Consider the following 55,250-nt stretch of genomic DNA (forward strand, 5'->3'; position numbering starts at 1 on the left):
AACAAGTCATTTACTTGCCTTAGGCTGCACATGGGCAACTGCTTGAATATATCAGAATCCATAATGTTTAATATCAGAGGGGTAGCTGTGTTAGTTTGGATCTGTAAAAGCAGCAAAGAATCCTGTGGCACCTTATAGACTAACAAATGTTTTGGAGCATGAGCTTTTGTGGGTGAATACTCACTTCGTCAGATGCACATAGTCGAACATGCATCTGACGAAGTGGGTATTCACCCATGAAAGCTCATGCTCCAAAACGTCTGTTAGTCTATAAGGTGCCAGAGGATTCTTTGCTGCTTTTACATAATGTTTAATGACATCTGAATTATTTTGGTCTTTCCAATGCACTGTTGTTGAAGCTAAAATGAAAACAAAAACTTAAATGAAGAATTTGCATTATTTTCTAAAATGATGTTTGGTGATCTTCATCTTGTATAAAAGCTGGATTGACTTCTCCATCCTCAGGTTCAGGGTTGATGGGGTTGGTTTGTACTAACTCATCTGTGCCTGCTTTCCTTCTCCTATAAGCAAAAAGAAACTGTTAATATATAGGAAGCATTTGATCAAGTACTTTTGGATTCTAATAAGAGACTATTGTAAAAAAATACTGTATTTCATGTGACTTGTTTGCAAAACGAATTACACTGGGCCTATTGACTTTAATGGGAACACGAGGCGGTACGTCATATGGCATCATATGGTAGAAGTACCATTGAACAAATAAGTTGTAAATCAATGAACCAATCTTTGTTGTATTGGTTTCGGATCAAAATTATGGTTCAAATAATTCTTATGGAAAAAAAAGACATGCAAAGCATATTGTAGGTCATCTCCTCCAGTGCACTAGGGTGACTTGGAACCCAAATAAACAATTTAGGCTTGCTGAAAACCCATCTTCAGGACTAGCTTCAATAATGTTGAGTTGCCAGGCCTTCCGCTGCTGGCATATATTATTAAAAATATTACTTACTTTCTTCGGTCTCTCTGCCCAGTAATGATCAAGACAATGACTCCAATCACAGCCACACCCATGACGACCCCAAACAGTATTAGCCAGACAGTGACAGGTGGTTCATAAGGTGGTGCCAGTGTTGGAAGAATACCCTCAAACTCCAGAGTTTTGTCATCCAGTTTGAAAGCCTCATTGATTCGTCCCCGAGACATTCTGCCATCAAGAGCACAATCAAATAGATGAATAAATTAAACACAAACAAATCAAAGATTTTTGGATTCCTTATAATCATCTAGGTATTCTAAACTTCTGTTGAACTCTACTTGAAGATGCTGCTTCAGTACTAGAGTGATACTTTCTGGCATGATACTGCAGGCATACAGCAGCAAGACATGCCAGATTTGCTCCTGCTCCAAAGACAGTAACTGAACACCTGAATTTCTGTAGTAACCAGAACTGACATATTCAGATTTGTTACCATACACAATAGTATCCCCAATCCTAATAGCCAAATCAAAACAAGAAACCCTTTGACCGCACTATCTACTTGCATCCTCTCTCTCTCTCTCTCTCTCTCTCTCCTTCCCTTTACCCCTAAGTTCCTTGGATGCTGTACCTATTGGGTTTCCAGGAAGTGGGCGGGCCCACTGCTAAAGGATCCCCCCCCCAGCCTAAGGGGAGGATGCACAGGACCTCAGAACCCCACTGATTCTGAAGGCGTCAAGGGAGCCAGTGGACGCCGCCCAGAGGAACTCCGCCCGGATACGTGAAAGGACCAAGGACCGGAAACAAGCCCCACTATCACCGGAGTCCCCATCAGCCAACCTCCTCTCCCTGGTTGCGTGGATGGCCTTTTTAGCCAGGGCGAGGAGGAGGTTGACCAGGAGGTTCTGTGACTTTGTGGGGCCACGGATAGAGAGTGTGTACAGAAAGAGGTGAGGGGAAAAGTGCAGCCAGAAACGTAAGAGGATGTTAATGAGGAGCTGGTGTAGGGGCTGCAACCTGGCGCACTCTAAGTAAACATGCGCCAGGGTCTCCCTCATGCGGCCGAACGGGCAGGTGTCCAGGACAGGGGTAAACCGCGCCAAGTACACGCCCGCCTTGGATGCTGTACCTATTGGGTGTCTGGGCGCCCACTGCTAAAGGATCCTCCCCCAGCCTAAGGGGAGGAACCACAGGGCCACAGAACCCACTGAGTTCGGGGGACAACTAATAAAAGAACAGGGACAGGAGTGAGGTCAAAGGGTCAGAAGGAGGGAACCTGACGGGGACACCGAGCAGAGAACCCCGGACAGCGCCCACTGCTCCTCGAAGGCGTCAAGGGAGCCAGTGGACGCCGCCCAGAGGAACTCCGCCCGGATGCGTGAACAGACCATGGATCGGAAACAAGCCCCACAGTCGCCGGGGTCTCCATCGGCCAGCCTCCTCTCTCTGGTCGCGTAGATGGCCTTTTTCGCCAGGGCGAGGAGGAGGTTGACCAGGAGGTCCCGGGACTTTGTGGGGCCACGGATAGGGAGTGCGTACAAAAGGAGGTGAGGGGAAAAGTGTAACCAGAAACGTAAGAGGATGGCTGTGAGGAGCCGGTGTAGGGACTGCAACCTGGCGCACTCTAAGTAAACATGCGCCAGGGTCTCCCTCACGCCACAGAAAGGGCAGGTGTCTGGGACAGGGGTAAACCGCGCCAAGTACACGCCCGCCTTGGATGCTGTAGCGGGTTGGTTACCCGCTCCGGCCCTGAGGGGTTTAAAAAGCAGCCTGGCTCGGCTTGAGAGCTGTAGCTCTAAAAGCTGGTCTGATTGGGGAAGTGGCCTCAGTTGGGCCACACCTCAATCGGGCCACAGCTGGCCCATATAAAAGGCTGTGAGCCAGAAACCCAGACACTCTCCTTCTGCCTGTAGAGGGAGAAGGGCCTGGCTGCTTAGAAGCTAGAAACAAGGTGCCTAGAGGGCAGCAGGGTGGGGAAAGGCAGAGGAGCTTGGGAGCTCCTGCCTGGAAAGCCGCAGGCTGCGGCCTAGCATAAGGCAAAGAGGTACATGAAGTTGCAGGGGGCAGCCCAGGGGTAGGCAAAGGCAGCAGGTCCAAACCCCTTTACCTATGATGAGTGGCTGATACTGCAGTCTGTCCCCATGAGTGGGGCTAGATGGAGACTGGGCAGTAGCCAAACAGAGGCAAAGTGGGGGTACTGGGTTGGAGGTTTTCCAGGGAGGGGAGACCCAGAGTGGTGGGGTACTGCCAGGGTCAGCACCCCCAATTAAAAGGGCACCGGGGTCCAGGGTGGGACATGGGGGCCAAAAGGACAGGTGGATCACTGGCCTGCAGAGGGTGCTCCTGGCTGGAAATGAGCTAATTCCCAGAAGTGACCAGCAGGAGGTGCTGCAGGGGTGAGTCTGCCCAACTACAGATGCCCAGCATGCAACCACAGCCTTGACTTCCCCTTCTCTGTTTCCCTCTTGGATCCCTTGCAATTTGCATTTTGCCTTCTTCACCCCATCAAAAATGCTCTCACCAAAGTCTCCAGGGGCCTTTTCCTGCCATGTCTAAGGTACTTTTCTGCATCTTGATCTTTCTTGATCTTTCAGTTGCTTTTGACAAAGTTTGCAAGAAACCATAACTTCTTTGGCCATATTCTCTCCTAGTTTTCCAACCTCTCTGACTGCTCATCAGCACCTCCCCTTTGGTTTTTAATTCTCCCCAGCCAGTCCCTCGGGGATTTGTCCTTTGTCCGCTCTTCTTTTCTCTATCTATCATCCACAACCTTATTGTTCACACAGCTTAATTTATTGTCTCTGTGGTAGTATCACAAATTTACTTCTCCATCCTTGATCTCTTCTGTACAGTCTCCCATACCTGGCTTTCTTTCTAACATATCATCCTGAAGGTCCTGCTAAAAAATAGCACCTGAACTTACACTAGTTAGGTTAAAATTACATTGGTCATCTATCTTCAAGTTCAGGGCACAAGCTAGTCACCAGCTTCAGTTGGAGAAATGTACCTTCTCCATGGCACAGTACAGTGCAACTCAATGTATTCTAGGAGTTTCATAACTTTTCTGTGTCGCCTTATATTGGCTGCTTTGAAAACAACATCAGATTAGACTGGCTATTTATCTTTTTTCATTTGACAATTTCTCTCATCCTAATTTTTCCTTATTTTAGTTTTGAGTCACACTTTCTTATAACACCTCCCTCAGTCATTTGAGTATTTATACAGCTCCAACCCTCTTTCATGTTATTTCCTCTAAGAGCAAAATTTCACCTGATGGCTGTTTCCACCTCAGTTTTGGGAACGATGTCAGAGGTATTACCAGGCATTTTGACAGTAAAATAGAAGGAGATTCTTTGTGTTTCAGCCTCTACATGGATATCTGTGCTCCTGATGGGAAATATATTTTTTAAAAAAATGTTTCATAATTAAAGAGAGACCCCCAAATAAAAATCACATGAATGAAAATCTTGCATCCACTATACCTACAAACAACACCTAGCAGCACAACTTAAGGGTCCATTGCTTGGAAGAGATATTTTTATCAACACTTGAGCTTTCAGTTTTGTGTTATTAAGTAATTCTAGATACAGATACATTGCCCCAGGATTGAGGCACCCACTGGTGTAATCCCTTAAAGCAGCAGTTCTCGACCGAGGGTCCGAGGCCCCCTGGGGGAGCCACGAGCAGCTTTCAGGGGATCCACTAACAGGGCCGGCATTAGACTCACTGGGGATCAGGGCAAAAAGCCAAAGTTCAGCCCTGCCACCTAAGCCTGAAGGCCAAGCGGTGCAACCACTAGGCAAACTAGGCCGTTGCCTAGGTAGCCAAGTGGTTGGGGGCACCCAGGGCTGTCCTTAGGCATAGGCAGCTGGGTAGGACACCTGAAAATTTGGGGCAGCCTGCCAGACCTATTACACAACAATGAAACTGTTAAAGAGCCATTCAAAGGGTAATGAAGCCATTTAACAGGCATTTGCCAACCCCCAAGTGTACAGTCAGTTTCTGAATGTACTGACACACAGTTGTGCATGACTGTAATATTTACTCAGAACATGTTACTCTACAGGACCTTAGTTTAAAATTTGCTTTCAAAATATTTCATTAGTGAGTTGGTGAAGATTATAAAATCACATCTCTAAAAAAATCCTTGCATAGATTTTTAGATGCACAATCATCTTTAGCCTTAAATGCTTGGATATTCAGACATATGGTTTTTGAAATAAATTCTTCAAAAGACCACCCTTACCTAAAATACACATTTTAATTACCACAGTAAAAAAACTTACTTTCAAAGTCTTCCTGTCCTTTCTGTCCATCCATTTCTCCGTTCATGCCCCTCCACCTTGAAGAGAGCCCTTAAAGGGACAACAGCCCTTTGCTTCCAGAAAGCTGGACAAAGTCTTTCCCTTTCTTTACTTCTGACTATCTGATGAACTAGTTTTAAGAGAACCCTCTAGCAAAATCAGTACCTTAGTAAGATATACAATCATTTGTTATGCCTAAAATCTTTGGAAACATTTTTTTTAAAGTTGGTAGAATTTCATAAACATGTTTATTGTTACGGAGATCACACACAATAAATTAGTGTTCCCTTTTTCTAAAAGCAATGAACATTATTATGATCACACTAAACCACAGTGACTGATTATTTTAAATGTCTGTTTCAGTGAGTTAAATATGTAGTAATCTGATTAAGAAAATGTAAAACAGAGAAGAGCTGCATCATGCATTCCATAATATTTAATATTTGTATTCAGCAAGACAGCTGACTCGCCCTTCCTACAAAGTTTTTGCAAATAAATGTCTGACAAACTTCAAGGCATATCAAAGACCTGTGGCCGACATTTTTTATTCTCAAGTTGAGTGCTTTTAATTAGGTACCTACTGCACGCCCATTCTGCGTGAGAGAGAGGGTACAGGGGTCTCTGCAGGGAACTGTGATTCTCTGCCACCATGAGGCGGGCCGGGTGTCTTATTATTCTTTCTGCCTTGTCCCTCTGCCCCCACCCCCTCCGGGCTGCAAGCTCGGGCTGCTGTGGGGCATTGGGGAACCAGTTTAAAAATACTGCATAGGACCCCATAAATCCTAAGGACAGCCCTGGGGATGCCAAAAAGCGGTACCCTGGCTTGTCAGGAAGAAGCCGCCTTCCAGAGGCACCAAAGAGCCAGAGCGATCCACTTGCAGTGGCGGTGAGCCCCAGCCATGGAGGAGCAGGCGCGGTGCAGAGGGGCAGCAGGCAGCAGTGCTACTATCAGGGAGTATCTGCATCCCTGCCCCTCCAGCTCAGGCTGCAGTCTGGTGCCCCTCCTCCTGGGGGCTCCTGCAGCCGATGCATGCGGGCACCAGCCCCCAACCGCTCCCCAGTTCCCCACTCGCCACTCTTGGGCTCTGCAGCTCCCAGGCATGTGAGTTGCCGCCGGGGTGCAGGGCCCTGAGCCTGCTCTGGGAGGGGCAGCAGTGGCGACGGCTCACAGGCCGGGAGCTGCAGGGTCCAAGCATGGTGAGAGGGGAGCCAGTGGGGTGCACAGGGGCCTCTGCCCGCATGCATCTGCTGCTGGAGCTCCCAGAAGGGGCGTCGCCGGGCCGCAGCCTGGGCCAGAGGGGCAGGGGCGCGGCTGCTCCCTGCTAGTGGCACCACAGCCTTTGCAGGGCTGCTGCTCCCCAGCGCCGCGCCAGCTCCTCCATGGCTGAGTCTCGCTGCCACCGTAACTGGGTCGCTCTGGCTCTCCGGTGCCTCCAGAAGGCGGCTCCTCCCTGCCGAGCTGCTGCAGCGGACCAAGCCTGGCAAAGCCAGTGAGTGGACTCAGGGTGGGGCCACCTGGGTGGGGTGGGGAGGGCTCACAGGGGGGCTGTGCACCCTCCAGGGGAGTTCAGGTGGTGGGGAGGGAGGAACCTGGTCTGGGGAGCAACCCCTGGGTAGGCTGGCCCCTGGGGTATAAAGGCTCATTGCGATTTGCCCCTCAATGAACCGATGTCACATGGGGTTGGGGCGGCGCAAGGTGGAAGTTTTGCCGAGGGCGCAAAATATCCTTGCACCAGCCCTGCATGAAGGTGAAGCCTGAGCAGCTTAGCTACACGGGACGCCCTGTGGTTTGTGGCCCCAGGCAACTGCCCTGTTTGCTATCCTCTAATGTCAGCCTTGGCTTTTATATGCAGAAAAACAGCCTGTTGTGGCACAGGTGGGCCGTTGAGTTTTTATAGCATGTTGGGGGGCCTCAGAAAGAAAATGGTTGAGAACCCCTGCCTTAAAGCACCTGGCCAAGCACAGGACAGAAGGGTTGCCCTCACATGTTTGGGGCAAAATTCAGCTCAGCTTCTTGCACTTTGAACTGCAGAGAATAAAAACTAGCATTTTATTGCACCTAGACCCTGCTGAGAATTTAGCTTAGACATAATGGTGATTGAGGTGCTATAAATGTGATCAAATATATTAGGTAGATAGCCTCAGAAAATCATCCAAAGAGGCCTATCTGAAAATCATTCAAAGAGACTTAGCAAGAATAATGTTTTTTTTGTAAAAATATCTATTTCTATTTCACAGCCTATGTTAGTAAAGGACTGTCTATTTTTAAATGAAATTAGATGAGAGTATGAGCATTTATTTTAATTAGATGAGCATTTATTTATTGTGAGGGACTTTTCAACTCATTCAGATCAATTGACTCACATTTTGTGGGTCCAAAATCCCTTGGCTATTCAGCATCATGTATCTGATACGAGTATTGTTGCCCAGTATTTTATATAATTTCAGTTTTTATTTTTAATGGAATGTCTCTCCTCTAGAGAAGGTATCTCTATTGCTCTGTTCTTTGGCTATCATAGCCATATTCCCATGTTAGCATTTGGGTAGCTGTTCTCATGATAAAATCTCACCATTAGTAAGTGGTAAACTACAGTGATCTACCACATCCAAAAATAAAATATCATCTAACTATTGCACAGGTGATGTTTTACTTTCTCTGAAGATTAAACAGCATGAGGCAAAGCAAGTGGCTCCCCTGTTGTGACCAGCCAATGCCCTCATGTCCTTTAGTATGAAACCACCAGACCTCCTCCAGCTACATTACACAGAAATCACAATCGATTCCACCGATACATATCCCTGCTGAACCAAAAGCAGTACTGTATGCTCACAGCATGCATAGCCAAACAAAATGACTCACTGGAATGGGACAGTCTGGTTCTTGACCTCTGAGAAATACTTCCTCATGGCATAGGCAATCGATGACTGGAATAAATATAATTCATTTCCATCCCATTTGTACTACAATATAAAAAACAGACCTTCAATAGAGATTATATTTATGCTGAAAATTACCATGCATTAAGCAATTACTTTGAAAATACTGCTTCAGTAGTAGTAATTATAATTACAGCTAGCCATTTTTTTTTTTGCCAGAAAATGCAGCTTCAGATTGACCAAAACATTTTGTAACTTGGTGCTGAATCTGCCGAATTGTTTTAGTTGGAAACCAAACATACCCCTGCCAAAAAACCAAACAAACAAAAAAATTCTTTCATTTTAATATTTCAAAACAACTTTTCTTTTCAAAATGTGTTGACTTGGATCACATCCCAGTCATGGCTCAGGGCTCCATTGAGCTAGGAGCAGTACAGAAGGAAACAAAGAATACATTTCCTACCCCATAGATCTCATAGACATTCTACCAGGCAGCACATAAGAGGTGGACAAACATTGCGGGAGAATGAGGTAACAAAACAAGCAGAACAATGGAAGTCTTGGCTCACCACTTACTTACGTACAAAGGTACTTTACATGCCCTAAGTGACTTACAAATATCTGATTAATCTTAATAACTCCCTTCGAGATAGATAAGTGATTGATTTCCCCATTTTACAAATGGGGAAAATGATACCTATGGAGTGTTGTGAAGAAGCTCACAGAGGGTACATCTACACTGCAACAAAAGCCCTGTGGCAAGGCAGCAGCTGAGCCAGGTTAGCTGACTCGAGCTCACAGGGTTCAAACTGTGGGGCTATAAAACTGCAATGAAGACGTTCAGATTTGGGTTGGAGTCAGGGCCCAGAGACCCTGGGACAGGGGAGTGTATCAGACTCCAGCCCAAGCCTGAATGTTTACATTGCAACTTTTAGCCCGGCAACCTGAGCCCTGCAAGTCTGAGTCAGCTGACCCAGGTCTGAAAGGGGGTGCCACAGGTTTTTTATCTCAGTATACGCATACCCTGAGTGAGTCAATTGCTGAGCCAAGCCCAGAATGCAGAGGTTTCTGGATTCCAGTCCCATATCTAGTCCACAGCTGATGCTGTTCCTTTGAACCTGATCATCTTTTAATGTGTTGTCATCTATCTGAAGTTCTGTCATTTTAGGTTATTTATCACCTAAGGCTATTTTGTGTCCTGACTGAATCCCACAAATAGCACGAGGAACGTCTGTCCCATTTCAACACAAGGGTTCATAATAGCTGAAAAGTTTTTTTTGCTTAGAATAATGAGAGGCCAAATCCTAGCTCTTGTGGATTCTTTACCCAGGAGTATTTCCACTGGAGTTATTGGGACTTTTGTCTGGGAAAGGACTTTCTGATTTAGACACTGGTTTCTATTCTATTATTTCCTACATAAACAAGTCATTTAGTAGGAAACTGAGTTGTTTTTGTCTTTGTATTTTTCTTGTTAAGAATTCTTTGTAGTGATGTTTCTGCATAAGGTATGTATTGATTTTTGTGCCTCAAACCAGACAAGTGATTCAAAAACAGCACAGCATATGTGGTATTTCATAGCAAACTACACGATAAGTTAGATATTAACTCCAGTGGAACACAGAAACAGAGAGTGGTGCATCAAGTTAAATAGCTCACCTCTGGCAGGTGCCCCTGCTTGTGCAGGTGGAAAAACCCAGCAATAACTGAGAATGTATCCTATGCAATTGTGCAATGGTGTACGTGGAAGGAAAGTTCATTTTTGACCTTTCGCAATCAGTTTATAACCTGAAGCTAGAGCTTTGATTACACATATCTTAGCATGCATGCCCATAAATGTTATTATTGGTAATATTATTCAGCCCTGATATGAGGCTCATGGGCATGGTATAAAACTCTAGATACCCCTTATATAATAGCAATTTAAAAAATACAGCTACATTTTTTAACTCTCTGATCTCCCGCTGCAGTGAATTTCATAAAAGGAGGACACATTGGGCCATATCTTCAGCTGGTATATATCAGCCTAGCTCCATGGAAGTGAATGGTGGATTCAGCTAGAACAGAAGGAAATGCTGCTTCTAAACTCAGACACAGTCAGTAGACCAATTCCTCAGCAAGTATAGTGTAGCACAGCTCCATTGACTTGAATCTACATTAGTTCCAGGAACAAACTCAGTGCTCAGTTCAGAGGGACAATGTTCTGATCCAAAGTCCGTTGAAGCCAATGAAGTCTTTGCACTGACTTCAGTGAGTTACAGATCAGGCCTTACGAGACAATAAAGGTGGCTTAAAGCCACTATTGCCCACAAACACCTCTTTCTGAGGTGTGTTGAGCATGCAAAGATAGTACTCCAGGATCTGGCTCTTAGGCCATGTCCAGACTAGGGTATTAAAATTGATTTTAGATACGCAACTTCAGCTACGTGAATAACGTAGCTGAAGTCGAATTTCTAAAATCGAGGTACTCACCTGTCCAGACGGCGCGGCATCGATGTCCGCGGCTCTGCATGTCGATTCCGGAACTCCGTTCGGGTTGATGGAGTTCCGGAATCGATGTAAGCGCGCTCGGGGATCGATACATCGCGTCCAGACTAGACGCGATATATCGATTCCCGAGCAATCGATTTTAACCCGCCGATGCCGCGGGTTAGTCTGGACGTGGGCTTAGTATTAATGAAAGATATAGTTGTATGGGCTGTCTCTGCTCTGGTATATTGTACATTCATTATTTTGCTGATACTACACACATCAGTGCCTTCACTTAAGCATTCATAGGAGTTAGCATTGTTTTCTCCTGTAGCTACCACCACAATCCAGCACAGCAGCGGCTCCAGGCACCAGCATTCCAAGCGCATGCCTGGGGCAGCAAGCTGTGGGGGGGTGCCCTGCCGGTCTTGTGAATTCGGCAGCAATTCTGTGGCGGGTACACCGAAGCCGCAGGACAGGCGGACCTCCTGCAGGCAAACCGCTGAATCCGCAGGACTGGGGACACCCTGCAGGTGTGCCGCTGAAGGCAGCCTGCCTACCATGCTTGAGGTGGCAAAAAAGCTAAACATCTGTTAGTCTATAAGGTGACACAGGATTCTTTGCTGCTTTTACAGATCCAGACTAACACAGCTACCCCTCTGATACAAAAAAGCTAGAGCCGCCCCGATCCATCATGTCATTGAGTTTGCTTTTTTCTAATTTTCCTTTCATCCTTTGCCCCTTTATACTCTACAATATCTATTTTCCACCCCCTAAAAGAACCCAGTGTATTAATAGAGTTTGATTCCACAACCACCACTTTTCATATTTGGCGGTAGAGCTGGCTGGAAAATTTTTGTTGAAATGGTTTTCCATTGCAAAATGCTGTTTCAACTAAACTGATTTATTTTCATGAAATTGTATCGATTTCAACATTTCATTTAGAAAATAAAAAAAAATGAAAATGGCAAAATGTCCTGTTTTGACATTTTCAGAACAAAAAGGTTTAATTTGTAATTCAAAATGACCTTGTTTTGAAATGTACTTTATTTATATAAAAATGTTTAAAAGGGCCAGAATCAAAACCACCACATTTCAGATTTATCCAAACAAAACATTCTGATTGACTGAAAATAAATTATTTTTCAAATTTTGTTTTGCAAAAAATTTCAAAATTTTGGTTTTCAGGATGAATGTTTAGGAAATCTGAAAAATTTTCACAGTGTGGAAAAATCTGTTTCCTGACCAGTTCTATTTAGTAGTTTCTTTAGCTTTTTAATTATCTGTCTTGTTTCTATAAAACTATTTTATGATGTTTTCATTCAGAAAAGTATTCAAACAAAGATCTCATGTGCTATGTAAGAGAAAATGTAAGTTTGGTCTCTAATTTTAGAAGAAATTTCCATTTTAAAATACATTTAGTTGTCTACAAGCTGCTGACCTTGCAGTTTGTGTTTCAGCCTTTTATGGTGTGATCGCACAGAAGATGCTGACAGAGTGGTTCAGGTTAACATTTAAAAAACAGTCGATTTTTAAAAAAGAGACAGATCCTCATATTAAATGGTTTATGAAATATTCTGTCTGCAGTTGGCAGAAATTAATTGAGTTCAAAAGGACTGGTCCTGGCAGTCTTTTAAATATATTTTTTTCTCTCTCAGACACTCTAGTAAGGTCACAGCTAGAGCAAAGCTGCAAGTGTCTCTACCTGATCAATGTCGCCTGAGACATCAGTACATTCTAAACAGATGCTTAGGTGCAATAGATTTAAGTTATATGTGCTGTTCCAAACAAGCAGCTTCTTTAACATAAGCTGTAGTAAACAGATAATGAAGTTCATTCTCAATTTATAAAAGCAGCAAAGAGTCCTGTGGCACCTTGTAGACTAACAGACGTATTGGAGCATGAGCTTTTGTGGGTGCATCCGACGAAGTGAGTATTCACTCACGAAAGCTCATGCGCCAATATGTCTGTTAGTCTATAAGATGCCACAGGACTCTTAGCTGCTTTTACAGATCCAGACTAACATGGCTACCCCTCTGATACTTGGTTCTCTACTTTTTTCACAAAATCCACTGTGCCTCAGTTAACTTTGTAGTATTTCCATAACTGAAAGGGAATGCCTCAATCTTTCCTGGACTTGTAACAGCACCAGTGTGTCAAGTGTAATACAATATAGCTGCTGCCATATTTAGAAAGGATTCAGAAGTCAGGCTTGGCAGGTGAGAAGAAGCAGAGCTTTTACACTGTACAACAGCTGGCTAAGGCTGTTCAGGCTCCTAAAACTATTGAGCCAGACCCTCGGCTAGTGTAAGTCAGAGTAGCTCCACTGACTTCAGCCGAGCTACACTAAATTACACTGGCTGCGGGACTGGACCATGTAGCACACAAGGGAGATGGCTAGAGGCTTAACCCAGGCATTAGCATGATGCCTGAAGCTGTGCTCAGTGACATAAAGCAGCAATGTCACTGACTTTGATGGGCACAGGATTAGGCCCATAGTCACTCCCAGGCTCACATTACACTATCTCCATTGCACAGTCAGTCCCAGACTTGATACAGGACTCCTTCTCTGACAGCTGTGACCATGAGATGCTCTAATACAGGCAGTTTGATGTGAGCTTAGCCCCACTTCTAAGCACCAGTAAGATACTGTGAAGTTGTTCCTTCATTCAGGAAAAATGTACATTACTTCATGTTTGAATCAGAGGGGCCCCCTCCCCTAACAGGGGGAGGGACAGCTCAGTGGTTTGAGCATTGGCCTGCTAAACCCAGGGTTGTGAGTTCAATTCTTGAGAGGGCTACTTAGGGATCTGGGGCAAAAATCTGTCAGGGACAGTACTTGGCCCTGCTGTGAAGGCAGGGGACTGAACTCAATAACCTTGCAAGGTCCCTTCCAGTTCTATAAGATACATATACATGACCTGATATAACACAAATTTGGATATAACATGGTAAAGGAGTGCTCTGGGGGCTGCACACTCCAGTGGATCAAAGCAAGTTCAATATAACACAGTAAGATTTTTTGGCACCCAAGGACAGCATTATATCAAGGTAGCAGTGTATCTCCATATTAGCCTAATGTTCTTGACTGCTGCAAATTAGCACTTATTAGGCCAGATTCACTTGCACACTCTCTAGCTATTTTGTGCTGCTCTGGTGATGCAAAACAGTGGTAAACCCAGCATAGCCAACCAGTTAAACTGGAATTTGGGCTGCTTTGCAATGTTTGGGCAGTACAAAGCAGCTGAATTGTATTGTTGAATGTGTCCCATTGTAAGCTGCAGCAAGTCCTATGTAGGAATCTTCCCAACATGCCTGCACACTAGTTAGCACATGTTACCAAGATCCCTTGCTGAACTACAAGGTTGCAGAATCATTTACTTGTGCAGAAGGAGTGTCAGCACAGAAATTTATTTAGTGGACAATGTTTATGTGTTTGTTTTGCAGATGGGGAACATATCTTACAGTCATTCAAATTAAGCACTGTAAATGAGATTGTTTTACAGCCACTCAGTTGCACAACACAAGAACATGATGACAAAAACCAGGCATAAAATGGTGTTAAGTTAAGCATTAACTATAATGGCTAATAAAAGTGTTGCAATATGGATGCCTTTTAGTGGTGTTTCTATCACCACTGAATGACATCTAATTCAACTCAGGGGGACAGGAAGCAAAAAAAAGTTTACTGGGCTTGCATGCAAGAGAGTTACAGAACTGAAAGAGTGTGGGTTTGTGTGAGAAATAAAAACACATTTGTGTAATCTTCCTAGACCAATAGGTTCCTGAATTTCATCTGAATTTCAAATTTGAGTGTTTGGATACATAAGCAATAAGCACCTGCCTGATGACCCAATTTTACTTGAAAAAATGCTCATGCTTTCACAGCAATGACAACCTTTCACAGGAAGGAGGCATCTGTGCACTGTTCCACTGTGAGTAACACGAAGAAGGAAATCTAGAATAAAGAGCAAATCCACAGCCAAATGTCCAGCTTTGGCAGATTGGCTGAGTTAGCAGTGAGCCAGTCCTCCAGCACGATGTTGAGGGAAGTACCGTCTTTGCCTACTAGCTACTGCACTCCAGAAACATAATAGTAAGGACATTTGGGCATCTGAGCTGGAGCATAGACAGGGAGGAGGATGTGAGGAGGTTTGCAAGGTTTATCAAGGCCTGGAAAAATGACATCAAATATGCAAACAAATTGCTAGAAAGAGCAATCATATTGTTTGTAACAGAGAGCATCCAATACCTCTCGTATAGAATTCAGCTAGATATTTCCATGGTGATTTATGATTTGTTAAACAAAACACAAAATAGTAACAAACAAATACACTGATCTGGATTTACTCACTGCATTGTTCCCAAGTGCTGATTTCAGACTGATCCTCACTTTGATTGCATTGCTAGAATCTGATTTAAAAAGAAAAGAAGCATTGTGTCAGAACTGCAAAGTCTTTTCCATAAAACTACTGTGTAGCAAGTGAGACGATCAGGGCCAGTGCAACCTATTAGGCGACCTAGGTGGTCACCTAGGGCACTAGCATTTGGGGGGCGATATTTCGGGTCCTTCGGCGGTGACTGCAGTGTCCGGATCTTCGGCTGCCCCAGTCATTGTCGGCATTTAGGTGGAGGGACCTGGGACAGGGGGGCTCAGGGAGGGCCGCCTGCAGCAAGTAAAGGGGGGCACAGCACACAGCGGAACCATTCCCCACCCCAGCTCACCTCTGATCTGCCTCCTTCCCTGAGCACGCCGCCCCGCTCTGCTTCTCTCCCTCCCAGGCTTGCGGCACCAAACAGCTGATTGGCGCTGCAAGGCTGGGAGGTGGGAGAAGTGGAGCGGCAACGGCGTGCTCAGGGAGGAGGTGGAGCAGAGGTGAGCTGGGAGGGAGCTGCAGCACAGCTCCCCGGGCTGGGGGGAGCTGCCATAGGGGGGCGCCTCAGGGCGGAGTGGGGGAGCTACCACTGAGGGGGGGCACCTCAGGGCGGCAGGGGGTGTGGAGAGCTGCCACAGGGCTCAGGGTGGGGGCATAAGGTAGAAGTTTTGCCTAGGGTGCGAAACATCCTTGCACCCACCCTGGAGATGATGAGGTGATTTTGTTTTATTGATAGTTTTTACCTTCCCTGGGCTAATAAGGGTATCAGACACAACACTGTTCTCAGCCACTAGGATATGCTGCATTCTCCCACCCTGACTGTGGCTACAGGTGTGTGGCACGTGTGCTTCAGCATTTGATGTAGTGATGCTGGGTTGAATAAGGCATTTTATTCCTCCTCCCACTTCTTGGGCATCCTTTTTGATATGGCCAGCAATGGAGAGCCAGGGAGAGATGACATTTAACATTCCAAACTGGTTTGCCCACCTTGAGCCTGATCCAGGGTGACCAGATAGCAAGTGTGAAAAATTGGGACATGGGGTAATAGGTGCCTGTATAAGACAATGTCCCAAATATCGGGACTGTCCCTATAAAATAGGGATATCTGGTCACCCTAGCCTGATTGCTGTTCCAGCTCTGATAACCGAAAGCCTAGATGAGTTCTCACCAGCCTGGCAGATGTGAAGCATGCTCAGTAGTCTCAAGCAAGGGTTATAACTGAAGAGCTGATACTGATCAGTACCTACAAACCCAAACCACTATTCTCCCTTCATTCTGTTTATCCATCCTGAGTTTTTAGCACTGCTGGTGTAAAAAAGCTTTTTAAAGTGCCCTTTGTCAATAATTCATTATCAGGGTCAAGTGCTCAGTTTCTGGGAATCAGGTAAAGCTGTGACAGGTGGTTGATGGCCACCGTGGTCTCTAAGTATGCTGACTCTCCAGCTTTGGGAGTGATGAAGTCAATGCACTTTTGCATGAGCAACTCTTACTGCTGGGTCCTGGGGAAGTAGAATTTGCCTGTTGCCTCTCCCAACTGCCAGATTCAACAACTGCAGAAAGAGAAAGGGGGCATAGGTTGAGGAGAAGTTGTATTGTCAGGCATTCTGAATTGCATATAAAACCATTACACACATGGAGTCCAGAATGTGTTCCAACCAACAGATCTGCCACTATTGTTCTTTATCAGCCACTGGTGCAAGGGTTCAAAGTAGTGGAGCAAGGGTGTTGCATTCATCTTCTTTTCTCCTGTTATACTTTCTAGTGCCTGGGTCCAGGGTTGTGATCTCCCTAAGACAAGCATGTCCCTAGACGTGGAAGGATCAAAAATTATTGCTAGGTTCCATCTGTGCACAGATTATATGTACGCATGCATATTAATGCAAATAAATTCCCTTCTCATTGATAGGAGACTAAACCCCTATGGATCAGATCCTCAGCTGGTATATATCTGCATAACTCCAGTGGAATTAGATGAGGAAACAGACTTTAATGTAGAGCCACGTTTATCCCTGGTGTAACCCCATTGGCTTCAGTAACTTAAGTGGCTTTACAGCCAGGATGAATTTGGCCCTGTTATATTCAATCTCCTTTTATATAACAAATTGTGTGCTTTGTTACCGCAGTTTGTGACCAGCTGCCGTGGAATTAGTAATGTCACATGTGTAAAGAGGACCTGTATGGTTAGCAGCCTTGCAAAGTGCCTCCTGAAACTGGAACTGATAAATGGTCCTTGTGTAATATCTAAAAGAAAAGAAAAAAAGCCATACTTTGTGTTACCCAGCTCACACTGGAGCAGCAAATAGCCCTGCCCTTTGGAATGAGCGGCAATTTAGATCACCCCTTCTGCTAGTGACACTGGGCATTTTGGAGAGAAAGACAAAACACTAATGACGGGCTGGGCCTAACACCTTGATAATGTTCAAACGCCAAAAACAAACACAGCATAAGATCCAAGATTTGTTCTCCGTTACAATGGGCCCTAGCTGGAGTAAGCGGGGTTGCAGAGACTCTGTTTCTCCACTCCAGCTGAGCACAGCTGGGACTGATTGGATGGAGGACCCCCAGGGAGCCAGCTGCAGCTCTCTGAGTCAGGGCTGTACAGGGGCATCCCTAATGTATGTCACTGGCACTAGCTACTGAATCTTCAAGGGCCTGTTCCACTGGTTCTTTAGGAACCTGACTCCAGTGAAGGACTTCCAAGGTGCTCCCTCCTTCCCCTTATGGGGAGGGTCTGAGAGGCAGCTGGCATAGGAAACAACAGAGCCATCTCCACCAACATTACACTGCTGTGTAGAAAGTTCCTCTGCATAGCAAGGAATTGCTACTGGGCATCTCCAGTCACATTGCATCGTGTGAGAATCCGGCCCCACAAATGTAACTAGTCTGCGGGCCTGATCCAAAGCCCATTGAAGTCAGTGGAAAGATTCTCATTGACTTCAGGAGGCTTTAGGCCAGGGCCTAACCAAAAGAAGATTTGGCCTTAACACTCTAAATGAAGCATTTAGCACACTGCTGCTTGTCATCTAGGAGTTAAGTGATGATGATAAGGATACCTTATGAAAGAGTAATCATTGGCCACGTGGAACAGAGCAGCAGGGTCACAGTACGTTTCATCATGAGGCAGTGGTTCAACCACACCCACTATTGCTCGCCTGTGGATAGGGGGAGAAAAAAATAGAGGCATTTCCATTACTAGTTCTTGAGAAAAAATATACTGACCTTTCCACATAACAGCTGCTGTTTGTAGCAGTCATCACTGTTGGCGTCTCCCTTACCTTCCAAATACAGACATAACAAAGCTAAATAAACTAGGCTCCTAAACTACTATTGATCTGTGCATGGAACTACTGTGCATGGGATTATTGGACCTAAACATTTAACCCTGACTGGAAACTCAAATGTAAGAAGTGAGTGAAAATGTCACAATAATCTGTAACTTTTTGCCAGTTTGAAAATTAACAATGGTAAATAGGTTTTTTATGATAAATGTTATGAATAAATGCAAGAAAAGCAGGCAGAGCAACTAGACTAGTCCAAACAAAAAGAGGTGACTGATATCACTCAAGGACTATTGAAATGAAGCTTTGTAAAAACAGAAGAGGTGTAGTCTGAAATTAATGAGCTAAAATTGGTGTGGCGGATATTTGGCCTAATTGGTGGACAAAATAAAAGGGGATGAACTATGCTGCTCACTTTTTCCCTTGGGGGGTTTCTTAAAAAAAGGCTTTGAAAAAAAATTCATTTCATTTTCCACCTTGTATCCCAGTTGGTCTCGTCTGCTCTCATCTTCTCTGATGCCATGATAGAAGGAGCTGACCAGATTTTCTTCCTGAGAGGAAGGCCACTAGGCCTTGCTAGCGTTCAAAGAACTTTGTTTTTCACCTGTGAGTCCTGGAAATCATATCATGACATCCAGGCCTCAGCCCATCAGTGGGGATACTTAATTGCCAGAATTGCAAAGGCACATAAGATCCTGTTCTATTCCATTCGTCTTGTGTTGTTTTCACCCTCTCCTCCTTCCTCCTATCCTATCTCTTAGTCTTCATTTTTTCATCAAATCCTGAAATCAATTGCATTGCATCAGCACAGTGGGATTAGATGACCACAATCCTGTCCTGTTTAAGGAGAAAAGACTCAACCAGATTATGTCCCGGACCGGAATGTGAACCACGGTCCAAGCAACAGGTACCCTGATTGGCCTGCCAGCCAAAGCATCCATTCGTGACTCACCAGCCTTCCAGTGTTCCAAAGCCATCAACAAAAGCCATATTTCCCTCACCTTCTCTGTCCCATCTCTCCTCTACCTTGTGTCTGTGTGTTTGTTAGAAACAGGATGCATTCTACCCAACATGACTGAAAGTGAAATTAACCCTTTTCTTTTCATCAAAGAAAGTTTGTTCTACAAATAGAAGACTCTGATAGTTTGCCTCCAAATGGAGTGAAACTTTAAAGGTTTAAGTTAAATTTGCATATCACTCAATGTTATTTTCAGTATAAGTACTTGTTTTAATTTATTCTTCTTCCACGTGTTTCAACTTTAGAATGAATGCTTTTGGGTGTTTGCTAAGGAACTGAGTAAAACCAAGGCTTCTGTAGAAAAAAACTCCAAACTCCAAACCTAAGTATCTATCTTTTAATGTTGGACTGTGAAAGAGTTTATAACATGGCTAACTTTTTTCACCTTTGAGATCAATACCACAGAACTCACAGTGATGTCAATGGTGGCACTGCTTCAAAATGAATAGCAGGATATGGCCTTTTGACATAAAAGATTAAAAACCAAAGGATTAAAAACCAAAGGATTTATGCTAGGATGGGGTAGGAAAGGTAAAATCATTGTTGTAAAATATTCCACAATCAATTGGCTTCATACACCACTCATCATGGGTCTGATGCATAGCCCATTGAACCAAAGACACCATGATGAGGTGTCTACCCCATGCAAGGCCTGAATAGAGAGAAGGGCCAATTAGCCTTGTGACAAGATGCACCAGTCAGGGTTGAAAAGCTCTAATTGATGATGAAGTCCAGGCTAAACTGCTATAAAACCAGGAAGGAGAAAGTAAGAGGTGGGCTGCAGTAGGGAAGGAAGGCTGTTAGTCACTTTCTGGGCTTAGAGGGGAAAAGGAAGAAACTGGGGATGAACTGAAGCCCTGGGATTCAGGCCCTGAGGGAAGGGCATATCCAGAGGAGGGCTGAAAAGGAGCCTGATAGGGATGAAGTAGGAAGCAGCCCAGGGAAACAGCAGCAAGGTTTTGGATAGTGCAGAATTTAGCTGCTGGTTGTAGGGTCCCTGGGCTGGAACCCGGCATAATGGGCAGGCCTGGGTTCCCCTACCAGCCACTGGGGAAGTAGCACAGGGTGGGCAATGGAGCAGAAGACTGCCTAGGATAGTCATCCAATGAGACATTGATCTCCCAGAAGGAGAGGATTATAGTGACCTGACCACAGGGCCAAGCCATGAAAAAGGAATACCCTGGGTGATAAAGAGGGAGTAATCTGATGAAAAAGAGAGAGAGAGAGACCATGCGGTGCAAAACGGAAGGAGGTGGGCATACCCAAAGGAGGATGGAAAAGAAGCCTGACAGAAGCAAAGTGGGAAGGAGTCCAAGGAAAGAACAGCAAGGTTTTGGACAGTGCCGACCTTGGCCACTGGTTATAGGATCCCTGCCTGGTACCCGGGCTAGTGGGCAGGCCTGGGTTCTCTCCTAGTCACTGAGGAAGTGGCACAGACAGGGCAGTGGAGCAGAAAACGGCCTAGGACAGCCATTCAATGGGACTTTGATACCCCAGAAGAGGAGGACTATAGCGACCTGGCCAAAGGGCCAAGCTATGAAGAGGGAGCACCTGGACTGGTGAAAAGGAGGTAACCTGACTCCAGAAAGAGAGTGTGAGTGACACCATGGGATGAGACACCAAACAAGAGAGCATCAGACTGGTCATGAGCTACATGTTCCACAGCGGTGAGTTGTGAACCCTGTGACAGAAACCCATTACATTGAATGGACTTGGGAGCAGGCCCCAGAAAGTGCATTAGTAATGTTGAGCAAGATCCTATTAGATAGGTGAATACTATTATCATCTCCATTTCACACATGGGGTAACTGTGAAACACTGAGAAGTTTTGTGGGTCTGTGACAGAGATGGGATTAGAAAGCAGGTCTCTTTTCTGCTGTGCCTTTGGAGTGGAGATGAAATATAGCTCCTTTTTTGACTTCTGAAGAGCTGATTTCCCAAACTGTACCATGGAGACAGATCTATTTCAGCATACCTAATCTCTGAAACTGCAGACATTTAGTCCACACAGGTGTATGAAGACCAAGAACATCACCTACCAGTGGATAGCATTTCAGTGCCACTGTGACAGATCTGTTTACTTTGCTAAATAATTTGGCACTCCCCTCTACTTCCCTGATGTCTCTTGTACTCCTGCAAATGAAAACTGAACAAACCCTTAAACCCTCTTTCCCAAAAGTTCTTCTTCCTGTTTCCCCACACTTACTTCATCTCCCACCACTTCTTCATCCACTCATCTTTTGGAATGTCACCTCTAAATACCATCCATCGCCACTTCTCTAGCATGTAAGTAAAAGGCATTGTTCCAACAATAGTGAGGGCTTGTTTGAGTAGGAAGTTGATATCCGTTTCTGAAAAAAGAGCACAATGTAACTGTTAAGGTGATGATGAATACATGACCAGGCTATTAATGTTGCTTCCTTCACCATACGTAGCTAATGAGTACATCTGCTTAGAAAATTTTAGTGAAACACAAAAAAAACCAAAGAAACCCAGGAAGATATTGTTATGGAAATTTGTACATTTTTTTCTCTTTTTGCTCCAGTTCTACTTTCTAAACATTCATAATCCCTGTGGCTTTTGTTGCAACATTATTTGGTTGTATTTATTTAGTTGAGATGGGCCTGGGCTCAAGAGTTCGGATCCAAATCCTAATCTAAATTTTGGAGGATTTTGGATTGAGGGATTTGATTTAGGCTTATCTTCATCATCTAATATTCAGCTGGACAAGTCAGACAAATCCAACATTTTGATATAGATTTGCATAGCTTTATGTAAAGAAAGTACAAGGACCACCACTAACCTTACTGTGCTGTGATGATTTCCTCAATAATTTTCAATTCTGAAGGTAGTGAAGAACTACCAATTTAAATTCTTGCAGTAGCATTAAATGAGTGGCACCTTATAAATAACTGCTTCCTGGATCAGGAAGTCATTTTGGAAATGAGCATACTGTGATATGTAACTGAGATGGAAATCTCAAAAGCATTTAAGTAACTCACTCGTCTTACAAACTTACTCATACTCTGCTACAAAATATGGCATGAATACATTTTTATTAGTTACCATTGTCTTCCTGAAAAGTAGATTCTAGAAGGTCAAGTGATTTCAAATGCTTTGGAGTAGCTGCCGACAGTGACATGATTTCTCCTACTGCTTCATGAAATCCTTCATTAGCTCCACTTCTTAGCAGATAAGAGAGGTTGGAATATGCCATATCATACTCTATATGCCCCATCTCATGATGTGCCGTCAAGAAGTCATCCATATTCACTTTAGTGCACATCTTGATCCTGCATTCCAATGCAAAGCATTTAAAATTAAATAAAGACACTGGCAGAGTTATACTATTTGTTTGGTACTGGATGCTGTAGTTGTGGCTGCAAAACAGCTTAAATAACTCACTTACTAACCCCCTGGTGTATTTCACGTTCATCGTTTTCTAAAACATTCACCTTTGGGTCTGTTCAATGTTTGATCCCTTCCTAAAGGCGATTTTTGGGGAAAGTTTTAAGTAAAATTCTTTTGGCTATTATTAAATTCTGCAGAGGTAAAAAGAATATTGCCATGCATTTTCTATGCAGAGAAGTAAAAAATGGCTGAACTCTGAAAGCTGGCACATTAACCATGCTTATTAAGGAAAATCTCTGTTGGCAAGTTTACATAGTTGGTTGGATAATACAGTAAGAAATGAACAAAAATTGGCTACACATATAGAACTGTTTTTAGCCTGAGTGTTTAGACATGTAGAGATGCACATTGAACACATCCATTTTTTTGTCGATACATATTATTAACACTTCTGCTGCTACATGGAGATTTAAGGCTTTATTGCACCCTTATGACTAGCTGGACTGTGCAAACTGCATACAGCCCTGAGTAAGGTGTGGCACAGAGTTACATCAACACTGGGGGAGCTCCAGGAGGCTTTGCACCTTAGAGAAAGGTAGCTTATCTCTGAAGTTACAGGACATGGCCAAGTCACAGAAAGTTCGTTTTGAAACCAAAATCTCTACACCCAGGTTTCCTTTCTCTGCTAAGCCTCTGTATAATCCACTTGAACACAGCGCCTTCCAAGCAAATTAAATACCCTTTCTGTGTGTCTATTTCCTGCTGTAGATGGTACTTTGTACCCATCTATGGCAACAGTTTTCTATCTCTTGATCTCAGAACACTTTATAGGGATGGATAAGCACCATTTGCCACATTTTACAGTTGGGGTAGCTAAGACACGATTTGCCTGGGGACCATTATGATCTGTGAATAAGACATAAGGCATAGCAGGCAAGAGACCTGCTTTCTAATCTTCTCTCTGCCACACACTCTGTCATTTAACTCCTGTTTGTTACCCCATGTGTGAAATGGAGATGATGATAATGATAATTTCTGCTCACCTCATGTGGGTACTGAGGCCTCACTATATAATGTTTATAAAGTGGCATTTAAGGACAAACTACATACAGCATATAGTGACATCCGTGTGCTAAATTATGAAAGCGTGTGATGAGCTGAATGTATCATGCAATGGATCACCTCCCCTGGACTCTGCTCATTAATCCATCTCACCCAAAGCTACTCTTGATGTTTCACACCTCTGAGCACCTTCATACAACTGCTATTTCATAAAACCCCAACAGACAAATTTTTCTTTTTTCCCTCAAATATGGCTTCCCTTCACTGCCACCAAATTACATTGGTAGATGGTCCAGGACTAGAAATTTTCACCCCTAGATCAATGACTGATAACTAGTGACCCACCACTGATCCAATTCTCTCCTTGCAGGATATTGGTAACTACAGTACCATTAATTTCAAGGGAAGATGCTCCAATGGGTCTCGTATATAAATTCACATTCTCACTGATAGCAGATACATGGGGATAAATTTTCACTAAAATTTTCACTAAAAATTCCACCTAGCCCCAGCTAAGCACTGTACTTTTTTGATAATTTTGTTGATGTCACCCAACACAGTTGTTCTATCACTAATTTATATGAATATAAACACAATCTTCTGTTTAATAGAAGAGAGTAGCCCATTGATTTTACAGAAAGAGATTACAAAATCCAGTTTAGATTCCCCTAACCACCCTAAATCTGCCCCCTACCAAAAATATTAGAGAAGTAAGGAAAAGATAAAATTAAAATAGCAGTTTGCCCTGGTGCACTTGACTAGATAGCAAAGAATCATAGAAATGTAAAGCTGGAAGGGACCTCAAGAGGTCATCTGGTCTAGCCCGCTGTGCTGAGGCAGGACCTAGATCATCCCTGACAAGCATTTGTCTAATCTCATTTTAAAAACCTCCAGTGACCAGGATTCCACAACCTCCCTTGATAACATGTGCTAGTACTTAACCACACTTCTAGTTGGAAAGTTTTTTCCACTTATCTAACCCAGATCTCTCTTGCTACAAACTAAGCCAATTACTGTTTGTCCTAACCTTACTAGACCTGGAGAACAAGAGATCACTGCCTTTTTCATAACAGCCTTTTACATCTTTGAAGAGAAATGTGAAGATTCTATAAGCGCTCAAAGGAAAGAGTTACAAACGTTACAGTACCTATAATCCTTTTTTCCCATATCCCAAGCTGTAGGATGGCAAACAACCTTTCTGCCATCGTTAGGCTCTGTAATCATAGAATTGTTCCAGAAGCCTTCAGTCATTGCATAGAGGCCAACAGAGATGAAAAAATCCTCAGCAGCCTTAAATATTTTTGTTGCATCCCAATTCTGAAACAGACAATAAGAATTCACTTATAATATTAGCCAATCATTGTATGGCTAGATATTTCTCACAGTCCAGTAGAACAGATTCTATTCTGAAAAGTGACTTTGAAAAACAGCATCACAGTCCCCACACTTATTATATCTCAATGACTTCAAATCAAAGTCTTACAGTTTGCAAGTAAGTGAGTAGCTTACTGCCAGTCCTGAAAACTCACTACGGGAGTTGAGGCAAGCTGGCGCATGGATCACCATCAATAATCAGGTTTCCGCAGTCAAAGCTAGTCCATTGATAATGCATGAGCCAGAACAGAAAAGCATTAATAAGAGTGAAAAGTAGTAAAAACTTAGTTTTGTCAGAAATGTACACAGATATAGGGTCCAATTCTCCCCTCTCAGTGGTGTAAGTCAGGAGTAACTTGTTGAAGGGAGTGGAATGGCAGTGTTGTAAAACCAGGTGAAAGGGAAATTGGATCTGTAACTCAGAATACAAATAGACAACAGAGCTGAGTAAAAAAAGGTTTGATTTTAGAATCCCTTATCTGATCATAACTATACTTGAAAATTAGTTTAAAAACCTTCATTTGAATTTCATTCTGCAATTTTATTTATTCTAAGTAGGGGGAGCTCTTTATTAGCCTAACTTTGATAAAGCCATAAAGTCACAGGCTTTAAAATTAGGGGGGTAGGAAAGTCCAGTGAGGGTGTTAGCCTGAGACACAGATGATCTGGACTGAATTCCCTTCTCTGCTATAGACATCCAGGTGACATTGGGCAAGTCACTTAGGGCTTGTCTACATGGGAGGAGGGGGGTTGGAAAGCTCACAGGAGCTGGCGTGCACTAGCTCTTCTGCACTAATTCCCAGTGCGGATACTCTTACTGCGTACTGAGACTGCCTTTGTGCACATTAGCTTAATGCACTTTGCAAGTGTACTAAGCTAAGCCACCTGAGGGCACTCTCAGGCCGTGTCTACACTACAAAGTTAAGTCGACATATTTATGTAAGTCGATATCGAGCCTCCAAATTAAGCAAAGCGATCTTGCATGTCCACACCGTGCTCATTGTGTCGGTGGAGTGCGTCCTCACTAGCAATGTGCAGTAAGAGTCCACCTGGAGAGTTAGTGAGCAGTTGTAAATCCACACCTAGCTTACAGCACACTGGGCTTCACTGTGTAGAGAAACTCCTTGTGTCCCTGTGCCTAAATTCCCCACCTGTAAAATGGGGATAACAGAACTTCCCTATCTCAGCAGGGTGTTGTGAGGATCAATCCATTAAAGATCGGGTTCAGGTACTCTGGCAATGGGGCCATATTAGTGGAGCTTCCTATCCAGGAAGTGGGTATGCTTAGGAAAAATAGTTAAATATGAAGCTCTCCTGATTGTTTTTTGTAAAATGAATGAAATTCAGGCAAATCTACAAACATTTGACTAAACATCACAGAACATTATTATTGGTGGTGTTATTACGCCTCGAGGCCCCAGCCAGGTTCAGGGCTCTATTGTGCTAGGCACTGTGCAACACAGAAGAGACAGACACTGTCCTTCCAGCTTACAGTCGAAAGACACAAGGCTGGCAGAGTTGGGGAAAAGGATACAACATACAAGCAGATTGGCCAGGGCAAACGTCTTGTTAGTGCAATGACTTCTTAGGTGGGATTTTATTTCCTGGGATTTTTAGACACAAACTATATCTTGTGGAACAGATGCAGAAGAGGGAAAGGGAGTTGGAGCTGAGACTAGACAGTGGAAGAGGATGGAGAGAGAGAGAGACAGGGAAGGGAATAGTGAGGGGGAGGGGAACAGATGGGAAGGGAATGGATAAACACAGGGAAAGAGTAAAGGAAACAATAAAGGGAGTGTAGTAAATAATTCTATGCCTGAATCATGACTATACCTAAGGCCAGCCCTGGTTTCCAGGGGGATGGCTCAAGTATTCCATTTAATATACTACCAAAAACTGTCATTTAAAGAACCATGAGTATCACAGCAAAACCATATTTGCAACGCAGCCAATTACTGCTTGACATCTCATTAGAAGTCTTACCTTTTTAACCATTTCAGAAGTTACATCAATGTTTGGTTTGTTGGGATAGGGGACTGTCAAGGCATACAAATTAGTCCAAAATCTACCCCACATGTCACCTTCAACAGAGAAGGGAAAGTTACAAATTAATTAAATAGCATACTATCTGCCATGCTCAAAGTCATCATCAGAGTGTTGGGTTTGTATCATAATAGGCGTAAAGATTTTCACACATGTAAGCTATGGCTTGAAGCAAAGCCCATTGGAATTAATGGAAGTCCTTACATTAACGTTAATGGGCTTTGCATCAGGCACATTATTATTATTATTATTTATTATTTTAGCTCCTAGGAGCCCCAGTCATGGATGTACAAAGACAGAACACAATTGCCCCTGTTCCAAGAGCTTAAAATCTAAGTATGAGACAACAGATGGACAGACATAGACAGGATATACTTAATATAATGACATCACAAGTGGAATATTTTAGAAAATATGTAAAAAATATAGTTTTATTTGCCATACTAAAATTATTTCAACCTCAAAGGTGCTAATTTCTTCAATGAAAAGCAAACATCATCATTCCCTGAGATAAATTACCTCTTACCATATAGCTTCAGGACCATTCAAAACTGAAACAACTGACCATCCCCTGCCTTTCTATGTGTAATGCTACAATTGATTATTTTCATTAACTGCTATTCATATATGGCTAAATGTATATATTACATTAATGCAACATAAAGGTGGCACAGTTAAAATAAGAATGTCACAGTTAAGGTCAAGATTTTTAAAAAATATGTGCCTAAAATTATGTTCCTAAGTAAGAGTTTAGTGGTTTAGCTTAAGATATGCAATTCTGAGAATCTTGACCTAATTTCCTTTAATGATGTTAAGTTGGCTACATTATAGAGTGCCATTTTTGGGAGGCAATATGGTCTAATGGAAAGGGCACTGGACTGGAAAATAGGGAACCTGGGTTCTAGCCCTACCTCTGCCTCTCATCAGCTGTATGAGCTTTGGCAGATTGTTTCAATTCTCTATGCCTCTGTTTCCCCTCCCACCCTTTCTCTGTCTTGTCTGTCTAGATTGCAACCTCTGCAGGGCAGGGTCTGTCTCTCTCACTGTGTGTTTGTACACCACCTAGTGCAATGGGGCCCAAAAATTATATCAAGAATCTGGATTCACATGCAGTTTAATGTCTTAATATTTATGTCTTAAATGACGCTGTCCTGCTCCCACAGCAGAAAGTATCTATGAAATCAAGCTTGTATAATACAGTTGCTTTTTCATACCGAGTAAATGAGCAGGAAGACATCCTGTTGAACTGATGCGGTCTGAGCCATACACATTCTCCAGCCTGTACCTCACATAAGCATGTAGCTCCCGATATAAAGGTTTTATCTGAAGAAAAAAAAATGGGGCTAGATCACAGAGCCATTAATTTGTCTAAGCCACCATCTGGAAATGCATAGCCTCTAAGATTCAACCAACTGGATATTGCTTATTGTATTATCATGCACCTGTCCAATGTCCTAGGTGTATGCACACAATGTCATGTGAATACATTTTGAAATTTGCAATCCAGTTGTCATCTTGTCCCACAATATTGATATCAGGCCATGAAGTTCGAGAATTAATTTGGTGACTTTACGGGGTTCTTTGCAAAGACCATCCTGACCTCATTATGGCACTGGGGTGTTCCCAAAGGAAATAGCTGGCTAACAGGACTCTGGCAACCATATTCCCATCATTAAGTTGCATATGAGAGCTTGGAGACACAATGCTTCTGTAATCCACCTTTCCTTTAGTAAAGCCCTAATAGCACTGCACAGATGCAAGGGAGGGAGGCATATCTATCCCTAAGCCATGGAGCCACTCAATGGATGTCACTACAGTTCCATGGTAGAATGCTCTCTATGGGGATTCACATAACCCCCACACAAGAGAAGAATGGAAGAAGCTGCATAACATGTAGTCACACCCCTCATTCTCCCCCCTCCTGCAAACTGCTGTACATTTTGCACCAGTTCCACTGCAAAGGGCACCTTCTATGGTTGTGACAGAGGAAGCTAAATTTGCCCCTAAAAGACTAGATAAATATATAGGCTTTGTAAAAAACTCAGGCCCTGTTGGAGCATGGGGAGAAGAGAATTCCAGAAAAGAGTCCAGGTTCAAATGAAACCTGCAAGTTCCGTTTGCGCTTGCCTCAGGTTTGCTTTGAAGTCTTTAAGTTCACGAGAATGTGAAACACCACGTGAAACTGAAAGGACTGTGAGAGCAATAAATGTTATGAACAAAACCACCTGATTATGGTTTGTGGAGCCTACGTTACCCAAGGCCAGTGGGCTAGGCAGAGTTGTACTATTTCCCCATAGTACGGCAGTTTAAGTCACAAAACTTTCACAAATTACTAACCAGTGTAGAAATGACAAAATGAAACTATAGAATAGTGGTTAAGAAAACTCCCACAACTTGACACTGAATCACTACCTGCTCAAATGTTGTTTCCACATCTTCAATCAGCTGATTACGGCTGTAGGCATATTCTGTGGAATCGTCTACTTCATAATTTCCTCTCCAATAGTCTCCATAGTCAGAATACTCTGTAAAACAAAGGCATGCTCATCCTGAGACCAGAGTCCAGCCTGAAATTTAATCAATCTCTCCCTATAAGGTAAGAGATGAAGTTACTAGTATTGGAACTGAAAGCATGTGTCCTCTGAGACGATGGGAAGGAGGAAGCCACCCCATGGAAAAGCTCTAGTCCACTGCAGTTTAGATTGTCCTGATCTCCAGGGACAGCAGAAACAGAAATTGCAACAACTGTTTGTAGGTCTATCTGTGATTCATACTAATCAGAGAGGCAGAATGAAGAGACAGATTAGACTGGCGTTCTTCATTGGATTAGGGGTCAATGGAGAATGAAGACTTGGGTTCGGGTTCAGAGACAATGAAATCTCACAAAATCGTTCTCATAAAACATATGCAGGGCAGGCTGCCTCCAGACTAGCTGTAGGAAAAAAGCCCTTTCTAGTTTTGAATCTACCTCAAGAGTACAACTATAGGGGCAAGCTCAGATCCTGGGATTCAAATTCATTAAATTTGATGGGGAGGGGATGGTCTATATTTATAGCCCACTGTCTGGGCCCTCTCTAATATTGGGGGAGCTGACAGCAAGGCCTCTAATTAAAGTTGCCTTGACACTTTTCATTACAACCTTCCCTCTTCAATTGCTTGTAACTTTGACAAACTTTTACCATTTGGACTTACATTTTCCATGCTTTGGCACTGCCTCTGGTTAGATTTTTTTGAGGAAGTATAAATACAGGAAAGTAGATAGGCAGAGGTATGGTTGCGTGGGGAGAGAGATGATTGGAATTGGAAAAGTTTCAGAAAAGGGCAACATAAATGATTAGGGATATGGAACAGATTCCATATGAAGAGAAATTAATAAGACTGGGATTTTCAGCTTGGAAAAGAGATGAGTAAGATGGGATATGATAGAGGTCTCTAAAATTGTGACTAGTGTGGAGAAAGTAAATAAGGAAATGTTATTTACTCCTTCTCATAACACAAGAACTAGGGGGCACCAAATGAAATTAATTGGCAGCAGGTTTAAAACAAACAAAAGGAAGTGTTTCTTCACACAACACACAGTCAACCTTTGGAACTCTTTGCCAGAGGATGTTGTGAAGGACAAGACTATGACAGGGTTCAAAAAAGAACTAGATAAATTCATGGAAGATAGGTCCATCAATGGCTATTAGCCAGAATGGACAGAGATGGTGTCCCTTGCCTCTGTTTGCCAGAATGTAGGAATGAGCGACAGGGGATGGATCACTTGATGATTACCTGTTCTGTTCATTCCCTCTGGGACAGTTGGCATTGGTCAGTGTTGGAAGACAGGATACTGGGTTAGATGGTCCTTTGGTCTGACCCAGTATGGCCATTCTTATGTTCTTATGATGTAGCTACACCTCGATAGGTGTTACTTATATGCTATGGTATGATCTATCATAGAAGCTCTCAGGATAAAAACAACTAATCCAGGCTGCTGTTTCTTGAGAGGATGATCCTTTCTGATTGGTGGGAAGAAGATCTCTGAAAAGCATTACACTGCATAATCTTTTGTGCCTTAAATTAAAAATTCCTTCAAATGCTCAAATAATAGCTGCATTTGCACCTCACCTAGGCGAAGTATTGGCCTGCCTCCTCCACCTATTGCCTTCTCTGTCAACATAACCCTAGAAAATCTGATCATTCATGGAACATAATATATAAAAATCTAACACCACACATGTTCTCCCATCTGATACAACAAGATACAACTCAATGGATACAAAAAGACATAACCACATCCACAGTTATCCACTCACCTGTGACTGAGAGGCCGTGAAATACAGTGCAGCCCAGTGATGGGCAATGTTTTAATTTCAGGTAGTGAAAGATAATGTGGTGTTATGAGAGTGAGATAAAATGCCAACAAAGACAGACCTCGTCATTATGGTGTAAGACTGGTGAAATGTATCTGGTCTGATCACTGGCCTGATTCTCCACTTCCTTGCACCGTGTACAGTTAGTCACATAGGAACATGGCTCACAGACTGGCTAACCTAGTAAGGAGGGCTTTAAACTAGGTTCGATGGGGACAGGTGAGCAAATCCCACAGGTAAGTGGGGAACAAGACCTGGGAGATGGATTGGAAACAGGAGAGAGCACGGGCTATAATGGCAGAGAGAAAGGAGGGTCAGGGCAAAGCTGGGAGGCAAGATCAAACCAGTATCTTAGATGCCTATATACAAATGCAAGAAGTATGGGTAATACTGTAATAATGGTCTAGACAGTATTTGGTCCTGCCAGGAGGGCAGGGGACTGGACTCGATGACCTCTCGAGGTCCCTTCCAGTCCTAGAGTCTATGAGTCTATGAGCAGGAAGAACTGGAAGTGCTAATAAATAAATACAACTATGACATTGTTGGCATTACTGAAACTTGGTGGGATAATACACATGACTGGAATGTTGGTGTGGATGGGTATAATTTGCTCAGGAAGGATAGACAGGGGAAAAAGGGAGGAGGTGTTGCCTTATATATTAAAAATGTACACACTTGGACTAAGGTGGAGATGGACATAGGAGATGGAAGTGTTGAGAGTCTCTGGGTTAGGTTAAAAGGGATAAAAAACACGGGTGATGTCGTGCTGGGAGTCTCCTACAGGCCACCTAATCAGGTGGAAGAGGTGGATGAGGTTTTTTTCAAACAACTAACAAAATCATCCAAAGCCCAAGATTTGGTGGTAATGGGGGACTTCAACTATCCAGATATATGTTGGGAAAATAACACCGCGGGGCACAGACTATCCAATAAGTTCCTGGACTGCATTGCAGACAACTTTTTATTTCAGAAAGTTGAAAAAGCTACGGGGGGGGGGAAGCTGTTCTAGACTTAATTTTAACAAATAGGGAGAAACTCGTTGAGAATTTGAAAGTAGAAGGAAGCTTGGGTGAAAGTGATCATGAAATCATAGAGTTTGCAATTCTAAGGAAGGGTAGAAGGGAGTACAGCAAAATAGAGACAATGGATTTCAGGAAGGCGGATTTTGGTAAGCTCAGAGAGCTGATAGGTAAGGTCCCATGGGAATCAAGACTGAGGGAAAAAACAACTGAGGAGAGTTGGCAGTTTTTCAAAGGGACTCTATTAAGAGCCAAAAGCAAGCTATTCCGATGGTTAGGAAAGATAGAAAATGTGGCAAAAGACCCCCATGGCTTAACCACTAGATCTTGCGTGACCTACAAAATAAAAAGGTGTCATATAAAAAATGGAAACTAGGTCAGATTACAAAGGACGAATATAGGCAAATAACACAGGAATGCAGAGGCAAGATTAGAAAGGCAAAGGCACAAAATGAGCTCAAACTAGCTATGGGAATAAAGGGAAACAAGAAGACTTTTTATCAATACATTAGAAGCAAGAGGAAGACCAAGGACAGGATAGGCCCACTGCTCAGTGAGGAGGGGGAAACAGTAACGGGAGACTTGGAAATGGCAGAGATGCTTAATGACTTCTTTGTTTCAGTCTTCACTGAGAAGTCTGAAGGAATGTCCAATATAGTGAATGCTTACGGGAAGAGGGTAGGTTTAGAAGATAAAATAAAAAAAGAGCAAGTAAAAAATCACTTAGAAAAGTTAGATGCCTGCAAGTCACCAGGGTCTGATGAAATGCATCCTAGAATACTCAAGGAGTTAATAGAGGAGGTATCTGAGCCTCTAGCTATTACCTTTGGTTAATCATGGGAGACGGGGGAGATTCCCAGAAGACTGGAAAAGGGCAAATATAGTGCCCATCTATAAAAAGGGAAATAAAAACATCCCAGGAAACTACAGACCAGTTAGTTTAACTTCTGTGCCAGGGAAGATAATGGAGCAGGTAATTAAAGAAATCATCTGCAAACACTTGGAAGGTGGTAAGGTGATAGGGAATAGCCAGCATGGATTTGTAAAGAACAAATCGTGTCAAACTAATCTGATAGCATTCTTTGATAGGATAACGAGCCTTGTGGATAAGGGAGAAGCGGTGGATGTGATATACCTAGACTTTAGTAAGGCATTTGATACGGTCTTGCATGATATTCTTATAGATAAACTAGGAAAGTACAATTTAGATGAGGCTACTATAAGGTGGGTGCATAACTGGCTGGATAACCATACTCAGAGAGTAGTTATTAATGGCTCCCAATCCTGCTGGAAAGGTATAACAAGTGGGGGTTCCGCAGGGGTCTGTTTTGGGACCGGCTCTGTTCAATATCTTCATCAACGATTTAGATGTTGGCATAGAAAGTACGCTTATTAAATTTGCGGACGATACCAAACTGGGAGGGATTGCAACTGCTTTGGAGGACAGGGTCAAAATTCAAAATGATCTGGACAAATTGGAGAAATGGTCTGAGGTAAACAGGATGAAGTTCAATAAAGATAAATGCAAAGTGCTCCACTTAGGAAGGAACAATCAGTTTCACACATACAGAATGGGAAGAGACTGTCTAGGAAGGAGTATGGCAGAAAGAGATCTAGGGGTCATAGTAGACCACAAGCTTAATATGAGTGAACAGTGTGATACTGTTGCAAAAAAAGCAAACGTGATTCTGGGATGCATTAACAGGTGTGTTGTAAACAAGACACGAGAAGTCATTCTTCCACTTTACTCTGCGCTGGTTAGGCCTCAACTGGAGTATTGTGTCCAGTTCTGGGCACTGCATTTCAAGAAAGATGTGGAGAAATTGGAGAGGGTCCAGAGAAGAGCAACAAGAATGATTAAAGTTCTTGAGAACATGACCTATGAAGGAAGGCTGAAGGAATTGGGTTTGTTTAGTTTGGAAAAGAGAAGACTGAGAGGGGACATGATAGCAGTTTTCAGGTATCTAAAAGGGTGTCATCAGGAGGAGGGAGAAAACTTGTTCACCTTAGCCTCCAATGATAGAACAAGAAGCAATGGGCTTAAACTGCAGCAAGGGAGATTTAGGTTGGACATTAGGAAAAAGTTCCTAACTGTCAGGGTAGTTAAACACTGGAATAGATTGCCTAGGGAAGCTGTGGAATCTCCATCTCTGGAGGTATTTAAGAGTAGGTTAAATAAATGTCTATTAGGGATGGTCTAGACAGTATTTGGTCCTGCCATGAGGGCAGGGGACTGGACTCGATGACCTCTCGAGGTCCCTTCCAGTCCTAGAGTCTATGGGCTGTCAGACTGCAAAGGACCTCCTGGGTCATAGAGTCCAGCCCCTGCTACTGCAGGCAATGCTATCATGTAATCCCATTCATAACATTATCAAGATCCATCTTAAAATCTAGTTAGGTTGTTTGCCCCCACTACTCCTTCTGGGAGGCTGTTCCAGAACCTCACTCCTCCAATGGTGAGAAACCTTTTTCTAATTTTCAGCCTAAATTCATTCATAACCAGTTTATACCTACTTGCTCTTGTGCCAAGCTTGTCCTTTAACTTAAACAGCTTTTCAACCCTCCCAGGTGTTTACTGCCCTGATGCATTTTCAGACAGAAATCCAATCCTGCCCTCAGCCTTTGTTTTTCCAGCCTAAACAAACGAAGCTTTTTTAGTCACCCCTCAAGATATAGGCTCTCAGCCCCAAGACAGATCCTGAAGTAACCTCACTAGTAACCGTCCTTCAGGCTGGTAGCTCTCCTTTCTGTACAACCTGTTGTCTTCCCTTTAGCCAGTTCCTACCTATTTTATCAAAAATACCAAACTAGTCTGACGTGATATACCTTTGGTAAACCCACATTGCATTTTATCCCTTTTTCTGTTTACCTCCATTATCTAGTCTCCCTGATTTGAGAGCATTAAGCTCTGGGTTTTGCTACCACTTCAGAGGTGGTAATTTCCATTTTTGTACACACATTCCCATTAGCCATCCTACCATTGTTCTACTTTATCATCCTTATGGAAAACTGAGCTGTGAGTTGTTGGGCCACACGCAGATTATCCTTAGCCTTTACCCCATCCTCAAAGCATAGTGGACTCACTTCTTTTCCTGTTCTTTTATTTATACAGTTAAAGAACTTTTTACTGATTGTTTTAATTTCCTTTGCATGATCTAACTCAGTGTGACTTTTTGGCAGTTTTCTCTTTATCCTTACACTTTCTGACCTCTGAGACAGCTTTCTTTGCTGATCAATCCCATCTTCCGTTCTTTGTAGGCTCTCTAATTACCACAAATATCCTTTCTGAGGTGGCTATTCATCTCGTTAGGTCTGCAGCCCTTTGTCACTAGTTATTTCTCTTTGCTTGGGATGCAAATTCCACATAGTTTTTTCATCTCTGACTTAAAGAAATTCCAAGCTGCCTCCACTTTTAAGTCCCTGAGCCAGAGGTGGGCAAACTATGGCCCACGGGCCACATCCAGACCGTGGGACCATCCTGCCCAGCCTCTGAGCTCCCAGCCAGGAAGGCTCACCCCAAGCCCTTCCCCGCTGTCCTCCCTCCCCTGCAACCACACGGGGAGCACTCTGGCTTGCTGCTCCTGCCGGGCTGGATGGCTTGTGCCCGTCCACCTGACAGGCTTTCCTGAGAGGCATGGTAAGGAGGCGGGGAGCGTTGGGGTTGGATAAGAGGCAAGGGGGACAGGGGCAGTCAGGGGACAGGGAGTGGGGGCGGTTGGATAGGGGGTGGGGTCCTGGGGGGCAGTTAGGGGTGGGGGTCCTGGGGGGCAGTCAGAGGACAGGGACCAGGGGGCGGTTGGATGGGGTGAAGGTTCAGGGGGGTGCGGTCAGGAATGGGGAATGAGGGGTTGGATACGCGTGGGAGTCCGGAGGGCGGGGGGGCTGTCGGGGGCAGGGGTGTGCATAGAGGTCGGGTTGGAGGTTCTGAGGGGGCAGTCATGGGGCAGGAAGTTGAAGGGAAGGGAAGGGGGAGGCGGCCAGGCTGTTGGGGAGGCACAGCCTTCCCTACCTGGCCCTCCATACAGTTTTGCAACCCCGACGTGGCCCTTGAGTCAAAAAGTTTGCCCACGCCTGCCCTGAGCTCTTCTGTCCAGTTGACTTCACTAACTAGCTCCCGTAATTTCTCAAAGTGCACCCGTTTGAAATAACAAACCTTAAGATCTGTGTATACTACAGAGACTATACCAGCATAGGTATATCACTGGAGCTATATCAGCATGGCTCCCTGGTGTAGACACAGCCTACACTGACACAAGGGTTTTTTCTGTTGGTAGTAGGTAGAATGACCCTGAATGACGGGAACTATGTCAACCAAAGCGTTCTTCCATTGACACAGCTGTGTCTATACTGGGGAGTTGGGTTGGCATAGCTACGTTGGTCAGAGGTGTGAATTTTTCACATTGTGACAGGACATATCTATGTTAATCAACTTTTAAGTTTAGACCAGGCCTTTGCAGATTACACATGTATAAAGTGAGTGCAAAGTGTGTGCACAAGGCTACCCACCAGTGCGTGGAAGATCTTGGCTTTGCTTGGACACAAATGACTGCACAAGGTATGAAAGGCTGTGGAGAATCAGGCCCTCTGTACTTCTGAAGGACAAAATAATTGCATTTGTAACTTACTATTAAGTCTTGCAGCCTCATTTTCCAACTCAACATAACGTTCATATAAAGGTCTCATCTTCTTGCCAACTTCAGCTCTCCAGCCTTGCCATGCCCATAGTCTCTCAGAGTAATCAGTGCTGCTAGTCATAATAGCATCTAGACCTGTCATCATTTTAAAAAAAGAACCAGAGCCATAAATAACAGATGAACTTAAGTACTTGTCATTCTACATTAAAAAAACAAACAAACAGGAAAACAAGGAACAATGAAATGCACTTTTTGGGTAAAACCAGTGATGCTGTAGCTGAAAGTTCTGGTTTATTGAAGGAAATGTTTTATTTGTTTCCATTTAATCTTTTCTGCCCTGAGATATGTGGCCAGTTTGTGATTCTGTTAAAACAAGTGTGACTCTAGATTAATTTCGCTGAAGTTAATGCAGTTTTCTGGACTTACACCAACGTAATGGAATCAGAATCTGGTTTGAAGTCTGCCAATAGATTTTCTATTTCTTTTGATAGAATTTGACAAAACTCCCCCAGCATGGCAGAACCCCCAAGTGATGTAAAGCTAGCATAGACTACTCTGCAACATCAGAAGCCGCAGCCAAGTTTTGGCCGCACAAACCTACATCATTTGAAATGGGGCAGGTAATTTTGAGCAAGCCAGATGGAGGACCATGAACTCTGTAACTCATGCTATTTCACTAAATTATTTCGATGTGTGAAAAGTCACAGCAAAATTGTACTGGGGGATAAAAACCACACCGTCACCAACTTTATAAAACAAAAGCATTTGGAGAACGCAGATCTATTAAACCTAAAAATTGATCTTTCACAATTAAAAACCTCCTCTCTGCTTTGTTCCACTCTTCATGAAACCTGTTAACGTAAAAGGCATAGGACAGACATTGTTTATACTGTACCTGGCTCCAGCGGCAAGCAGTTAAATGGATAATCAGGTTTACACACAATCTCAGTGCTGTAGGTGGTGCTCATTGTACTTAAAATAGTTGTCAGCTGCAATTTAAATATAAAAAAGCCCATTAAAAAAGAAAACACAATAAATACAAAATAACTATTGCATAACTGTTAGTCCTTAAAATCTCAGTACAGCAGCCTATCCCTACCAGCAAGGCAGTTTAACATGTGCTTAAGCCCTGTACCTGAGTAAAAATGAATTTAAGCATGCACTTAAATGCTTTGCTAAATTGGAGCCTACTTGGACAAGACATCTTTTGAGTGGATATTAAATGATTCCACAAAACCCTTCAAATACATTATCATCCTCATAAAGATAAACAATACATTTTATGTATATGGCATCCATGCCAAGGGTTTCTAGGTAAGTATACAGTACATGTGTTTTAATGGAGGGGAAAAGGTCCTTTTTCCAGATCAGACAGGTTGATTGTTGGTTGTATTTTTTAACTGTACATAAGGTAGATTGCGTTAATCTGTTTGCGGTGGATTTACACAGAAGTTAATTTTTATGTCTTGGTTCAGCTGAAGGCCAAATGCATCTCAAAATATTCAGCTCTATCTCAGCCTTAACAGTGGTGCTACAGAGCATTCTCTTTTCACTTACCTATCGTTAACTTATTTCTTTCTCTCTCAGCTATCCTCAACTTTTCCTGTGTCGAGTAAAGCATATTCTCTCATTGAGGACTATATACCAACTGTCACATGTCCTAGCAAATGCCCCTTACACTCACTCATGAGGATTCCACAGCTTCTTCTGCTCTCCATCCCCTAGGGAGTGTTAAGCTTCTAGAGCCTTAGCAGATTGTAGCACTGTTTCCTCCCTTGTCCTGTTTGTCACAAAGCCTGGTCACCAACCCTCAGTCTGTTACCCCTTCTCAGAACCCCAGCTCCTCATCCCACCTGCCCTTGTCCTCCAGAATCAGCACTGACCCTCAAGATACCCCAGTTACTCAAGCACACCCTCTCTCGCAACTCCACCTCAAAGTGTGAAGCTTCTGGTTACAGTTTAACTCTTTCAGGGGAACACAGCAGTTGTGAAGCAGTCAACACCACACACAAACTTTGCACAGAGTCTAACACCTTAATGCTCTTTTATACTTAACCATGTAAAGCAGAGGAGAATACAGATCACACAAAACAGTTAAACCTAAAGGCATACCCCTTCCTATAACATATTTCCCTTGGGAGTCCTTGGGGACCATCTGGTTCCAGGAAGGCAGGCAGGGTGATTTCTGTCTCCTGAAGGCTGTCATATGACTGGTAGTCTCTCTCTCCTGGAGCCTCTTACCTAGCTTCTGTGACCTTCCTCTTTCATGCCCCATGCTTCCTCTTCCTGTCTCTTGAATCGTCCATGGATTTCTTATTTAAAAACTTTCCCCAGTCACCTGATTTCCTTTGTTCTGCTCCTGGTAACTTTCCACTGCTTCTACTTTATCACAACCCCCATCAGAGGAGTCAGCTAATCACACGTATGTGTCTCAGATTTGTCTCCAGCCAACGTAAGTGCCCCACTACAGCAACACAGTAAAACTACCTTACTGAATGGCATGAAATCATGGTTCACCTGCTGAGGTCAGCACAGGTTGAGTGTAAACACTGTATGACCAGTGTCGACCTTAACAGTCCTCCACCAGCTGTTTCATAATGCCCAATTCTTTGTAACAGTGACGGCTCTGGACTCATTTGTAAACTCCACTGCCTAAAGGTCACAGAAACTGGAGGAATTCCCCCCTTTGAAATCTCCAACATATTTTTGAAATCTATTTTCCTCATTGCTCCCTGTACTGAGCACATCTAGCAGCTCTCCCTTGGTAAGCACCTTCTATTATTTCTGTCTGCTACAGGCCCTGTCAGCAATAGTGGATCCACATACATACAGGCACAAATGGTATCACAGTTTTCCGTAATACAACTTAATGATATCAACCAGAATTTATAAGCTGTACAGACATAGCCCCAATTCACAACCTGCTCACTTTGATATTTCATACCAAAGCTATTTTGAGCTATCCAAGAAAGAAAAAAAAATATGTTTGAGCAATTTCTGTAAGCATGAACAACAATTGTGTGTGGGGGGAGGGGAAAGGGGTGTCACAATCAGAAAATTGAAAAAAAACACAAATGGAGTTCTGTCAAATTGTACAGAAAGTTGCCTCTGAGCTGAGAACCAGCATGAACAATTTCAGCCCAGTAAGTCTTTCTTCTGGAAAGCTATAGGTGCCTAAAAATAGAAGATAAAGATGGAAATCCCTTATCACTCACAACCACAATGCCACCGCAACACTACAATTATGCAAAATATATGCTTGAACCATTTCAAATTGCTCACAATCTCCCCTTCTCTGAACACAGGAATTGCCAGACTGAATCAGACCCAAGTTCCATCCTGTCTCTGACAAGGACCTCAGAGGATGCCTCAGAGGAAGATGTAAGAACTCCATGGTAGACAGATGTAGGATAATCTGCCTCCACATTAGGTCTCATCTTAATCTCCAATAGTTAGAGACTGGCTTAAGCCCAGAAGCACAAGGTTCAATATCCCTTCTGATATGTGTATAGGCATTAGTCATAACTCTGGATACTCTTGATATCCATATAAATGCCCAGTCTCATTTTGAACCGTGCTAGATTTTTGGCCTTAACCACTTTCTATGGTAATTACACAGCTGAACAATTATTTCCTTGTTTTAGTTGTAAATTTGCCACCTTTGAATTTCATTGACTGCCTTTTTGTTTGTGTTTCTACTTATTCCCCAAGATCCTGACCCTACAAAGCACATAAGTATGTATATAATTTTTCTTATGTGAGCAGTGCCATTGACTATGCTATACAGACACATGCGTGTTGCTTAATTGTATGTAACATATGCTGAAGGATCTGAGTATTCAATGAGTTTATGTAATGTTCTAAACATGTAGATATTTAATGCATGATATAAACTAGCAATAAATTAAATGTGCGCATATGTAATATTAGCTAATAAAAGATATATGATTCACAACAAGACAACACTGTTGGGATTTAATATGTTGCTGGGATAAACAAAGACTAGGAATAATATTGGAAGCACTGCCAGAGACATTTTGAAATGTATTTCAACTCTTGGGATAGTCTACATACATTTAGCAACTTACTTCACTGTATTTTTCCCCAGATAAGATTGATATTCCTTTGTCCTGAAGAAACTGAAGTTGGAGTTTGACAATAGGATCTGTAATTTTATCTGTTGCAAACTTGCTGGCATTGTTGGATGCTTCATCATAGAATGAAGACCATTTGGCTCCAGCTTCATTCTAAAACAGATTCATTAAAGTCTGAATTACTCATTTATAAGAAATCCAGTGAGATAAGAAGTTTTAGGGGAGGAAACATTCCTTGCATGAAGAATTCGTTTTGTAGATTTTGCTAATTCTCTCCTTAGCTTTGGAAATAATTCTACTATACAATGAAAACAACTAGGGAACATTTTGGATTCAGTTTCTTCACAGATGTAGAGCTTTTCAAATTATTTGTATTTGGAAAAATAGTAACCAAGTAGCCAAGAGCCTCTCCCAAAACAAACAACCAGTTTTTAAAGGATTCAGAACCATCAAGCTGTGCATATAGCTGGTCTATGTAATCATACATACTTATTACTGCTCCCCTTGTCCTCCTTCCCTCCTGTATTTGTTGCATGCTGTCTTAACTTAGACCAGGGGTGGCAAACTTTTTGGCCTGAGGGCCACATCTCGGTATGGAAATTGTATGGAGGGCTGGCTGGGGCAGGGGATTGGGGTGCACTGGGGGAATGAGGGCTCCAGCTGGGGGGTGCAGACTGGGGTGGGGCTGAAGATGAGGGGTTTAGGGTGCAGGAATGGGCTTCAGGCTGGGATCAAAGAGTTTGGAGGGCAATCAGAGTTGGGGCAGGCAGTTGGGCTGCAGAGGGGGTGGGGACTCAGGGGTGCAGGATCCAGACAGTCCTTACCTGAAGTGGCTCATGGAAACAGTGGCCCAGCCTGCCTCCGGCTCCCATGCGGAGACGGGGCCACACTGCATTGCCTCGTCCACAGGCACCTCCCCTGCAGCTCCCATTGGCTGTGGTTCCCAGAATCCCCTGCCTGCCCCTGCTTCCAGGAGCTGTGCGGAGCTGCTGCACGCACAGAGTGGAGCAAGGTAGGCCCTTGACCCTGCTCCCCAGCTGGAGCACCAGAGCAGGGAAAGCATTGCTCCCCACCCCACTTCCCGGTGGGAGCTCGAGGGCCGGATTAAAAGATCCGATGGGCAGATATGGCCTGCAGGCCATAGTTTGCCCACTCCTGAGTTAGACTGTAAGCTCTTTGGGGTACAGGGCACGCCTACCTATAAGAACATAAGAACAGCTGTACCGGGTCAGACCAAAGGTCCATCTTGCCCAGTATCTGTCTACCAACAGTGGCTAATGCCAGGTGCCCCAGAGGGAGTGAACCTAACAGGCAATGATCAAGTGATCTCTCTCCTGCCATCCATCTCCATCCTCTGATGAACAGACTTAGCCACCATGAATTTATCCAGTTCCCTTTTAAACATTGTTATAGTCCCAGCCTTCACAACCTCCTCAGGTAAGGAGTTCCACAAGTTGACTGTGCACTGTGTGAAGAACTTCCTTTTATTTGTTTTAAATCTGCTACCTATTAATTTCATTTGGTGACCCCTAGTTCTTGTATTATGGGAATAAGTAAATAACTTTTCCTTATCCACTTTCTCAACATCACTCATGATTTTATATATCTCTATCATATCCCCCCTTGGTCTCCTCTTTACCAAGCTGAAGAGGCCTAGCCTCTTTAATCTTTCCTCATATTGGACTCTCTCCAAACCCCTAATCATTTTAGTTGCCCTTTTCTGAACCTTTTCTAGTGCTAGAATATCTTTTTTGAGGTGAGGAGACCACATCTGTACACAGTATTCGAGATGTGGGCGTACCATGTATTTATATAAGGGCAATAATATATTCTCAGTCTTATTCTCTATCCCCTTTTTAATGATTCCTAACATCTTGTTTGCTTTTTTGACTGCCTCTGCACACTGCGTGGACATCTTCAGAGAACTATCCACGATGACGCCATGATCTTTTTCCTGACTCGTTGTAGCTAAATTAGCCCCCATCATATTGTATGTATAGTTGGGGTTATTTTTTTCCAATGTGCATTACTTTACATTTATCCTCATTAAATTTCATTTGCCATTTTGTTGCCCAATCACTTGTTTTGTGAAATCTTTTTGAAGTTCTTCACAATCTGCTTTGGTCTTAACTATCTTGAGTAGTTTAGTATCATCTGCCAACTTTGCCACCTCACTGTTTACCCCTTTCTCCAGATCATTTATGAATAAATTGAATAGGATTGGTCCTAGGACTGACCCCTGGGGAACACCACTAGTTACCCCTCTCCATTCTGAGAATTTACCATTAATTCCTACCCTCTGTTCCCTGTCTTTTAGCCAGTTCTCAATCCATGAAAGGACCTCTCCTTTTATCCCATGACAGCTTAATTTACGTAAGAGCCCTTGGTGAAGGACCTTGTCAAGGGCTTTCTGGAAATCTAAGTACACTATGTCCACTGGATCCCCCTTGTCCACATGTTTGTTGACCCCTTCAAAGAACTCTAATAGATTAGTAAGACACTATTTCCCTTTACAGAAACCATGTTGACTATTGCTCAACAGTTTATGTTTTTCTATGTGTCTGACAATTTTATTCTTAACTATTGTTTTGACTAATTTGCCCGGTATCGATGTTAGACTTACTGGTCTGTAATTCCCGGGATCACCTCTAGACCCCTTTTTAAATATTGGCGTTACATTAGCTAACTTCCAGTCATTGGGTACCAAAGCTGATTTAAAGGACAGGTTACAAACCTTAGTTAATAGTTCTGCAACTCATATTTGAGTTCTTTCAGAAGAACTCAAATATGAACATTTGAACAGTCCATAGCTCAAGAATCATGATTCTGACTGAGTCCTTTGGGTGCTGCCACAATAGAAGTAATAAATCATAACTGCCTTGCCACTGCTAGTAATTCATGTGATTACACAAATATTTAATCTTCCCAAAGTTACAATAATTAGTGCTTACTGATTGGACATGGAAAACCACACTCTCTCAAATGCAGTTTAGGATCCTAAACTATACATGCAGAATATGAACCCACAGCATGCAATTGCTTGTACCTACTCTGTGTGTCTATACTCTGCAAGACAAGCTGGCTCACAGATGCAGTGCAACCCTTAGCACCTAACATTATTTGGATTTCGGCAGTCAATAGAAGAGCCAGCTTTCATTTCCACTGTTTGTTATGGACAATAAGCACAATGAGACCTTGGCATGCAGGTTTGGTTTGGAATCTTAGGATACTTCTAATCTCCCTTCCATATGTTCCAGTACATTTAAGGGACATTGCACCTATGGTTATCACAGCTCCTTGCTAATGACTCATCAGAAGCTAAGAATTACCACTCAGCATGCATACATTCAGAGCTATGTATGAATATGTTGGCAATGTCTTTTTTTTCTTTATTCTTTGGTAATGAGCAAAAATGGACATCATTTTCTTTCTAACACTTCAGTCGTGATGTTTGATACCCAACCAGAGTCAAATTTATTAGTATACAAATGTATTTTTTACATTATTTGATCCCAGTGGGGATGACTAAGCAGGTTGGGGGTTAGGCAGAGAGGGGGCATTTTCTATCCGATGAGAAGAGCCAGCTGGGGCAAGTTGGGTTGCCAGCCAGTACCTCTCCACAAGACAAGTTGGTTGAGTGCATGGGATGTCCCCACCCATTTGGAGAACTGATTGAGGAGTGGGCAAAATGGTTGTGTGATTATGGAGGGGTGACCACATTCTATGAAAAAAGTGGGTTTGAGGAAGCCACTGGGGGCACCTTTCATTAACTCTGTCCCTTTAGCAGACAGGTGCCATATCAGTGTCACTGCTGGTATCACAATAATGCATGCACGAGGGACAACCAGAGGCACCATCCCTGAGCACCATCATACTTGTGTTCATTACTGCCATCACACTGAGCCACCTTATTATCCTATTGCTTAAAGCTGCTAAATGGTGTTTTCAATTATATGTGATTCAGAATGTCACAGAACTATGATTAGCCAGGAGGATTTCATCCTGCAATCAGAGACTATACTTTGATTAAGAAATGTTACACTTAAACCATGTTTTCATTAACTAGTAAGATTCCACTGGATGTGGTGATTCTGGGTTATACCTTTCTTCAAAATCAGGTCTGTTGAGATTACACTGCATCATCACATGCTGAAATGTTTATTTAAAAATGAGTTTGCTTTAAAATATAGCTACAAAAGTCACCACAATATTTTCCATTGATTTTCAAGATTCCAAGGATAGTAGATGCTTTCTAATATGGCTGCAGCACTGAATCCTCAGTGACCAATCAGATTATGGTTGAATGCTGTCACAGCATATGATATCTGTCCAGAGGGGCAGGTGATTGTACTGGATAGCTAGAGGCTGGATAGTTAGAGACTGAGAGACAGTGAATCTTATTGTGAGGTAGGGCAAGCACAACTGTCACTGTCCTTCCTGTGGCTATATACTAGCTTCTGCTAGTCTAAACATCAGACCTTGGAAATCTGGAAATCTATGTCTTCATTAAATTATCCTCACAGTACAATTCTACCTATTCCACTGGTGATTGCTAAGGATGCTAATCTATGAGAACAGTGACAGTGTTTTGAGGCAGACAATCATCCACTGTGAAATAGATTTAGGTCACCAACTCATTTCACATAACCCACCAAATGACCATCAGAAATTTTTCAGTAACTTCTGAACTAAAATCCAAAATTGAACCCATCCCTAGTTCCTTATCCATTAGCAATTCCTATATATCAATCTACAGCAATACAGTAAAATATCATGTCGTTATAATATAATTTCTAATATAATAGCAAAAATTCCTAGACAGTGTTGAGTACTCACCATCTTTCTGGAATTCTCATCTGTGATGTTGGTGTTATAGTCCCAGGAGGTAAGTGAACTTGCATAAGACAGATCTTCTGCTCGTACATTGAATTGAGACAAAAAGTTGCTGGCCTCTTGTGTTGTATCTTGTGATGTAGCAACAGCAGTGAGATAGCAAAGAAGCCATAGATGGACTAACATACTTCCTTCTGAGCCAAGATCCACTAATTGAGGTAGGTTCCCTCAAATAAGCTTTCTGATCAGCTGCTGTCTCATCAGCCTTTGCACATAGGTGTGCGCTAGGGGAAAAGGGAGAATTCAATTTGCTGGATCTTTTATCGTTTTTATCCAGTGAAAGACTGAAATGAAAATAGCTTTAAAAAGGCAAATAAACAAAAGTTAATGATTAACTTTGGAGAAACATAATTACTAGTAGCATTTTATGGTCTTCTTATAAAAGGCTTTTAGTTTTAGTTAATATTTCCCCACTATGCTGTCAATGACACAGGTGATTATCATCTATAATCTCACAGTGTCAGAGGAAGTCCAAGATCTGCAAATCTTTTAACAGATTGATGATAATCTACAAAAATAGTTAGCAAATTCAGTGAAACACTACCTGACCTTATCTCTTGGGAAGGACTGGTGTAATGTTGCTGCTTGGCCTCTTAGGGCAGAGGTGGGCAAACTACAGCCTGTGGGCCACATCCGGCCTGCGGGACCATCCTGCCCAGTCTCTGAGATCCCGGCTGGGGAGGCTGGCCCCCAATCCCTTCCCCGTTAATCCCCCTCTGCCGCAGTCATGCCACTGCGCAGGCAGCGCTCTGGGCAGAGGGCTGCGAGCTCCTACTAGGCAGTGCAGCAGCATATCTGGATCTGGCCGGGCTGCGCAGCTGCCAGACATGCTGCTCTGAGTGGCATGGTAAGGGAGCTGGGGGGTTGAATAAGGGGTGGGGGATCCCAGGGGGCAGTCAGGGGACAGGGAGCAGGGGGCAGTTGGATGGAGCGGAGGTTCTGGAGGGGAGACCAGGGACGGAGGGGTTGGATAAGCGTGGGAGTCCTGGGGGTGCCTGTCAGGGGCAGGGGTGTGGATAGAGGTCAGGGGATGGGGAATGCGGGGGAGTGGATAGGCATGAGGTCCAGGGGGGCCTGTCAAGAGTGGAGGTGTGGACAGGGGTCAGAGAAGTCAGGGGACTGAGAGTAGGAGAAGTTGGATGGGGGTGAGGTTCTGGGAGTGGTTAGGGGTGGGGGGTCCCGGGCGGGGTGGTGGTTAGGGGACAAGGAGCAGGGGCGGTTGGATGGGTCAGGAGTTCTGAGGGGGGCAGTCAAGGGGCAGGAAGTGGGAGGCGGTGGATGGGAGTGGAGGCCAGTCTGTTTGGGGAGGCACAGCCTTCCCTACATGGCCCTTCATAAGGTTTGGCAATCCCAATGTGGCCCTCGGGCCAAAAAGTTTGCTCACCCCTGTCTTAGGGTATGTCTACAGAGCAAAGAACCCCCCCAGCTGGCCCATGTCAGCTGATGAAGGCTCACGGGGCTCAGGCTGTAGGACTGTTTCATTGCTGTGTAGAATTCCGGGCTTGGGCTGAAGTCCCTGCTGGATGGGAAGGTCCCAGAGCTCAGGCTACAGCCCAAGCCTAGACATTTACACAGCAGTGAAACAGCCCTGTAGCCTGAGCCCTATGAGTCTGAGTTGGCTGGCACAGTCCAGCCATGGGTTTTTCTTTGCTGTGTAGACATACCTGTAGGCACAGATCCTCAATGGTATTTAGGTGCCTAACTCCTGCTGAAATTAATGGGAGTTAAGCACCTAACTTGCTCATGTGCTTTTGAAAATCCCACTAAGTACCTATCTGCATCTTTAGGCACCTAAATACCTTTGAAAACCTGGCCCTTAGAACCTAGAAAGTCAATGGGACTTAGGCTTCTAAGTGCCTGAGTCACTTTTGAAAATGATACTTAGGCTCCTAAGTCTCGTAGGCATTGCAATGCCTTCTTGTCTATTTGGGAAGGGCTTAGCACAGTGTGGGCACTACCAGAAACAAAGAAGAAAAAGAATAAGAGTTCATTGTTGTTATTTTATTATTTATTATTTGTTAGGGCAGTGCCTAGAGAAAGGCCATTTGTGACGGAATTAGGATGGATAATCCTGGGACGTTCTAAGTGATAATATCTTAAGGTTTTCAAGGTAGCTTACCAAGAGGCAGATCAAGTCTCTTTTAGCTGAGGATCAATGTAATATGCCACATGCAAAACATTATATATACATTTTGCACCTTGCTCCTTTATCTATCAGGTAGAGTTTTTCTGAATTATATCACAAAATGACTTCATTATGGAATCTTTCAAACTTTCTGACCTTTTATAGGATAATAAAATGTGCACCAGTCAGTGAAAATATTTCAGAACGTAGACTATTATTTGCAACGTAGACAGGAATTCCACTTTGCACATTCTACAGTATTTTCACAGAGAGTAAACCTTTGTTGTGATATGAATTAGTAGAGGTTTAAAGTTAAGCTTTGCCTACATTAGAGAAATTTGGCCTGACAACCACCATATTGTGACCGCCCAAGATGCCTGTCTCAGCATCAGCTTCTTCTGCAGCATTGTTATTTACCAGCAATTCTCAGGAGAAGGATTCCTGTGGCTGTGCTGCCAGCTGTCCAGAGGCAGTTGTGGGGGAACTGGTGACCATCTGGGACAACAAGGAGATCCAGTCATAGTTGAAATCTGTAATTCAGAACACCCAATCTGTCACCTGGTTCCAAATCCCTTGCTGACCAAGGCATCACTCAGTTGAGTGAGTAATGCAGGAAAATGTTAAAGGCGGGGGTCAGGAAGGGATCCCTCAGTGTATTCTGAGAAGTTTTTTTCTCTCCACCTCTGAAACATGAGGGATGGCCATGGCTGGAGATGGGACACTGGACAGGGTGGGCCAGGGCTCTGAGGTGGCACCAAGTATTCTCTCTCTCAGGTGTTTGCCTGTGTGGTTCTTGCTGACATGCTCAGGATCTAACTCAGGGGTGGGCAAACTTTTTGGCCCGAGGACCACATAGAGGAATAGAAATTGCATGGAGGGCCATGAATGCTCACAAAATTGGGGTTGGAGTTTGGGCTCCGGGCTGGCGCTGGGGATGAGGAGTTTGGGGTATAGGAGGGTGCTTGGGGCTGGGACAGAGGGGTTCGGAGGGTGGGAGGGGGATCAGGGCTGGGGAAGGGGTGCAGGTTTTGGCTAGGGGTGTGGGCTCTGGGGTGGGGCTGGGGATGAGAGGTTTGGGGTGCAAGAGCGTGCTCTGGGTTGGGATCGAGGGGTTTGGAGAGCGGGAGGGGGATCAGGGCTGGGGCAGGGGGTTGGGGCATGGGGAGAGGCTCAGAGGGTGCAGGCTCTGAGCGGCACTTACATCAAGCAGTTCCTGGAAGCAGTGGCATGTCTCTTCTCCGGCTCCTACACAGAGGCATCTGCTCGCTGCCCCATCCACAGGCACTGCCCCTGCAGTTTCCATTGGAGCACATAGGAGCCGGAGTGGGGTCATGCTGTGGCTTCCAGGAGCTGCATGGTGCGGCCCCGACCGGAGTGGGACTGAGCTGCATGGTGCAGCTCCAAACCAGTGCCCCCCCGGCCAGAGCGTAGGAGTGGGGTCGAGCCGCTGGTGCTGCCCCTGCCCTGGCTGGAGTGCCGGAGCAGGGCCGAGCTGTGTGGTGCGGCTCGCGGGCCGATTTAAAGCGGCTCACAGGCCGGATCCGGTCCGCGGGCCATAGTTTGCCCACCCATGGTCTAACTGATCACCATAGGTGGGGTCAGGAAGGAATTTTCCCTCAAGTCAGATTGTGGCGTTTATTGCCTTCCTCTGCAGCATGTGGGTGCGAGTGACTTGCCAGCATTATCTGGGTGCATCTCATGTAATCATTTCCCTGCTTGTGGAACATAATAGTCTATTCTATAGTGGGCTGTAATACTTCAGTCTAATTTCCATTGTTGGATTTAGTGTGCGGGTGCTGGGTGCAGTTGATGGCCTGCGATACACAGGAGGTCAGACAAGATGATCTGGTGGTCCCTTCTGGCCTTGAACTCTACGATTCTATAATATGGCCTGAGACAATAATAGCATGTCTATGGTGAATCGGACAGATTTCTTGGTGATTGCTCTTCAACTTAATTTGGGATGCTGCTCAAGAGTAAAAACACAGCTTGACCTGCTCCAGTGAAGAACAGCAAGAGGAGAGAGAGAATACTAACTTGGAGGCCACAACAGAGATAAGGACATGGAGTGTGTGATACCTGAGACCCTGCTCAGATCCCACACCCTCTTTAGAGAGTTCCAAGCTCTGGAGATGGCAAAGGAGACAGCATCCAAGCAATTTGGGAGGAAGAGGAGAAGCCATTGGGTGAGAAGAGTTTCTCTATACAACATGTCTTATTATATGGAGAAATCAGAGCTGGGTCTGGGGGGAACATAGTGAACATATCATAATTGTTGTGAAATGCACAGATGAAGCCTCACATGACAGCAGAAATCTCTCGCCCTTCCAGATCTGCCAGTTCCCCCCTCACTTTCCCTGCCTGGGCTGCTACAGTATCAATGGCAGTTCCTGGCTCCTCCCTTGCAAACCCTATTTAGTTCTCTCAGAGTCTGACTTGTCTCACAGCCCCTTCAGTAGCTGCATGTTGTGATCAGCTGCATGGCTGCTGTTGCCATTCTTAGGGAAGTGTCCGGCTTGCAGGACTGGCTGTGGCAATTTCGCCGTCCCAAGCATGGCGGCTTGCCACGGGGGGCACTCTGCCACTCTCCGGTCCCATGGCTCCGGTGGACCTCCCGCAGACTTTTCTGCAGAGGGTCCGATGGTCCCGCGGCTCCGGTGGAGCTGCGGCAGGTGTGTCTGCAGGAGGTCCACCAGAGCCATAGGACCAGCGGACCCTCCGCAGCCACGCCTGTGGCAGCTCCACCAGAGCCGCCTTCCGCCCTCCCAGCAACCATCAGAGCCCCCCCCCCCCCCCCGGCGCGCTGTGGCCTGGAGCTGGCCCTGCCGGCTTGGTGCTTACACCACTGGCTGAGCTGTACCATGTAACTTGACTTGTGCTGGCCATCAGGCAGAGAATTTTACTTTATATTTAGGTGCTGTTTGATACATACAAACAAAATATAAGATTCTGATTTCAGGCAGCTACCTATTGGACATGATGGCCCAGGTTTTACATTGTAGCTGCCAGGCCATACTCCAAACCAGAGCATCAGTCCAGCTATCTGCTCGATATTTCTGCAATCACTCTTCATTCCGTCTTTCTGCTTAACGCACGAAACATAGGCATACGCATTATTAGCTACTGAACTGCTCTACTGCTACCACAGGCTAGGGTAGGGAACATGGAATAATGAGGGAGAGAGAGGTCTCAGGACAGTTTCTAATGGGCATCACATCATAGTCTGCAATATCATTTAGATACAATATCATAGAGAATGTTAATTCAACGTTCCAAATTCCTGTTGGTCCATAGCTGATAAGAGCCTACATATTGCACTATGTGGCAATCAGAAACCAAACGCACAGACAGTACTAGTACAAATTCATAAAATAATAGCGAGGGGTAAACATTTTTCGTCTTCACTTTCCAAAGGATATTTTTTCTTTTTAATTATTATTAAATCAGAGTAAAGAAAATGAGACAGTAAACCTTCAGTGTCAGCCCCAAGGAGTCATGCACAAGGTAACAAAACCCACCTATCATGGCACATAAAACAGGTAACAGGAAAAGGCAATTGTGAGGGAGAGGAGAGAGAAAGAGCAGAAAAACTGAACTTTCCTCTCATTCATTCTTGAGACAAATCCAGTTCCTACTGAAGTCAACAAGAAGTTTGCCATTGACTTTATGGGAAGATTTTGCCCTCATTGAAAAGGGTGAATTTTCACTTGCCACTGAACCTTAGTCTAAAATGCATATATATTTATATGGCTACAGAACATTCAATTATGAAACTAAAAATATTATCATTTTTATATGTGCATCCACAAGGTGTAAAAGCATTTCATGTATTTATACAAGTGAACATATCTGCACCATGTATAGGCATGTGTAACACTAATAATCACTCAGTCACTGTAACCGTTCCATGTTATTTGAAAGCTACCAAGTTCAATCATTTAAAATAAACAGGGGTATGTAACCGCTTAATCATTAATTAACTAATGATGTTCATTAGTAATTAGTTATTAGTTCATTAACATAACTGTTAGTTTTGGAAATTGGAACAATTAAACTGCACAAATCCCTTATCACTTGTTTCTTTTAAACAAAAATACTAGAAACAAATTAGAACAGTTCATAGAAAGCTGAGCAACGACTGTTCCCAGCTAATGGGCTGGGGACAGCTGATTGATACATGCCCTAAGTAAACTTGGTGCATTTAAAACAGTTTACTTCATAAGCAACAGGTTTATTGCAGTGAAGAACTGACCAAAAAATCCTAGCTTTTTTGTTTTTATTCTTCATAGTGCTCCTGTCCCAAGGTTCTAAGTTTATATTCTTTCTGATATTATGGGTGGGAGTTTTTACCACTCAAGATATGAACATGACATGAAGGTGGCTGGCAAATGGTTTTACCATCAGAAGAAAAATGTCAAGATTTCAAAATATATCCCATTCTGAATTGGGACAAAAAGTCAAATATCTGAAAAATGGTTGTGAATCAGCAAACTGAAAAATGTTTTGGCACAGGCCAGTTGAAACATGTTGTTTGATTTTGACCTTTTTATACATTGTTTACTATAATTAACTTACATTTCTAAATGAAAAGTCATTCTGAACAAAAAAAATCCAGACTTTTCCATTTTGAAAATGTCACAATGTCCGATTTCAATCATTTCAAAAAAAAATTTTCCCAAAATTTTTTTCAAAACAAGACATTTGTTGAAACTGATCCATTCCCACGAACAGTTTCCTAGAGCCGCAGATGCAGATCTCTCCTTCTTCCTTTGCAGATAACAATATGGGAGAGAGAACACATAAATGCAAGATTGTTTTCCCTCAAATTATAGAGCAAACAATGATGCTTAATAAGAAATATCCATGAAAGTGCTTCTTCATGAAGTCTAACAGGTAACAAGGAAGTTTCTTTCCCCTACTGATGTGATGGGCAGCTCCAACCAAAATTGCTCTTATCTCTTTTGCAACTTCAGTACTGCTAGTGACATTGTTGAAGAACAGCAGGACCCTAGTTCCTTGTTATGTATGGTCCTAATCTCCAACCCTGGTGCATCCATGGAAAGCAGAGTACTGGAACTGTGCCACCTTGCCAGGATCTGAAACCCTGAGGTCTGTACATATTCCAAGGGGGAAAAAAATTGTCCTCACAGATGGCTCTATAAGGCTTATGCAACTTCCCAACCGGTTCTCTTGCCTAAGGATATAGGCACAAACTCTGTCCTGGCCATATGCACTAAAATGCACACACTGTCTTCCTGACTCAACACAGAGGGCAAATTCTTTCCCAGAGGAAAGCCAGCCAGACAGAGGGATTGAAAGGAGCCACTGAACCAGAGCTGTCAGCTGGGAGCAGAGTCCAGTGCCCACTGTGCCAGACCTCCAAAGTGATCATGAGAGGTGGACATAACGTTAAAGAGATTCCTCAGCACCTCCACTATGATTATTATGTTCTCATGGTGGGGAGCCCATTCTTGAACATCCCTCTCCCCCACGGTAGATGTGCAGAGATGAAGGACTATACTTATAACCCTTTTAACTGCCACTGGGGAAGTGAAAAGGACCAGGATCCATGGAGATCTGATTGTGGGGGATAAGAAGCTCATTTGCACAAACACCTTTCCCTCTGAGTAGTTTTGTACCTTGTTCCAGCAGAGCAAGTGCAAACCCCTTCATTCACACTATGTACCAGGCCTCAGGATAGTCATCATAAATTGTGGTAAGGGATTACTACAGACTCCCACCCAATTCAATGGCAAAATTACCTGACTAAGCATTTCCAACATTTGGTCCCTAAGTTTAGACTTTTTCCTATAAATCTTTACTTTTGTGTTTCATTTAAAAGGAAAGAATGTGTCTGGTGCTGCATTCACAGTTCTGTACAGATTTAATCAGTAAACATCAATAGTGTCAAAATGAGCTTGTTCTCTAACTCAGGGGCATATATCTCAAAGTTCTCAAAACTTCTCTAAACGCTCTGAAGTAATGAGTGACCGAGTAAACCATAAGCTCAGTTTGTTTATGAAAATTTATGCATAATTTGCACTAGTTCTAACCCACAGGCATCAAAACTCTCCCTGCTAGCTGAAATTTTGACCAACTCTGATAATGGAGTTACTGATAAACCTTGATCAACCTTTCCTTTATACAGAATATCTCTGAATTTTATAATTGCTTCCTTTAACTGTTTTATTATCTGGAATTTAGGTAATGATCTGTAGCCTCAGATCAAGCTCTCAGAAAAGCAAAATTCTCCTCCCAGTCACACCAGTGTTACTCTATTCATACCTCCTGGCACTGCACTGATGTAGCTGAGAGAAGAATTGTCTCACTGTCTTTAAGGACGTGATTTAAGGCCTATTGGCTTTCATTGAATTATCTATATAAAGCTCACCACTCTATGACAGGTTGCTTGGAGGAACAACAACAGCTGCAAACAAGCAAGGGTTATATAAGGCCTGGTCCACACTACACAGTTAAATCGATGTAAACAGTGTTAAATCGATTTAACTCTGTACCCGTCCACACTACAAGGCACTTTAAATCGATTTTAAGGGCTCTTAAAATCAATTTCTGTACTCCTCCCCAACAAAAGGAGTAACCCTAAAATCGATATTACTATATCGATTTAGGGTTAGTGTGGATGGAAATCGAAGTTATTGGTCTCATTCCTTTAATGTAGCTACCCAGAGTGCACCGCTCCAGAAATCGATGGTAGCCTAGGACCATGGAAGCACACCACCGAATTAATGTGCCCTACTGTGGACGCATAAAATCGATTTTATAATATCGGTTTTATAAAACCGGTTTTAGTAATTTCCATTTTCTGCTGTAGTGTAGACGTAGCCTAAGATAGTTGGGATAGCTCCTCAGCTGATGTAAATCAGCATTGTGCCACTAGTGATGTTTAAAGGGCAGCACTCACCAAGTAAACTCTTTGTTTTCGAGTTTGCAGTATGAGAACACTAGAACACAGACTAATTTCTTCCACAGCAAATATGTTTTGTATAACCCAGTTTCTGATTACTATTTCAGCCAGGAATCTTA

At 43.6% G+C, this 55,250-nt stretch overlaps 1 protein-coding gene across 1 annotated transcript; it reads right to left on the bottom strand.

Annotated features, from left to right (window-relative positions):
* Positions 1 to 350: 350 nt before the first annotated feature.
* ACE2 (angiotensin I converting enzyme 2) lies at positions 351 to 46,207 on the bottom strand. The gene is made up of 18 exons (XM_030552021.1): positions 46,025 to 46,207; positions 41,183 to 41,341; positions 37,990 to 38,083; positions 37,086 to 37,229; positions 29,499 to 29,611; positions 28,301 to 28,409; positions 27,027 to 27,124; positions 24,817 to 24,986; positions 22,323 to 22,549; positions 21,463 to 21,607; positions 18,014 to 18,112; positions 17,079 to 17,201; positions 16,593 to 16,765; positions 14,939 to 14,997; positions 8,102 to 8,202; positions 4,208 to 4,324; positions 971 to 1,165; positions 351 to 521 (listed from the first exon to the last, which is right to left on the bottom strand). The coding sequence occupies exons 1-18, from the start codon at positions 46,205 to 46,207 to the stop codon at positions 404 to 406; spliced, it is 2,427 nt and encodes an 808-aa protein (XP_030407881.1). The 3' UTR covers positions 351 to 403.
* Between the last annotated feature and the right edge of the window lie 9,043 nt (positions 46,208 to 55,250).

This window comes from Gopherus evgoodei, chromosome 1, assembly GCF_007399415.2.
Source record: "Gopherus evgoodei ecotype Sinaloan lineage chromosome 1, rGopEvg1_v1.p, whole genome shotgun sequence".
Classification (NCBI taxonomy): domain Eukaryota; kingdom Metazoa; phylum Chordata; order Testudines; family Testudinidae; genus Gopherus; species Gopherus evgoodei.

Excerpts from the sequence above, each read along its gene's own strand:
- ACE2 (XM_030552021.1), bottom strand. The coding sequence starts at position 46,207 with ATGTTAGTCCATCTATGGCTTCTTTGCTATCTCACTGCTGTTGCTACA. Across the intron at positions 28,410-29,498 it reads TGGAAACAACATTTGAGCAG|ATAAAACCTTTATATCGGGA; the intron begins GTAGTGATTCAG and ends TTTTTTCTTCAG. Across the intron at positions 16,766-17,078 it reads GCAGCTGGTCACAAACTGCG|GGACATGCTTGTCTTAGGGA; the intron begins GTAACAAAGCAC and ends TTCCACGTCTAG.